The following is a 72,089-nucleotide window of genomic DNA, read 5'->3' on the forward strand; positions in this document are numbered from 1 at the left end:
TGACTGCTGAATGGGAGAGGGATAAGTGACTAGGGTCACAGCAGGCTTGTCCCTGCTAGCATTCAGACCCAGGCCCCTGGCTGCCTGGGAATGGGACCTGGGTGGGATGAAGCAGCAAGGACAGCAAGCAGTTCTGCCCACAGCGTGGACGAGACTGAAGAGCAGCACAGGCTGGACCCAGCTTCCATGGTTATAGGTGTGGGGGTTTCTCCCCATGACACCAAATAAAAACAGAAAAGAGAGAAGCAAAAGCATGGCTTACTGAAGTAGTCTCAGGAAGACAGACTGAGTGTGTAAAAGCTACACTGTGGAAGCAGGCTCTAGGTTAGGGTCATCTTGGGCAATCTTCCATGCACTTGAGGGCACAGGCTCAAGTACACTGCAGTTGTAGCAGGAAAAAGGCTTAACCGTGTGCTGTTTCCACTGAGGTGGACAGAACCAAAGGAAATACAAGTGGGGAGGAGATAAAGAACTTCTCAGCCTAGAGCTAGGCGTCAGCCAATCAAGAGTTCTGATTTTATTAAACGTGCTCCATACCCTATATTTATATTAAAACAAGTAGAACCCACCAAATTAATTACAAGAGGGGCGAGAAACAGATTAAAAATACATCAACTGGTTTGTGGTTAAAGAAGGGATGTGTCACCTAAATATTTCTCAATCTAAAACTCGTTCTTTAAGCATCCTTTGGAGACCACATAAGTGTGTGTATAGGGGTGTGTGTGTGCGCATATATATAGACGTCTACTTAATTGGCTCTCCTACAGTCATATTAATATGGGGCAATGAAAAAAGACTTCAGTAGGATGAGGGAAGGAATCCTTTGGCAAGCTACAATCTACTCTGAACTGGAGTAGTGGTGGTGGGATAAAGGGAGAGATTATATTTGTGTTTCTAGGGCAAAGAAAATGTAAAATTGAGAAGAATTGAGTAAAAGTAGGACATGCAGAATTGTAACATAGAAGGTAAGAAGAAACCAGCAGAAGTATCACCCAGCCAAATTTCACAGACCAGTGGGGAAATACCTGGCATTCAGAGACAACCCCTGTGAACAGGAATCGATCCCACAAGACGCTTTGGGGAATAAGCTACCTTCCCTCCCTCATTAAAAACAACACTCCATTGGTGATGGCAGCAGTGCAGGTGGCAGCCAAAAGGAGGTACAGGACACATGTGGAGATCTTTTATCGTATCCCCTGAACTAGCCTACGGTACAAAGAAAGAGAGAAAGGAAACCTGTATAAATGAGTTAAAACAGAAGTCAGTCATTTGTATTAGAGTTACATCCTTGTATGAACTCTCGTAACAAAACACCTAAGATATTTGTACCCTTATCATTTATTTAACAATGAGGGTTCTGTTGCATCCAATACAGTCTTTTATATCTCGCAGATACTCATGTATTTGACAGAAATCTTTAATCTCTTCCACCAAATGCAGTTTTATGCCCTCCCCAGCCTCCTCAACATAACTTCTAAAGTGCCAACTTCAGTGAGATGTGGAACTCTCCTGTTTCCAACTTACTGCAGTTTTGTCTCCAGCAAGTTCAGTTTCTGTCGGTCAACGTAACGAGAAAACAGGGATACTAGATTTGTGGGTATAGAGATTGGCTTGGCCAGGGCTGCCTGGGGAATCCGCAGAAGTTCTCGGGTTGCCATGAACATCACCTCCGTCCTGAAAGGGAAAATCGAAAATAACAATATAAGAAAAAGAATGAAAAGATGACCTAAAAGAACTTAAAATGAGAGAAGAAACACAGTGCAGACTGACCACTGGTTGCTTTGCGTTGATTCTGAAGTGGGGTCTGAGCTCTGCAGGTCTTCCCCACGGCTCAGGACGACGAGGAGCAGTGACAGGCCGAACTACAAGAGGAGACAGAGGGTGTCAAACAGCACTGCATGCAGTCCTCCTGGACCACCTCTGAGGGGACCGCAGCACTAGATGGGGGACGGCGCTGGCTCACAACAACCCCGCTGCCGTGCTGCTCTGTGGAATCGGGCCGAGCCGAGAGGCCGTGTCCTCCTGGCACGGCAGCAGCGAGCTCACTCAAAGGGGACAGGAAGCCCCAGTGCCCAGCAGTCCTCTACACCCCACCCCACCCTGAAAGGACAAGATAATTTCTCCTTGCCATGGGTAATGTGGGATTTAGCTTTTCTCCTGTTTACTAGAACAGAAGTGGATTAAAAAGAAGAGTTAAATGAAGACAAATTTTGATACAGAAAATTACAGTTCATAGAACAAAAAACATTAAATAGAATCTGAATTAAGAAAAATGGTGTTAAGACCTGTGAGAAAACATACAAAGAAAGGTAACTGGGATGATCAGGGTATGAAGAGAAAATTTCCTTAAAAAGGACACACATATCTGGGAATATAAAGGCTTAGAGAGGATGTCCAAGTCCTAGGTTAAGTGTACGAATCACAGCCATAATGGACCACAAAGAGAAGCTGGGGATATTCTGGGATTCCATCCCTCCTTTCTGAGTTCACCTCACACAGGATAACCTTGCCTTTCCACAACAGCTCCCTTCATGTCATTGTCAGAAAAACAACGGGTTACATAACCTTGTCTGACTTCATGCTTTTCTACTGTCTTTATCAAAATTAAAGCTAAGAGACCAAATAACATGGAAGGCACACAACTGATTACCCCAGAACCCCTGTCTTAGGTCCCCTGAGGCGCCATCACCCTCTCAGCCTCTGAGGTACTCACGGCCCTTCCGAGCCACGCTTGGCAGGTTTTCAGGTATACGAAGAAAGAGGCCTTGGGTCTCCTTTTCCCTCTACTGTAACAGATGGCCCTTCGTGAGTGCTCACTGCGTACCAGGCATTATACTGAACTGTTCATGGCTGCTTTCTCATCTAAGAAACAGGACAGCTCTGACATCGACCTCATCACCTCCACATGACAGATCAGGAAAGTGTGGCTCAGCAAAGTGAAATAATCTGTTCAGGGTCACAAAGCTAGGATGTGGCAGACAAGGAGTGGAAACCTGCTCTCTCTAAAAGCTCATGTTCTTCTTCTGTATCCTGCTTCCCCTAGGAGTCTCTGGATCTTTAACCTGATATAGATGAAATATGAAATGGTCTCTTATGACAGGGACCATTAATTACCTACCTAATTCTGTATGCTTTCCTTCTCCTGTTAGATCTGATTTTATTTGTGGTGGCAATGGCGTGAACTAAGAGATGCTCTCCAGCCTTCCCTGCAGTTTAGGCAAGGCGTGTGACTAAGATCTGGCCACTGAGATGAAGCAGAAGCTGGTGGTTAGAGGTCCTGGAAAACGTCCAAATAAGGAGGGCAGACGGCTACTCCACACCTCTTGGCCTTCTAAACACACCTCTCTTCCTGATGCAAAGTGGAACCTTAAATTCCACAACCATCGTGGACCATTAGAGGTCACAAGCATGGCAGCCACTGCTAAGGATGGCAAAGAAGGGAAACTGAAGGAGCCTGCACCCCTGACACCGTGCAGTCACCATACCAGATTTATTCCACATGAGATACAGAACGTTCTATTGTGTTGAAACCACTGTTATTTCTAGTTTTTATCACTATAAGCTTAATGTAAAAGGCTGAAGGAAGCCTTTTTTTTTTTTTTTTTTTTTTTTACAATTGCCACAGCAGTCATTATTTTTACTCATAACTCAAATTTAAATGCGCCTCTCAAAGTTCAGGGACACAAAAGGGCAAGACCACCTTGTTCTGGAGCACAGCAGTGAGGTGAGGATTGGCGGGTGCTGGTGCAGCTGCACTCTGAGGTAGGTTCATTAGCTGTTGCAGAAGGCTGGTGACAGTCACTGATGGAAGATGATAGAGGAGAAGAGAGAAGGGACTCAATAAGCATGGCAGCACCTACCAAAAAAAAAAAAAAAAAAAGGCATTACATCTTGGCAACTGTTACTTCAGTCACACCCCGTCAGTGGGCATGGATGGAAGGATGCTCAGCTGTACATTCAACTTCCCGAGGCGAGATTTAACCAAGAAGGGCTGACAAGCCTAGCAGATACTACCAGCATCTTAACAGCGGATTCTATGGTAGCTACTGAGAACTTTTTCAACTCAACTTGTAAAGGAAACAGCATTCCTTGTGTGAACCAAGGGTGTAGAAATCACTTCTCAAATGCATAGCAAGATTCAGGATAAAACATCAGTGTTCCCTCCACAAATATTCAGATGCTTACAGTGTTCCAGGCGTGTGAGCTAAAAACAAATAGTGAACAGCACAGACCCTCAGGGGTCTCAAGGATAGAGGAGAAGCCATGAGTAAATTGGCAACTTTAATATATTGTGAGAGGGACTCTAACACAGGTAAAATTTTCAGTGCTACAGAGTTATTGAGAAGTATTTTCAGAGTTAACTGTATCTTGTTTTATCTTTTTATAAAAACTCAATGAGGAAATGGAGAAATGATTAACCAATGTTTATAGATTATTAGAGAAGCTAAGCGATCAGAAACTCAGTGTTCGGTTACAAAGCTAGGAGCTACAACCAGACTCCAAGGCTGCTGGATTCCAGCCTGCTGTCCACTCATTCCGTTGTGCCTTAAGGCCCGGACTGGGAAGTTAAAATACAGAGCTACTGGTATAACTAGGCTATGACACTTGAAAGGAAATTGAGGGTGCTTCCAGCACTCAATGCCCATGGCATAAAAAGTGATGGCTGGTTCTACTTTAAACAGCATCCAAGGACGCAGAAGACTCCTTTTCATGATCTACTACTCTAAATAAACAGAGCTTTAAAAATGAAACCATTCTTAAACATACACAAAATGTACAAAAGTACAAAGACCAGTATAGTGAAGTCCACATACCCATAACCCAACTTCAACAACAATTCAATCAACAACAGGTTGCCAACCTTATTAAATCTATGTTCTTCCCATATAAGATCATTCCATCCATAAATACTTTAATTGGCATTGCTAACAAAATCTCTCACAATATTATCACACCTAACAAAGTTTAATTCCTTAATTATCATCCAATATTTATTCCAAATTCAGTTTGTCCAACTGTCTGAAAAATGTCTTTTAACAGCTGATTTATTCTTTTTTTTTTTTTTTTAAATGCCATCAGTTAATATAGTCCAAAACAGCAAAGGCTTTCCTCAATGCTTTGGCCAATACGGTACATGCCCATCCTAGCTTGAAGGACATTCAGTCTAGAACCAGCAATGTGAATTATTATTTTTATTTTTTAAATATTTATCTATTTGGTTGCGCTGGGTCTTAGTTACAGCAGGCGGGATCGTTAGTTGCGGCATGCGAACTCTTAGTTGCAGAATGTGGGACCTCGTTCCCTGACCAGAGATCGAACCCGGGCCCCCTGCGTTGGGAGAGTGGAGTCTTAACCACTGGACCATCAGGGAAGTCCCAGTAGCTGATTTATTTTAATCACGATTCAAATAAATCCACACACTGCATTTGGCTGGCAAGGCTTTTAAAATCTGTTAATAGCTCCTTTGTCACTGTCCATCTCCTTTTCTCATGTCATTTATTTGTTGAAGAAACTGGGTCATCTGTCCCATAGTTTGGATCTGGCTAATTGCACCTCTGTGGTGTCACTTAACAGGTTTCACCATCCTCTGTTTTGTCCCATAAAAACTGATAATTAGAGGTTTGGTTCAATTCAAGTTCAATGGAGGGGTCAGGGTGGTGCATGGCAAGGAAACTTCATGGAGAGAACTGTGTGTTTTCTACTGCATCACATCAAGGTGCACATAGTGTCCGGTTGTTCCCCTTAGTGGTGTTAACAGTAAACAGTGGGGGACTTCCCTGGTGGCACAGTGGTTAAGAATCTGCCTGCCAATGCAGGGGACACGGGTTCGAGCCCTGGTCCAGGAAGATCCCACATGCGGCGGAGCAGCTAAGCTCGTGCGCCACAACTACTGAGCCTGCGCTCTAGAGCCCATGAGCCACAACTACTGAGCCCACGTGCCACAACTACTGAAGCCCGCGTGCCTAGAGCCCGTGCTCCGCAACAAGAGAAGCCACTGCGATGAGAAGCCCGTGCACCGCAATGAAGAGTAGCCCCCGCTCGCTGCAACTAGAGAAAGCCCACGCGCAGCAATGAAGACCCAATGCAGCCATAAATAAATATATACATACATAAATAAAACCAAAAACAGTCATCAGTGGGTTCAGGTGTTGCCAGCCTGCTCCAACCACCGTAAAGGTCCCCATCCACCTTTTACCTAATGCTTTTGTAGCACCAGTAATGGTTGCTGCCCAGATTGATTGCTTTTCCATTAGGAGCTGTAAAACTGCAATTTTCTAATTTTATCATTTCTTTTGAATTTATTAGCTGATATATCTTCTATAAAGAAGAACTTTTCTATTATCACTCTCTGGTCACCATGACATCTGGTTGTAATGCGGCAGGATAAATGCTTCTTTTCCTTTATTTACCACTTTTCAGAATAATGAGTTGATAGCCTAGCAATCTCTGAAGGTGATTAGTATATTTTTTTCATACCATTATGAACTCATTAAATTAAATATATTTGATTTACTTCAATCCACTCCTATAATTTTTCTTTCTGATGCAAATTATCCCATTTTGACCAAAAGGAGACCCCTTCAAATTGGTCTGTGCATCTTTTACACAGGACCCTAGTAATCTTTTAGCTTCCTTGCTTTCCGATACAAGATATTCCAGAATTATCTTGTACATTTTATGCCTCAGGACCTGGAACACGCTATTACTTCAAAGAAATGGTGTTTAGAGATGTGGTCTATTACTCTTCAATGCATACAGGTAAAAACTTAGCCTCTACATTTACATCTACAAGTTTTCCTCACTAGCAGATAAGCTCTACCAAAGCAGGCATCTTTGGATTCCTAACTCTCAGCACCTAGAACTAGGTTCTATATTTCTAGGACCTAAACAGTGCCTGGTACATAGAAGTGTTCAATAAATATTTGCTGAAAGAAGAAATTCTTTCAATTCTATTATCATTTCAGAAGGAATAATTTTCACATCTTTCAGGTTCACGCTCATAAATTCTATTATTCTGAATCTCACATTTAGTAATACTAGCCCTTTGTGCTAACCTTATCAATTCCTTGTTTTGAAATTCTAAGACTATTTTCAATTGTGCTAATCTTTCAAGTATTATGACAGGCATAAGCAGAGAGCAATTCTTACCAAGAGTTAACTTATAAACTTGATAATCATGTTTCAAATTCCAGCCCAGTTTAGGTTAGATAAAATTATTTAAAAGCACTGGCCCAATTCCTGTGGGACACCATTCAACTAAGTCTACAGGTCAATGTTAGCTACTAATAATAGCCCAATGAATGATACTTTATATCCAACAAAGTAACCAAGATCATAAGTTGCAAATTTAGTGAGCATCAGATTCAGCTGGGCATGTTGTTATAAACCCAGAAGCCCTGATCATCTCTCTGTAAATTCTGATTCAGCGAGATTGGTGTAGGGCTGAATTATCTGCTTCCCAAGCAATTCTGATATAGACCACAGCTTTTACAACTATGTCAAGTAAGACGGAATTACTGCTTTCCTCCTGTTTAGGAACATGGTCTGTTGGATAAAAAGTGACATTAAAAATACAGGCCTGGAGTAAAGTTTTGCTTTAAATAATCATATCACTCTGCCAAAGATAAAAGAATACAAAAGGGAAAAGGGGACAAAAAGAAATCTGGACTCTAGAAATCTTATCAACTATGAAGACCCAAAGGAAAGATGTCCCACATAAAGTGGATCACCTCATCTTGTGCATCCTTCTTGATAAGAAAAGGGAGGTTCCTGGCTGTTGTCATGAGAATGTCAGCTGCTTGCTCTGTGGAGAGGAAAGGAAGAATACGGGCAACCATTCTCTTCCCTTTTCTGATGCACATGATCTGTACAAAGTGGTCATCACTGGGCCTGCAGGGAAAGAAAAATGCTAACTTAGGTCAGCAAGAACAATGTAAAAAATCCCTTTTTTCCTCTTACATGTTACTGAGTGAATACACTGCATTTATTTTCACGCTACAATTATCTGTACTACAAAATAGAATTACTTCTCCAACTCTCAACCAAATAATAAAAAGTAATTCTTCGGGGCTTCCTTGGTGGCGCAGTGGTTAAGAATCCACCTGCCAATGCAGGGGACATGGGCTCAAGCCTTGCTCTGGAAAGATCACACATACCACGGAGTAACTAAGCCCGTGCGCCACAACTACTGAAGCCCGTGCGCCTAGAGCCCATGCTCCGCAACAAGAGAAGCCACCGCAATGAGAAGCCCGCGCACTGCAACAAAGAGTAGCCCTGCTCGCCGCAACTAGAGAAAGCCCGCACGCAGCAACGAAGACCCAATGCAGCCAAAAATAAATAAATAAAGAAGCTACTGTGGAGTTTTGGTATAGTCTCAAAGAATAAAAAAAAAAAAAAAAAAAGTAATTCTTCCTTTCATAAATACTGAAAATCATCATTTCAAAAACTATGTTAAAGAATTGATCAAACTATATGCATTAATTTCCTTTATTAACTTTTAAGTAACTACACAAATGACATGGTTAAAACAGCAAAATCTGAATATATATAAGAAAAAAGAAATAAAATATTCATAATCTCAGAGACAATTTATTAGTGTTACCATTTTGAAGACATTTTTGCTGTTTATTGTATATTTTTATCTTTCATTTAAAAGAAAGGGTCCACATAATTTATATGGCTTTGTTACTTGACTTTTTTCACTGAACAACTTCTTGTGAACACTTTTCTACAGCAGTAAATAATACTTTAACTACATACATTTTAATGGCTGCATAACAGTCAAATCTATGGATAAACCCAAATTTATTCAACCAGTTCCCTGTCAGCCCGACTCCAGAAAAGGTGTGTCGAAAAGAAGGTCCTTTTTTGAAGTTCTGTTTTGCGTATGTCTTGGCTTAGAAGAATCATCAATTCTCTTGAATGGGCAAAGAGAAAGGGAGTGATTAGGAGACACAGTCCTCTTGCATTCATCAAATAAATATTGTGATTTATAGAACATTTACCATTAGCAAGATTCTGTTCCTGATACTGGGTGGGAGAGAGATGAGAGAGATATAGAGAAGTTATATTAAGGAGCTTAGTCTCCACTGGAAAACCAACTGGTTTCCACAGCAAATAAGTATTGTATGGAAATCCCAAGGAAGTGTAAGTGTTAATACTCTCCCTCCTAGTGGGAAAGAAAATACATAAAGATCACAAGGCTGACCATTGGTAAGCATAAGCCAGATGCAACCTGTAAGCTCAACAACACAGGCTAAGTAACGCTCCCCACTGTGTCTCCAGTGCCCAGCACAGTTCCCAGCTGATACCTGAAGAGGTACTTGCTGAAAAATGAATTCCGGATAAATAGATTTTTTTCCTGGCTGGAAAGAATTATGAAATGTTTTATATGAAGTGGCATTTGAGGCCAAAAGGAAAGATTTTGAGCTTACTGAGAGGGTAGGAAGGATATCCAAAGGGTGGAACGTATAAAGTTCAACGTAGCAGAGGAAGGAGTCTAGCTAGTCTATGTTTTTACCAAAGTACACTACTCTTACCTCTCCTGTCCAGGCAATTTCCCCCTTAAGTTGTCATACATGCTACAAATTTTGTGCTTTCTTTCATCCATCAGGGCAGGTCGCTCTTCTTCCAGACTTAGGAGGTAACGCCTTTCATAATCCTCCACATCAAGGAGTAAACTATAGGTCTAAGTGAGAGACAAAGCAGGCCTCAGCAAGCTCAGAGTATTAGATAAACAACTTCACAGTTTAGGAATACCAGATAAAGAAAAAAGAGTGAGAGCGCATTGTAATAAGACTGAGAGGAAAAAAGTGCTCTTTTAAACCCAGAAAAACATAGTGAAACAACTTAAAAAATTCTTCGAACATCATTCCCTGTACCTCCTTGACCTCTAATCCAGAAGGCAGAGAGTGAAATGATTACACACTTTCCAAATTCTCCAGCAGCAGCAACAGCACTGTAAGATAAACAATGTGTACCACTGCTCCAAGTAATGCCTTATATTAATAAAAATGGTCACAGCTAATTTTACTACTGGGTGCCAGGCATATTGCTCTAAACACTCTGCAAGTACTCATTTACTGAATACTCACTCACCACAGCCCAGTGAGAAAGAGACTCTTATCGTTTTCATTTTTAAAGATAAAGAAACTGAGGACAGCATAGAAAGGTTAAATAACTTGCCTCAAGTCACAGCTCTTGAGAAACGGAAAAGACATGATTTGTAGACTGTTTCCAGAGTCTGTGCTCCTAACTCCTATGTTCTATGCCTTGCAATATGTATTTATGCTTTAACACTAACTGCTTATATATTACCTGATTTTCCTTAGAACCCAGGACAGTGCCCAGCACCCAGGGAATGTCCAATAAATATATGTGAGCTGATTGAATAGACCTGAATTAATTCATAGGCAGAACAGTGTAATTTTTATTCTCATTTTCTTAGGAAGATGACCTGCCCCAAAACATTCAGTTGTTAACTGAACAAGCTTGGACAAAAACCCAGGACTTCTAATTGCAGTGTTCTTTTCATGAGGCCATAGGTGAGGTATACCACATTCCTTTCTAGTGTGCCCTGTACACAATAGGCACTTTACACAAATATATCCATTAATTAAAATCATGGAACACTGATTGTTTACTTTCCCATTGTTGAGTACACATACATTAAATAGTTCCTTATTTGAAACTAACGACAGTAACAAATTCTAAAACTTACCTTCTCAATTATGACAAGGGTTTTTCGTCTTTTGTCCCGAACCTGTTTTTCTTTTGTCTCCTAAAAAAAGACAAGACTATTCAATGTGAACTCTTTACCCATGTTAAAAATAACTTACTGGCACATAGGTAATTCCATTTGTAACAATACTTTGAGAATACTGACTCTTTGAAAGTTAATACTCTAAAACAAAACTAATGTGGACAAAGGTCATAGAGTTGACTGAATCAACCCACACATAAACTGAATTCATAGATAGGCAAAAGGTAATTGCACAATGCAGTGGAAGATGAAGATATCATAGGAAAATCTTAAAAGACAGAGAAAATCATAGTTTTAAAAACTGGAGTAAATAGCTGATGCTGTCTGCAGCCAGAGTTACCTAGTTCAAAGACTCCTGCCACCCAGGTCCTGCCTGGCTGCCTTAGGATTCCAATCCACTGACCCCCAAAGAAGTAGTGATGACCCAGACTTTTTTAAACACACAATTCTACAGACACTTACATCATCCTCACTCCGAGACGTCACAACAGCATCAATCATTTTTCGGGGATTATTCACACTAGAGACAGTAAGCTTTCCCAAAGAGCCCTCAAACTGCACTGCAGGGACAAAAAATTTCCAACAAATAAAAACTCAGCAATGCAGGCAGACAGCTTTCAAAGAAGATCTTTATATTGTCTATTCTTTACTCAGAGCCTAACAATTTACTACAAAAATCTATGTATTATCTAAAGCAATCTCTTATCAACATCTATCCTTTCCCATTTTTTTGGTTGTAATAATAAATAAAAATCTGAAGTATTTCCCCCTTATCTATTTTATGGATACTAGAAATTATAACAGGTTTTAAAAACTCATGGACTCTCAAGTAGAAAAGGATCTAAAAGGCCATCTGTCAAACCATTCACTCCATGCTTGAATAAGGCTGACCTGTGTGTTTGTCAAGGACAATGATACTTTATACATCAGTTTCAAACATCTCTATCCAATCATCTATACAGTTATTTTTATTCTATCCTATCAGCAGCACCCCATCTCTCCATTATCTCTCCATTATGGTCTCCAGGACCTCACCTGGCTTATAGGTGTGCTCCAGTTTGGCCACCTGAGGGGTAATGAGCTTGGTGCGCTCCTTTTTTGGGCCATCACCTTGCACTTCTTCAGCAGCTGACAGTTTCTCCAGTTTTTCAAAATAATTCTACCACATGAGAAGATGATTTCAGTTGCAACAAGCACAGAATATGGTCTTTCTTTATCATGAAATAATTAACTTATACTAGTGGTAGCAACACTACTCGTACTCTATAAATATATTGATCTTTAACTTTTGTTAGATTGCTATGAATTTACTTTATCAAAAAATCCCAGCCTTCAAAATAATCATCAATGGAAATATCTTTAAAGTTAGACTGCCAATATTCTTCATTGAAAGAACCAGATTATTGATGCCGAAAAGATTTGAAAATATTGGTCTGAGAGCCTCCGTAGGTAAGAAATAAAAGGCATATATGCAAACCTTTGAGTGAATAGTGTGACAGGTTCTTCAGCTTGAAAAGAGGACAGAATTTGCTTAGTCAATTCTTATCCACTTGAAGACTACCTCAAAAGAAAATTCTATCAATATTTAATTCTACCAATATTTAAATGAGTACCTTCACCAGGGTAAGGGACTAAACTATTATCCTCAGAACTAGCACAGAGTACTCACCTGGTAATAAAAATCATCCAGGTAGGGATCAGTGCTTTGCAGCTGCATCATCTGGATTTTAGAGACCCAATCTTTTTCTCGCTGCAACATGAGATTGGCGTACGGATCCTTTCGGAGATGATCCTGATGACTGCTCCGGTGACTTCCTCTGTCTCCTGCACCATTGAGATTCCGATGCTGACTGAGAAAGAAATATACGCCACATTCACTCCAAGTGGATACATGCGTTATGCCTTGTAACAGCACTGGAGTAAACCAGGCCAACTGAAAAAAAGGTTCCCCTTTGCTTTTGTTAAAAGAGGAGTGAAAAAGAATCGAATCTTAACAGAATTTGAAAGGAAAGAGCTGTGCAATACATAATTAAGGAAATAAAACTAAGATCCAAGTGCCTTACCATAAGCTAAGCACTTTCACCTATGGACTTCTGTATAAGCCCCACAATAACCCTATGAGGTAATAAGGTAGATTTATTTTCTCCACTTAAGACAACAAGCTGAGGCCAAAAGAGATCAAGTAGCTTGCCTAAAGCAGGACACCAGGCAGCAGAGTGAGAGATTTTGAACACACGCCAATTTGACCCCAAGTCTACATACTTTTAAAAAAACTTGATGAAAATCATGACATACTTCAAACATACAGAAAAGCCCAGCAAATACTATTTTAAAAAAAAATCCATTTACTCACCATCTAGACTTAATGAAAAAAAAATTATTTGGTCAAATTTGCTTCAGACTTCTAAAAAGTAATATTGAAGTAATACAGTGTTACATTTACAGTTGAAGGCCCACCTATACCCCTCCGGATCATGGTTTCCAGCTTCCCTTCCTTCCTATAGGAACCACTATCCTGACTTTGTTATGCAACCTCCATGAAATGTTTTTATACTTTTATTACCTGTACATCCACCTTTAAATATTATACAGTATTATTCCATTTTACATAACTGGTACTGTCTATACAGGTCTGCTCCTTGTTTCTTATTCAACATTATGCCTTTCATATTTCTCCATGTTGACGATAATATACACAGGTATATACTGAAAAGTAGAACTGCTAGGATGCAGTGTATCCACATTATCAACATTATTATTTATTGCCAAATTCTCTCTCGAAAGGCTGTGCACGCCATTCCTGCCAACAATGACACTTGAGGCACTTCACGTTTTGCCTGAGGATGTAAAATGGCTATCTAATTTGCACTCTTCTGATTACAAGTGAATCTGAAAAATCTCTTCATTCTTATGAGCCATGTAGGTTTCCTCTATTGAAAATTACATGTGTTTGATGCCTTTTGTTACACAGAAGTTTAATATATTTTTGCAATTTTATTAAAATATTTTTAAACTGCTTTATTAAGTGATAACTGATGTACAAAGAACTGCACATATTTAATGTGTACAAATTGGTAAGTTTGGACATATGCAAACATTTGTGATATCATCACCATAAATAAAGTAATAGACATATCCAACACCTACTCCTTGTGTCCCTTTCTTTCTCTTTTTTTGGTGGTGGTAAGAACACTTAACATGAGATCTACACTCTTAAATTCTGAAGTACACAATACCATAATGTTAACTGCAGGCACAAGAAGTTTCATATTTTAACAGTCAAATGTATTAATCTTTCCCTTTATGGTTTGTACTTTTTGTGTCTTAAGAGCCCATATTGGTTTTTTTCCCCCTGAAAAAAATATTCTGGAACTTTTTTGAAAGAAAAAATAAATTACACACAAAGAACCATAAAATGGAAGGTTGAAAAAACCCCTCAAAATTATGTTTAATTCTCTTATTTTATATATAAGAATGGTGATAGAATATAAGCTCCATGAAGGCAAGGGTTTGATATGTCTTGTTCTTCTTTCAATCCCCAAAACTGACTACAGTGCCTGGTACACAGCTGAGGTCACATATATAAATATATATTTGAATGAGGATTAAACAGAGGCAAAGATAAAGAGTGACTGCTGGCTTTACATAAGACCCAAATGTAATGCTAGAGACTATATTCAAGATTATGTCTGAGCTGAGATGGTCAACAAAAGGTAGTTAAAAGTACGGTAAGAACTTGGTAAGCAGTGAATATAAAATGTTGATTCCCCACCCCCCAGATCTAAATTGTATTTCAGAATTATAGTAACTTGGAAATAAGTTGATAAGCTCTTGTCATTTAAAGCCTGTGCATTGGTATGCAGGCAGGTATTGAATCTAATAACATAAAGTTCAGGGCTCCGGGTTTTGGAAGGTGGAAATGGATGGAGGACACTCCCTCTTGGGAGAGCACCGGAATCACAACTAACTGCTGAACAATCATCGACAGGAAGACACTGGAACTCACCAAAAAAGATACCCCACATCCAAAGACAAAGGAGACGCTGCAATCAGACGGCAGGAGGGGCACAATCACAATACAATCAAATCCCGTAACTGCTGGGTGGGTGACTCACAGACTGGAGAACACTTATACCACAGAAGTCCACCCACTGGAGTGAAGGTTCTGAGCCCCATGTCAGGCTTCCCAACCTGGGGGTCTGGCAACGGGATGGGGAATTCCCAGAGAATCAGACTTTGAAGGCTAGTGGGATTTGACTGCAGGACTTCAACAGGACTGGGGGAAACAGAGACTCCACTCTTGGAGGGCACACACAAAGTAGTGTGTGCATTGGGGCCCAGGGGAAGGAGCAGTGACCCCATAGGAGACTGAACCAGACCTACCTGCTAGTGTGGGAGGGTCTCCTGCAGAGGATGGGGGTGGCTGTGGCTCACCGTGGGGACAAGGACACTGACAGCAGAAGTTCTGGGAAGTACTCTTTGGCGTGAGCCCTCCCAGAGTCCACCATTAGCCACACCAAAGAGCCGGGTAGGCTCCAGTGCTGAGTCGCCTCAAGCCAAACAACCAACAGGGAGGCAACCCAGCCCCACCCATGAGCAGTCAAGTGGATTAAAGTTTTACTGAGCTCTGCCCACCAGGGCAACAGCCAGCTGTACCCACCACCAGTCCCTCCCATCAGGGAACTTGCAAAAGCCTCTTAGACAGCCTCATCCACCAGAAGGCAGACAGCAGAAGCAAGAACTACAATTCTGCAACCTGTGGAAGGAAAACCACGTTCACAGAAAGATAAAATGAAAAGGCAGAGGACTTTGTACCAGATGAAGGAACAAGATAAAACCCCAGAAAAACAACTAAATGAAGTGGAGATAGGCAACTCCAGAAAAAGAAGTCAGAATAACGATAGTGAAGATGATCCAGGACCTCGGAAAAAGAATGGAGGCAAAGATTGAGAAGATGCAAGAAATGTTTAACACAGATCTAGAAGCATTAAAGAACAAACACCCAGAAGAATTAAAGAACAAACAAACAGACATGAACAATACAATAACTGAAATGAAAAATACAACAGAAGGAATCAATAGCAGAATAACTGAGGCAGAAGAAAGGATAAGTGACCTGGAAGACAGAATGGTGGAATTCACTGCCGTGGAACAGAATAAAGAAAAAAGAATGAAAAGAAATGAAGACAGCCTAAGAGACCTCTGGGACAACATTAAATGCACCAACAATCGCATTAGGGGTCCCAGAAGAAGAGAGAGAGAAAGGACCCGAGATGAAGAGATTATTTGAAAAGATTATAGTTGAAAACATCCCTAACATGGGAAACGAAATAGCCACCCAAGTCCGGGAAGCGCAGAGAGTCCCAGGCAGGATAAACCCAAGGAGAAACACGCTGAGACACATAGTAATCAAATTGGCACAAATTAAAGAAAAATTATTGAAAGCAACAAGGGAAAAATGACAAATAACATATAAGGGAACGCCCACAAGGTTAACAGCTGACTTCTCAGCAGAAAATCTACAAGCCAGAAGGGAGTGGCCAAATATATCAAGTGATGAAAGAGAAGAACCTACAACCAAGATTACTCTACCCGGCAAGGATCTCATTCACATTCGATGGAGAAATCAAAAGCTTTACAGACAAGCAAAAGCGAAGAGAATTCAGCACCACCAAACCAGCTCTACAACAAATGCTAAAGGAACTTCTCTAAGTGGGAAACACAAGAGAACAAAAGGACCTACAAAAACAAACCCATAACAATTAAGAAAATGGTAATAGGAACATACATATCAGTAATTACCTTAAACGTGAATGGATTAAATGCTCCAACCAAAAGACACAGGCTCGTTGAATGGATACAAAAACAAGACCCATATATATGCTGTCTACAAGAGACCCACTTCAGACCTAGGGACACATACAGACTGAAAGTAAGGGGATGGAAAAAGATATTCCATGCAAATGGAAATCAAAAGAAAGCTGGAGTAGCAATACTCGTATCAGATAAAGTAGACTTTAAAATAAAGAATGTTACAAAAGAGAAGGACACTACATATTGATCAAGTGATCAATCCAAGAAGAAGATGTATCAATTATAAATATATATGCACCCAACATAGGAGCACCTCAATACATAAGGCAAATGCTAACAGCTATAAAAGAGGAAATCGACAGTAACACAGTAATAGTGGGGGACTTTAACACCTCACTTACACCAATGGACAGACCATCCAGACAGAAAATTAATAAGGAAACACAAGCTTTAAATGACACAACAGACCAGATAGATTTAATTAATATTTATAGGACAATCCATCCAAAAACAGCAGATTACACTTTCTTCTCAAGTGCACATGGAACAGTATCCAGGATAGATCACATCTTGGGTCACAACTGAAGCCTCGGTAAATTTAAGAAAATTGAAATCATGTCAAACATCTTTTCCGACCACAACCCTATGAGATTAGAAATCAATTACAGGGAAAAAAACATAAAAAACACAAACACATGGAGGCTAAACAATACGTTACTAAATAACCAAGAGATCACTAAAGAAATCAAAGAGGAAATCAAAAAATACCTAGAGACAAATTACAATGAAAACACAACGATCCAAAACCTATGGGATGCAACAAAAGCAGTTCTAATAGGGAAGTTTATAGCAATACAATAAACCTACCTCAAGAAACAAGAAAAATATCAAATAAACAATCTAACCTTACACCTAAAGGAACTAGAGAAAGAAGAACAAACAAAACCCAAAGTTAGCAGAAGGAAAGAAATCATAAAGATCAGAGCAGAAATAAATGAAATAGAAACAAAGAAAACAATAGCAAAGATCAATAAAACTAAAAGCTGGTTCTTTGAGAAGATAAACAAAATTGACAAACTTTTATCCAGACTCATCAAGAAAAAGAGGGAGAGGACTCAAATCAATAAAATTAGAAATGAAAAAGGAGAAGTTACAGCAGACACCACAGAAATACAAAGCGTCCTAGAGACTACTACAAGCAACTCCATGCCAATAAAATGGACAACCTGGAAGAAATGGACAAATTCTTAGAAAGGTATAACCTTCCAAGACTGAACCAGGAAGAAATAGAAAATATGAACAGACCAATCACAAGTAATGAAATTGAAACTGTGTTTAAAAATCTTCCAACAAACAAAAATCCAGGACCAGATGGCTTCACAGGTGAATTCTATCAAACATTTAGAGAAGACCTAACACGCATCCTTCTCAAACTCTTCCAAAAAACTGCAGAGGAAGGAACACTCCCGAACTCATTCTATGAGGCCACCATCACCCTGATACCGAAACCAAAGATACTACAAAAAAAGAAAATTACAGACCAATATCACTGATGAATATAGATGCAAAAATCCTCAACAAAATACTAGCAAACAGAATCCAACAACACATTAAAAGGATCATACACCATGATCAAGTGGGATTTATCCCCGGGATGCAGGATTCTTCAACATACGCAAAACAATCAGTGTGATACACCATATTAACAAATTAAAGAATAAAAACCATATGCTCATCTCAATAGATGCAGAAAAAGCGTCTGACAAAATTCAACACCCATTTATGATAAAAAGTCTCTAGAAAGTGGGCACAGAAGGAACCTACCCCAACATAACAAAAGCCATATACGACAAACCCACAGCAAACATCATTCTCAATGGTGAAAATCTGAAAGCATTTCCTCTAAGATCAGGAACAAGACAAGGATGTCCACTCTCGCCACTATTATTCAACAGTATTCGAAGTCCTAGCCACAGCAATCAGGGAAGAAAAAGAAATAAAAGGAATACAAATTGGAAAAGAAGAAGTAAAACTGTCACTGGTGCCAATGACATGATACTATACATAGAAAATCCTAAAGACCCGACCAGAAAACTACTAGAACTAATCAATGAATTTGGTAAGGTTGCAGGATACAAAATTAATGCACAGAAACCTCTTGCATTCCTATACACTAATAATGAAAGATCAGAAGGAGAAATTAAGGAAACAATCCCATTTACCATCACACAAAAAGAATAAAATACCTAGGAATAAACCTACCTAAGGAGGTAAAAGACCTGTACTCAGAAAACTGTAAGACACTGATGAAAGAAATCAAAGATGACACAAACAGATGGAGAGATATACCATGTTCTTGGATTGGAAGAATCAATATTGTGAAAATGACTATAATAGTAAAGCAATCTACAGATTCAATGCAATCCCTATCAAATTACCAATGGCATTTTTCACAGAACTAGAACAAAAAATTTCACAAGTTGTACGTAAACACAAAAGACCCCGAATAGCCAAATCAATCTTGAGAAAGAAAAATGGAGCTGGAGGAATCAGGCTCCCTGACTTCAGACTATATTACAAAGCTACAGTAATCAAGACAATATGGTACTGGCACAAAAACAGACACATAGATCAATGGAACAGGACAGAAAGCCCAGAGATAAACCCACACACTAATCTATGACAATGGACAAAAGACAGTCCCTTCAATATGTGGTGCTTGGAAAACTGGACAGCTACATGTAAAAGAATGAAATTAGAACATTCCCTAACACCATACACAAAAACAAACTCAAAATGGATTAGACACCTAAATGTAAGACTGGACACTATAAAACTCACAGAGGAAAACGTAGGAAGAACACTCTTTGACATGAATCACAGCAAGATCTTTTCTGATCCACCTCCTAATGTTAATAAAAACAAAAATTCACAAATGGGACCTAATGAAACTTACAAGCTTTTGCAAAGCAAAGGAAACTACAAACAAGACGAAAAGATAACCCTCAGAATGGGAGAAAATATTTGCAAACGAATCAATGGACAAAGGATTAATCTCCAAAATATATAAACAGCTCATGCAGCTCAATATTAAAGAAACAAAAAACCCAATCCAAAAATGGGCAGAAGACCTAAATAGACATTTCTCCAAAGAAGACATACAGATTGCCAAGAAGCACATGAAAAGCTGCTCAACATCACTAATTATAAGAGAAATGCAAATCAAAACTACAATGAGGTATCACCTCACACCAGTTAGAAAGGGCATCATCAGAAAATCTACAAACAACAAATGCTGGAGAAAAGGGAACCCTCTTGCACTGTTGGTGGGAATGTAAATTGATACAGCCACTATGGAGAACAGTATGGAGTTTCCTTAAAAAACTAAAAATATAATTACCATATGACCCAGCAATCCCACTACTGGGCATATACCCAGAGAAAACCATAATTCAAAAAGACACATGCACCGCAATGTTCATTGCAGCACTATTTACAATAGTCAGGTCATGGAAGCAACCTAAATGCCCATCAACAGATGAATGGATAAAGAAGATGTGGTACATATATACAATGGAATATTACTCAGCCATAAAAAGGAACGAAATTGGGTCATTTGTAGAGACGTGGATGGATCTAGAGACTCATACAGAGTGAAGTAAGTCAGAAAGAGAAAAACAAGCATCGTATATTAATGCATATATGTGGAACCTAGAAAAATGGTACAGATGAACCGGTTTGCAGGGCAGAAATAGACACACAGATGTAGAGAACAAACATATGGACAAGGACACCAAGGGGGGAAGGTGGCGGGGGGGGGTGGTGGTGGCAGGATGAATTGGGAGATTGGGATTGACATGTACATACTAATATGTATAAAACAGATACCTAATAAGAACCTGCTGTATAAAAAATAAGTAAAATTCAAAAATTAAAAAAAAAAAATTTGTGCATTGAAAACATAAAATAACAGCATATATGATCTGACTTAACCAGTTAAAATAAGTGCAATACTGATCAGATTTACTTAAAAAGTAAACTAAATCAGTTAAAAATGAATGCTAAATTAAGAAACCACAAAGGAGTAGGATAAGTACTTACTTTCTATTCTGTTGCTGTCTCTGATGCAAGAGTCGACGGTGCTGTGGATGAAGGTGGGTTGTGTCTGGTCTAAACATTGGGGCCTGTGATCTAAGCAAAAAGGGAAAAGATGTGCAATTCTGTCATCCGGATGACTTGAAGTTTTTAACAATGTGGTCAGTACAGGATAACTTCATACAGGTTCACCCAAGGGAATGCTAAAGTCTATTCTAAGATCTTTCAGAAGGAAGACACCACTGTATTTTTATGTCTCCCACAAAAGCCAATTCGCAACTCCTAAGAGGACAATCATAAAATTAGAATGAATCAGCAGTAAAGCAGTTTAATTCTTTTTCTTTTTGCTACTGTTAAAGAGAAGTCTCTAATATATTTAATGTACTTAGTTTCAACTATTTGGGAATGACATTGAAACATATATGTGTGATGGTTAATTTTATATGTCAACTTGGCTAAGCTAGACAGTTGTTTGGACAATCACTCATCTAGATGTTGCTGTGAAGGTATTTTGTAGATGCGATTAACATTTACAATTAGTTGACCTTAAGAAAAAAAGAGATGGTCCTCGATAATGTGGTTGGGCCTTGCCCAACCAGTTGAAAAGAAAACATGTTTCCCAGGGAAGGAATTTTGCCTCAAGACTAGAACACGGAAGTCCTGATTGAATTTCCAGCCTGCCCACCTGCCCTATAAATTCAGACTCAAGGTTGCAACCTCAACTCCTACCAAAATGTCCAGCCTGCTGGCCTGCCCTATGAATTTTGGACTTGCCAGCCCCACAATCATGCAAGCCAATTCCTTACAGTAAATCTCTTCTTTACTTATTTATCTATATCCTACTGGTTCTGCTGCTCTGGAGAATCCTAACTGATACAATACGATATGTAATAAAACACAATTTCACTGAAGCAGGAACTTAAAACCCCTCTTGTTATAAAATCACAGTGGAAGCAAGCAACTAGCCAGCACTGAGATTAGCTGACAACTCAACATCTATATCTCTGTTCCCTTTTTGTTTTTTTTTTTGGCTGAGCCGTGCAGCTTGCAGGATCTTAGTTCCCCGACCAGGCACTGAACCCAGGTCATGGCAGTGAAAGCACCGAATCCTAACCATTGGACCGCCAGGGAACTTCCTCTCTGTTCCTTAGTATATGATATTTCTTGTTAAATGACAAACACTTTGTGCATACGTAAGTGTGTGTTTGTAAAATAAGTGAGACATAAGAAACTTCAGGAGAAATAAAAAAGGTGATTAGTAATGTGCAAATGTACACAGGAAGCATATGACTGGAGGGAAATGTGATTCATAAGAAAGCCTGGAGACTGTCAAACATTTCTGTGTTTGGCAACTTGAGGATCAAATAACATCTCAAAATGTATCACTTGCAAATATCAACAGACTTCTGTGTTATATCACTAAACGTCAATGATCAAGAGACTTAGATGACAACGGATAAACGGAGGCATTTGTTTTGCGTACCTTAGGTTTTGCAGGTGAGGCCCTGGGCCAGGAGGGTGCTGCTGAGGAGGCGGCGGTGTAGCGGGGGCTGGAGCACTAAAGAAGGCACGGAAGCCTGGTGCTGGGGGAAGCATCTGCCCAACTCGCCCTTGCAGCAACTTGGGATTCATGGCAGCAAGTGGACTACCAACAAATCCAGGGACCCGTGCAAACTGGCTGGGAGACATCCGTCCAGGCTGTAGCTACAAGAGGGACAAGATCTTAGATTGAGTTGGTCAGCAAGTCCCCTTACTTTTATCCACAGAAAAGTGAATAGTGCTTCCATCAGTAACTTTGGTTGAGAAAGTAAAGGAAAAAATAAGAGGCGGCAGTGATTGATTAACAGCAAAAAAGGGGGATATCAGCTAGTGAACCTTAGGAAAGTGAGAAAGCTCTTTAAGGGCTGAGCTAACCCTAGGCTTACCTGTGCTCCTCCAAGAAGCTGTGCTCTCTGCAGGGGGCTGAGAACAGGAGGAACACTAGGAGGGAAAGGGTGACCCAGTAGGGAAGAGTTCTAAAAAAAAAAAAAAAAAAATTATATTTATACCATGAAAACAGGTAAATAACAGGGGAACTCAACAGAAATACAGAATTAACTTGGACAGAAAAACTCTCAAATTGTAGAGCTGAGAGGTCCACTGAAGGAACACGAAAGAGTAATGCTAGAAGTGAGAAAGCACTATGATCATGCAACGTGAAAGAGAAAGTAGAATGAGGGACTATAATAGCAAGAAACCAGATCATGTCAAGTTTAGATTTTTAAGATAAGAAAAGAGTTGAGGTAAGAAATAGCTGAACATGATGAACTATGTCTTCTGACCCGGGGACTATAAGATCCAGAAATTCAAGTATGGAGATTATAAAGAACATGTAAGATTTAGGAGATGTCTATATACTAGGCAGTGATCAGAAAATATTTTCACTAGATTGTAAAGTGACATACCGGGACACTGCAGAGCTGGTTTGGAGACATCCTCTCACCGTAGGGAGCAGGATAGCGTGGTGGCATTGGGGGTCGAACATGGACAGGCTTCGGACACAGAATCTATCAGGACAAACATATATACAACTACACTCAGTGAAGTCAGTTTTTCCTCTACCTATTCTTCCTCCCCTCGAGTACCGGCAGAGACACAGAACTCAATGCAAAGCCCTACTTCTAAGCAAATTGCTATGGCTTTGGTCCACATACAGAACCTTTGGTCACTTCCTCTCACAAATATCAAGCAATGTGCCACTTTTAAGTGAGGAAGATTTAGCTAATTCTCCAGTTATCCCCACCCTTCCATGCTATCTGAGGGAGGTACCAGCAGATATTCTGACTTGCAAATTCTCTCCAAGAGGATATATTTTGGTAGCAGTGAGGGAGATGGAATGATAAGAAAGCTGGAGGATTAACTAAGTCCTATTCTGAAGCCCCTATGATATGGCCGCCATGCTCAGCTCTGTCGTGTACGTTGTGACTCCACCATTTCATAGGATATTGAGCCTAACTAGGCCATACCAATACCACCCTCCCCCCATACCTTCCAAATTGGCCTTCCTTTTCAGCTGCTGGTTTCAGGAGGAGGAAAGTCTATGGAACAGGACTGCACAGGCTCTAGGGAAAGCAGGGATATCTTAAAGGTAAAAAGGGATGTGGACAATGCTGTGTGTTCCCACTCCCCCCAGCTTTCAGTTACCTCTCTGCCAATGTTTTGGGCAGCCAGCAAAACACTTTAAAAAGGACATTTACACTAAATGTGGTTAACTACCCTTTTTCTCCCCCAATTAAAAGGCAGCAGCAACAGTAGTAGCACCAGCAATGGGCATTGGGGAATGTGTCTCTTATTTGTACTAACTTTTCCTCTAATTGGCTACTTTTCTCTCTAATCTAATGCCTACCCCAAACTTCCACCCTCCTCCCAGCATCACCAATTTCCCAAATAATTTTGCCCAGATTCCCAATATCCTGGGCTGAGTGCCTGTTAATGAGAGGTACCTGTTGGTTGAAGCTGGGTACAGCCATCTGCTTAGGTGGGGTGCCTATGGGGACAGCTCTAACAGGAGGACTCCCAATGATAGGCGACGTTGACCGCCTCGGTAATGCACGCTCAGAAACGTCCCGATCATCTTCTGGGCCCTGTGGGGGCCTCTGAGGCAAGGCATATTCTAACACAGACACTGTAGGCATTTCCTAATTGAGGAAGTAGTGTTAAAAAAATTAGCTACCTTGAAATGTTTTAATAACCTTTACAGATGCCAGATATCTTGAGAAATTATTTTAAAAATTTTTATTTAGTTTTATTTCACATCCAGTAAAAATGTTACCCTCTTTAGTGTATAGCACTAAATTTTGATAAATGCAGAGAGTCCTGGATCTAACACCAAAATCAAGACACAGAAGTTTTATTACTCCCCAAACTTCCTTTGTATTGTTCCTTTGTAGTCAACCTCTCCTACCACCCCCAACCACTGGTCAACACTGATCTGTTCTCTGTCCCTATAGTTTTGCCTAAAAATGACTTTAAGTAATTCAAATCATAAGCTGTCAAATTTGAGTTCCAATGGCTCCCTTTCAACCATTTCAAAGAAAGCACAGTCAAGTGAGCATGACCATAGAGTCTGGGGGAGGGTACAGTCAACAGGTCCAGCTATGGGTGCTGGATGACATAATCAACGTAAGACTGGCAAAGGATATACATCCATACATCGTTCCAGTAAGGAAAGGATAACAACAGGACCCAGCTTTTGGGTATTAGGATTTTTATATAACGAGAAAACGCTTAATACCTGAGCAAGCAGTGGTCCTCGGATTCGCCTCAGAACTTCAGATCCATCCCAGACGCTGGAATTGAGACTTCCTGGTCGGGGCTAACAAAAAAGGAAAACATACACACAAAGTCTAGAAGAGTGCGGGCTCGCTGGGCAACGTACCAGCTTTCGGTGAGCAAAGCTCCCAAAGAGCCTCAATTGCTTGAGAATAGAAACTACAGTGTTCTAGAATATACCTTATTTCCCAACTTCATGTCTAGAATTGCTATCATCAGGAATTATACTACCAAATTTCTATAACACATGTAATTCTCTCAGTATAGTAGATGAAATACAATAGCCAAGCCCAATACTTTGCTTTAATTATCAGTCTGCTATAGCTCTCAGATCACAGTAACTTACTTGCAACACTGGCCTGGTCTGTACTGCCCTCATGATAGCTGGATCCTCTAGTTCATTTTCAATCACCATCTTACTGAGCCTTTCTGCCAGATTCTCCTCATGATCACCCAACAAGTCCATCTCATCCCTTTCTCCATTGCCTGTTTGTTCATTAACTACCACAGGCAGCTTCTCTTCCAATTCAGCCAGGCGCTCATGTGCTTCCTGCCAATCATCATCTATAAGGAAATCATAAAAAAGAAACAGAGTTCATATTGGAATAAAAAAGTTTTATAAAATTCTTCTGTTATCCACCTAGACACATGAAATAAGGTTTAAACTAAGGGGCACATTTAAAGTGGGCTTTTCACTACTGAAAACAACTAACATCCTACCAGGAATAAACTCAAACTTTTAGACTAATAGCTTAATACATTAGCAACGATGTGCAAACTACATTCTGAAACCAATCTCTAAGTTGGTGATATAGTTAGTACAACCCGTTGGTTTGAGATTCTGTGACATTTCAGGCAAAAACTCGCACTAGCGTACAACTTTCTCTTAGGTAACTGTCATCTTCTTTACAAGCTTTTAAATCCATTCGTGTCATTCAATTGGTATTTTTTGAGCATCTATTATGTGACAGGCATTGTTTTAGGTGCATGGGGTACATTGGTGTACAACATAGACAAGGATCCCTGCCCTCCTGTGGTTTTTTAAGCAGGGAAGAGACAGATAATAGATAATGAACATAATGAATAAGTAAATTAGATACTGTATTAGAAGATGATATGCTACAGGAATACGGGGGAAGAGAAACAAATTGAAAACTTTAAATAGGATGGTCAGAGGTATGTCTCATTGAGAAGGTGACATTTGAGCAAAATATCAAGAATAAGTTAGCCATGTGGATATCTAGGAGAAGAGTGTCTCAGGCAGAGGGACAGTCAGTACAAAGGCCTTAAGATGAGAGACTGACGATTCTGAGAAGTAGCAAGGACTGTGCTTGGACTGGAATGAACAGGGGTGAAGAGCAGAAGAAAAATGAGGTCAAAGTGGGAGGGCTCCTGCAGGGCCTTTAGAGCCACTCTGAAAGGGGGGCTGCTGCAGGTTTGGATGTGGCTTGACTGAAAGAATCACTCTGGCTGCTGTCTTGAAAACAGATTTGCAGAGAAGGGGGCAGCACTATTAGAAGCATGGAGGCCTGTTAGGAGGCTACTACAAGTATGCCACAGGAAAGGTGAGGGTGACTTGGACCCGCGTCAGTCCTCTCCTGCTTTAACTGCCTATTTCTACATACTACTATATAATCTGTGGCACTGACACTAGGTTATTTTGTTGTTTTTTGTTTTTTATGCTGACACAGCATTATTTTTGAGTCCAGCTACAGCACAGATGAAAATCTTCAGAACCTTTTATCAGCTCCTCTAGGACCAGACCTTACTTCCATCGCTTCTCTCATTCCAGTGCTCCTCAACCTCATCACTCATCATTCCCTTCTGACTCCAGCATAAAAGCTCTACTATTTTGCTCCTTTCAGCATTCAAATTCAGATACCTTTACCCCCTCACTGAAGCTTTCCTTAAATAATCTTTTCATTTTAATTCTACCTTCACCTCATCTGAACATGCACTACTTTCTAACCCACCAAAACCCCATGTATTCTTTTGTAAATGTTATATATTTTTATTCTTATTTTAGTTTTGTTTTGTATGTCCTGCAAAATTCAAAACAGAGATAACAGGTAATGACTAACATAAAAACACAGAATTCTGAAAAAGTGTCCTTAATTACAATCCTCCCCATATAATTTTTCTATATACCTCATTTAAAGAAAGGAGAAGGAAAAAGTGGAAGCACCATGACAAGAAAAAAAAAAAAGTGCCTGGTATATACTAAGGGTGTAATTAATGGTAGCCACTTAAAAAAAAGATTTAGACTTTCTGAGGGGCTCATATGCAACTTGTTAAAATACATGTTTGTTAAAAAAATTTAAACATTACACAAATATGTAACTTAGAAAGTAAAAGTTCCCCATAATTCTTCAGGAATGTTAAATTTTTTAAAGTGGGAACACATAACTACTGATAATATCATCTCATTCTTTTTCATACCTATATAAGATTCTACTCTACTAATAAACTAATTTAACTTATCCCTTATTGATGGAAATTTGGATTATTTGCAATTTTTAATTTTTTTATTGAAGTATAGTTGACGTGCAACATTATATTAGTTTCAGGTGTATAACAAATTTAAGTAGCCTAAGTCCCTTTCAGGGTCAGATCATAAACATTTAAAATTACTACATTACATAACAATGTATCATATAACACTAGTGATCCAAAAAAAAAACAAGGTAAGGGATTTCCCTGGCGGTCCAGTGGTTAAGACTCCATGCTCCCAATGCAGGGGGCACGGGTTCGGTCCCTGGTCAGGGAACTAAGATCCCGCATGCCACGGCCAAAAAACAAAAAAAACGAGGTAAGTGACACTCCCAAATTTATAATTTGTATGATCAGAACCACTGTCTAGTCTTTGAGCACTGTGGTAGATGTGAATGTACTACTTGTGGTAAAGGGAAAAGTCTACTTTAGATGAAAATTACAGCACTAATTTAAGTTATCAGTTATTTAAAAAATATGCTTAAAGAACAGTGTAATTAAAAATCCATTGTGATATTAATATTTGTATCATCTTTGCTAAGGAAGAGTAAGGTAAGCATGTTTTGAAGGACTAACTGCTTTTTGCAATTTTACTGACTCAACAATGCCAGAAAAAAAAAAAGGGAGTCTATAATCCTGAATTAAGGGATTTTTTTAAACATTTCCCAAATTTAAGAAACTGATTTGTTAAGATTGATTCTAATGCAAAACAGTTCTAATTTGCATTGCTTTCATTCACTTCTCATAATCCTATTTACTAACTTCACTAGGTCCCACCAAAGATGATAATCTATTTGTCCTTAATAATTAATTTAAAAAATGCTGGTTAAGTAGCCATATTCTGTGAGAAAAGCTCTGCTGTGAATTGTTACTTTTTCAAACATGTAAGCAAAGAAACCTATGCCACAGAACACCATCATGTTCATTTTAGGTATTTCTTGCTCTTGCGAAAAATCATCTGAAACAGTGTGTCAGAGATCACAGGTCCTTAGTATAAAAGGATACTTCACTCTGTATCTTTTTCAAATGACCTAGAAACATACTTGGTTATGCCAATGCTTGACCTCAACCCACATTGGTCAAAATGATAAAGGGTAGGGGAAAAAAATAACAGAGAAATGAAGGGAAAGAGGTAACTGTTTTCCTTCAACTAATTAACCTATATACCCTGATGTGGGTTACTGAATTCCTGGTTGCTTTTATAAATTTATGCTTGTTGTGGTAATTCCCCTCAAGTCTGTCTCAGGGATATTTGTTTTTGAATAAAAACAAAATGAACAGGAAGTAGAGGTGATTTAATTGTAGAGCAATCTCAGTCCCTAAAGATTTCAGCAGCTATCAATAAAAAGGAAGTAGAAAGAATGGGGAGCCCTTCCATGTGGAGGCAGGAGATCCCCAAAGAGCCCCCAAAGACTGTTAAAACATAACTGGTAGCTTACATTGATTGTATTTATAGTTACTTAACATCTCTGGCATTTTCCTTCTTCATTTGTTAACATGAGGATAATAATAGTACCTACCTTGCAAGGTTGCTATGAGGATTAACAATATACGTGAAACACTTAGAACGGTCCCTAGCATGTAATAAGCACCTTTTAAGTGTAAGCTTTTATTTTTAGAGAACGAGTTGAGATTATTGTGGCCCATTTATTGCTCAAAGATGATGCAAACATTTTTCCATGCAGAAGACAGTGACTAGTTTCTTAAGGAAAGGTGACATCACAGCATCTGTAGCCAGTGACTTAAAATAACTACTGTACTAACAGGTATTACTCAAGATACTCCTTGAGTTAAAAACCAACAAACCAAAATGTATGTCATAGGTCTGACATTTTACCTCCTGGTTTAAATTCTCTACACCAGCTGTATATCCACCTTTAGAAGTATATTAAACAAGTCACAGGTCGACTTAGAAAGCAATTTTCTTTTTATAAACCCGTATAGTATTTATATCAAGATGAGGAACTAAGGTTTTAACTTCACAATTCAAGTATATTATACTCTCAATGGAAAGGGCTCACACTGGGAAATCTTTTCTCCATTATAAACTTTGTTGACCAAGAAGTCCTTAATCATCCTTGTGCCTCAGGGTACAAAATGGGCTAACCATATGCTACTTCACTGCCTTTACTTTTTATCACCTGTTCTTTTACTGTGTAACCCCAGGGGCTTTTTCATTTTCCACCACATAAAATGCAGTTCTGCACACACTAAAATTCTTTTAAGGCAATACTTTCCTCATCTTGTGAGAAACATAGAAAACTCAGAAAAAAAGACTAGCACTCTGGAAGTCAATGAGAAGGCAAAACTATTCCTCTTCTGTCCAGGTTAGAAACTAAGGACATTTACTATGCTGGCTAACCTCAACATACTTCACTTTAATAAATTTCATTTTAATACAGATGAATTTGCTAAAAAATGGTAACATTCAGTACAATATTTTAAGAGAAAAAGAGTTCCAGAAACAAGCACACACTGTTTGTAGCTTCTATTGTATTCTATAGGTTTTTACTAAAGTTTCAAATATAATTTGCAATTCACATCAGTTCCCTGCTTTCGTCATTCTGTTCTATGTCCCTTTCCCTGTGATCTCCATGGAGAGAGAACAGCATCTGAGATCACGTCATCCTCTTGGACAATCTCATCCCCTAAACTATGGCTGTAATCCAAAAGGTCTTTGGTTCCCTTCTGTAATAAGCCTAGCTTCTACCTTAAATGCTTCTCTTGCTGCTTCCAACAGCAGCAGTTTTAGCTCTCCAAGGAATTTTGTAAACCCTGATTGAAAATAGTATGCTCTTTCATTTTTGCCGGTTCATTCAACTCAGTCTAAGCTTAAATAAACTTAAGCTGTTTAGGTCAGTGCAAAACCAGTAACCCATACAACTATTTTATTTTATTTTTGGCTGTGTTGGGTCTTTGTTGCTGCACGCGGGCTTCCTCTAGTAGAGGCGAGCAGGGGTTACTCTTTGTTGCGGTGCGCGGGCTTCTCACTGCGGTGGCTTCTCTTGTTGCGGAGCACGGGCTCTAGGCGGGCAAGCTTCAGTAGTTGTGGCACGCGGGCTCTAGAGTGCAGGCTCAGTAGTTGTGGCGCATGGGCTTAGCTGCTCACCGGCATGTGGGATCTTCCCCAACCAGGGATTGATCCCACGTCCCCTGCATTGGCAGGTGGATTCTTAACCCCTGCACCACCAGGGAAGTCCTAATACAACATTTTTAAGACCTCTTATTTGTTTTTGATATTGAACATTTTGGGGTTACCCACTACTGATAAATTTCCTCTTATTACTTAACTTGAATATTTGAAATCCCACATATTCACACATCACAACATAAATGTGGTCATTGCTGCTTTTCAACACCAACAGTCAAAGCAAAGAGAGTTGCATGGACTCTTACCTATTCATCTTTTTTTTTTTTCAAATGTTTGTCAAATCTTATTGAAATGGAATGGACAAAATTAAAACTACGAGATAATATTTTAAAGCAATTACAGAAATGATTTTAAAACAATACTAAAACAAAAAACCACAATACTGACAGAATTGTGGTTAAAATGTTACCTCTATACAATGTTTTGGTTTTTTTCTTAACATCTTTATTGGAGTATAATTGCTTTACAATGATATGTTAGTTTCTGCTGTATAACAAAGTGAATCAGCTATACATAAACATATTTCCCCATATCTCCTCCCTCTTGCATGTCTCTCCCACCCTCCCTACCCCACCCCTCTAGGTGGTCACAAAGCACCAAGCTGATCTCCCTGTGCTATGCAGCTGCTTCCCACTAGCCATCGGTTTTACATTTGGTAGTGTATATAAGTCCATGCCACTCTCTCACTTCATCCCAACTTCCCCTTCCCTGTGTCAAGTCCATTCTCTACGTCTGCGTTTATTATTCCTGTCCTGCCCCTAGGTTCTTTAGAACCATGATTTTTTTTTTAGATTCCATATATATGTGTTAGCATATGGTGTTTGTTTTTCTCTTTCTGACTTACTTCACTCTGTATGAGTCTCTAGGTCCATCCACCTCACTACATATAACTCAATTTCATTTCTTTTTATGGCTGAGTAATAGTCCATTGTATATATGTGCCACATCTTCTTTATCCATTCATCTGTCGATGGACACTTAGGTTGCTTCCATGTCCTGGCTATTGTAAACAGAGCTGCAATGAACACTGTGGTACTCTTTTTGAATTATGGTTTTCTCAGAGTATATGCCCAGTAGTGGGATTGCTGGGTCATATGGTAGTTCTATTTTTAGATTTTTAAGGAACCTCCATACTGCTCTCCATAGTGGCTGTATCAATTTACATTCCCACCAGCAGTGCAAGAGTGTTCCCTTTTCTCCACACCCTCTCCGGCATTTATTTGTAGATTTTTTGATGATGGCCATTCTGACCAGTGTGAGGTGATACCTCATTGTGGTTTTGATTTGTATTTCTCTAATGATTAGTGATGTTGAGCATCCTTTCATGTGTTTCTTGGCAATCTGTATGTCTTCTTTGGAGAAATGTCTGTTTAGGTCTTCTGCCCATTTTTGGATTGGGTTGTTTGTTTTTTTGCTATTGAGCTGCGTGAGCTGCTTGTATATTTTGGAGATTAATCCTTTGTCAGTTGCTTCATTTGCAAATATTTTCTCCCATTCTGAGGGTTGTCTTTTTGTCTTGTTTATGGTTTCCTTTGCTGTGCAAAGCTTTTAAGTTTCATTAGGTCCCATTTGTTTATTTTTGTTTTTATTTCCATTTCTCTAGGAGGTGGGTCAAAAAGGATCTTGCTGTGATGTATGTCATAGAGTGTTCTGCCTATGTTTTCCTCTAAGAGTTTTATAGTTTCTGGCCTTACATATTCTTTTTTTTTTTTTTTTTTGGCTGCACGGGGTATGCGGGATCTTAGTTCCCCAACCAGGGATGAACCTGGGCCCTTGGCAGTGAGGGCGAAGAGTCCTAACCACTGGACTGCCAGGGACTTCCCTTACCTATTCATCTTTCCAAAGTACAGTTTAATTTTAACTTATTAGTATACTTGTTCCAGGATCTCTAACTCTCAAACTTTATTATGTAAGCTTGCTCCCTAAACCTTTCATCTCAGTAATTACAACTGTGGCCTCTAGTTTAGTTTGGCTCTTTAATTTTTTAACCACTTCCAACACCAGGAATATTTATCTATACCCAAGGATGAGAAAATTTCATCTGTGCACAACACTTTTCTAACTTATGAAGACTTTCTATCACCAAAATTCTTGGAATGAAAAGCTTTATTTATTGAATATACTATAGGGCAATAGCACGGTCATGCAATATATTATTGATCAACTGAATTTTAAAACATATACACCTGAATCTGAGTTTTCTCCTAGTCCACTAGTTTTCCTTAAGTTCCATGTTCCACAAATAAAAATTTCCTTCTTCTAGGATTATTTTAAACCTTTGTAAAATGTCCACTTCTTTAATCATTTGAATTCCTTATAGTGTCAACTTAGAGCCATAGATCATAAAGCTGGAAGGGACACGGCTTAGAAAACACCTGGTTTTATAAGTGAGGCAAAAAGGAAGCCCAGAGGAGGAGGGTAGATGCTTGGAGTGAAGAACAGAACAGTTTGCCAACTTTGTGAATGAGGTTACGCCTACTTAGACAAAAGTACTTATAAAAGAGAGCATTTGAAAACACCAAGAGACCAAGATGACATTATAAAAGAAAGACGTCACTTACCAACTGCACCTGACCCAAATGTATCATCATTGAATTGATCAATCTCTTCATCTTCCTCTCCCAGGCCCTGAAATGCATCTTCATCTTCATCCAGAGGACAATCCTCCAAAGACTAAAAAAAGGGAAAAAAGAGATCAGCTATTCATGAAGTTCACAACCTCGTTCTAAAAAAATGTTTTTATCTTCCCGATCAACACAATAGCTTCATTATGACTTTTTGTGCAGATGGCATTTTTTCTATCCCCCAATTTCCCTGACACTGGAAGACTTCAGTACCTTTTCTTTCAGTTTCTCGTTCCTATTCCTTATTTAACCTCTTCCCCCAAACTTCCATTTCTCATTTCTCTATTTATCAGGAATCTAATAATAGCATTTCCTCATGCAACCAAGAAATGAGGCCTGCCAACTTCCTTTCCATCACTGGTTACAATAATAATGACAACTGAAAATGAACACTTTATTATTTTGCTTGAGTTCTACCCATATTTTCCAATGAAATTCTCATCTTCCCCATATTCATGTCACCTTTTCAACTATTTTATTATTCCCTTTTAAAGCTTTCTCTTCATTTTCCTTTTCCCCTTCTGTTTTCCTACAGGCCCAAACTCTGGTGATAAAGGAGAAAGCTAAGTGTTCAATCACAATTAAGTGGACTTTTGAAAAGCTGTGATGTGACAGGTTTAAGTTGTGTCTCTACTCTTACAAGTGATACCAACTTGGGCAAGTCACATCCTTTCTGATTAATTCATGAACACCCCCTGAGCATCTATTTTGTCTCAGGTTGTGTTAGCCTCTAAGCCACAATCTCTTAAGTGGTAATGCAGGGACAATACCACTTACCTCAGAAAGTTGTTGTGAGGATCAAATGAGGCAAAGATTTAGGCAAACATTGGGTATTGCTAAACAATGCTAGATATCACCAGTTTAACAACTTAGGTGTGTACTATCTTAAACATACCCCCCACCCCCATTTCAGTTTTCAACTGATTTATTTTCCAAGTTTTCTTTTCTTTTGGAAACTTTGCCTACTGCATCTCATCATCTCTCTCCATGTTTACATAAAGGCAGTTTGATCTTGAACCATTCCTATCAAATACCAAGTATATGTGTCCCCAGTTTTCAAAGACTCAGGATCGGAATTCCACACTCTCTCTGCAGTCACATTTCTGATACACCCTGACTGGCTACCTCTTAGCCAGGCTGTTCCCAAATGAAAGGTTAGGTCAAAGGGCCATCCTACCCATCTTAAGTCTCCCAAACTTACACAAAGCAAGCATGCAACTGCCTCCCCATCACAGGCAACTTCCAGAAGCACTCCCAAATCACAAAGATCTACTTAACCAAATCACTGCTTTTTACATTGGAAAGACTCTTAGGGGTCATCTAAACCAACCCTTTGGTTCTACAAATCCAGAAACCCTGTCCAATGATTAGGAGTCGCTAAAGGTCATAGAGCGAACCAGTGACACTCTCAGGGCTCTCGACTGTTGCTACATACCCGGACCGTCACCAAACCCACGTCCCCCTCCACTCTCCCAGAAGGAACTTCTGCTGGACACGCCCCTTCCCAACTCGGAGTCCTCTTTAGTAAACGGTCTTCGGCCCCAGTCAAAGGGCGAGTCCACGCCCCCGGGACCTGACGGTTGCCGGTTTGTAAGGGGGTGTGTATAAGTAATTGGAGGGGAGATGGTTCCGGGTCCAGGGCGGGAAACGCGTCTCTGGGCTTTCTCGAGTGACGCTTCCTCAAGAGCCACCGAGGGTGGGTGCAACGCTCTCTACTCCTCGCTCCTCCGGGGGTGGGGGAGTGGTCTGGTTAAGGCACGTAAGAGGCCCTCCCCACCCCAAAACAGAGATCAGCTCTCCTCGGTGGCAACTGATAGGACAGTCCCGCCCCCCGAAGCCAGCTCACAGCCCTCGGATTAAACCCGCGACCCCAGACCCGACGCACTCCGCTCGGTCCCGCGGGTCCCGCCGCCCGCCCCCTCCCCCCAGGAGCGCTGGACAGACGCGCGGGGGGTGAGAGAGAAAGAGGGGCGCGTGCGGGACGGAGGGAGGGAGGGAGGGGTCACTTCCGGTCGCAACAACTCACCTCGTAGCGGAACATTCTTGGGGAGGGGGGGGAGGGAGCGGGGAGGGGAATGGGGGAGGGAGGGAAGAAGCGCTGACTCTCCGCGCTCCTCCGCGCGCGGGTCCTCCACCGGCTCGCGACCCCTGGCCGCCGCCGTACGCCGGAGCGTGCGTGGGAACGTGCGCAGGCGCGCCTCGGGGAGGGCGGCCGCCCCGTTCGGCGCCCGGCGGCGGCGGCTGCGCGGGGACAGATTTGGCGTCCCGCTTCCTAGTCTCCGCGGCGGGAAGGAGGTCCCATGGCGAGACACTGCGCACGCGCCGCCCGTCGGGGGCTTCCTCGCGATCTGGACTTGTAGCTCCGCCCCTGGCTTCTCTGCGCCCGCCCGGCGCTCAGGTTCGAGTCACGAGTTTTCCGTCACCGACGGGGCGGAGAAAAGCCTTGTGATTGTCACAGGGTAAGGCTTTGAAGAGTCCCAGGATTAGCCTGGACTGGGAGAAATGGAGATTTCTAGACTGTTTTGCCAGCGTCCAACACGGTCTTCGCGGGTTTTGCTTGGCAGTCCTCACGACATACAATATGCGCCGAGTCTAGGGAAAAAAATTAAAGTTCAGGTCATTGAAAAGGGCTGAATTCGTCGCCACTTTCGGCGGCACGTCATCTGCTGAGTCGACAGCGGGTCAGTGCTGTGATTTATGTGTCTCAAAGTGATGAGGGCGATTAAAAAAAAAAGCCGAATGCATGTTACGGGAGGTTCCACCAGGGAGGTATTTTTAGGTCCCAGGCGCTCCAGGCAGGTGAAGTGGGAGAGCCAAGAAGGGCAGCACAGCCGTGGGCAGCAAGGTCATCGAGGCTGAGTGCGCCGCTGGGTGACACCACCTGCTTAGAGGATCAAGCCCAGAAAAACGTTTGTCCTGGGTGTAAGCCTCGGCAGCCTGCTTCCAGAAGTCTGTTTGGGAGGTATACCTCCGCTAGCGCCTTGCATGCCCTTTCGGCCCTGGAGAACTCTTTCTTTCCCCGTAAGGACTAAACTTGGACCACAAAGAATTAATTTGAAGAATTAAGGAGTGGGTTTCTCAACTCCTTTCTCCCGGTGTCTTAAAATACAGCCTCGCCTAGGAGTGGCATAAATTCCTTACATGTTAGTACGACCAGATTGATTAATCAGAGTCTGAGTAGTGGAAACTTTGGATTTGGAACTAGAAGTTATGGGTGGGAATCAGTACTTTGTCACTGGCTGTCAGATGTGGAGCAGGTTATCTAAACACGTCTGAGGCTTAATCTCTTTGTAAAATGGGTTTAATGAAACCTGCCTCACAGAGTAGTGGTTCAGTGATGATTCTAATACTACTTCTACTAATGACTGAAGTCTGCCTTATGCCAACCCTGTGAGGTAGGTACTGTTATTTTCCCTAGAGATGTGGAACCTGAGGATTAGAGATGTTAATTCATTTATCCTAAACCACCCAGTGGAAAGTGGCAACCAGTTCTCTCTGATTCCAAAAATCCAATCTCTTAATCACTGTGATGGTTTTACAAAAGCGAATGTTTGCATGGGCCAGGCCTAAAGCTTAAAGTGGAGCAGGCCAAGGATAAGATGATAATTAGTTTTCAAGCATTCATGGAACATTACAAAACTTCCTGTAGTACAGGTAACAGCACAATGACCAAAGAATTGGTGCCATGTAGGCCAAGGGTTGGCAAGTTGTGACCCACAGCCAGATCTGGCCAGCTGCCTGTTTTTGTAAGTAAAGTTTTGTTGGAATACAACCACCGTCATTTATTTGCATATTGTCTTTGGTTGCTTTAGGGCAACCAAGGCAGAATTGTATACTTACAATGGAGGCCATTTGGCTAGCAAAGCCTGAAATATTTACTGTCTGGCCCTTTACACAAAGAGTTTGCTGATTCCTGATGTTGCAGATACTGTTTTCTGATCATTATGTTAGCGATCAGAAATTAAAAAAAAAAAACAAACAAAAATTCCATGCCTCTAATTAATGGACTACTTGAGAAAACATAATGGGAAGTAGAAAATACTTAGAACTGAATGATAAACTTATTAACGTATAAAGACTTTTAGGATACAGCTAAAGCAGTTTATATAAGAAAATAGGAAAGCTTGAATATAAATGAACTATAGGAAAATTTTAAAGAAAAGATAAGGAAAGAAATAATACAGAGCAGAGAAGGAAACAGAAAACAAGGTGTCATATAGACAATCAAAATTACCTGTTTTTCTCATGCACCAACTGTCTTTGAAGGAGATTAATGAGAGTCCCTTTAGGTGAATAATGTATTTTTTTGAGCTGTGTAATAGGCCCATTATTAAGATGGAGAGCATACAAATTCTTTTCACAAGTAATTCTGTAGAAATAAGATACGAGGCCTCTGGAGAGTGTCCCTTGAGTGGGTGGAAGAAAAGTCTTTCCTGCGAGCCCGGGCATACGGAAAAGGCTCTTCACAGCTGAGAGAGAACATCAGTTAGTGAAAGCCACCGTGCTTTGGCATTGTCTGTCCTTTCTCCAGAGGCTGTAAATAATCCACTGTGGTATTTACAGATTCTATACATGCTTCTTTTTTTTTAGATCATGGTAAAAGAACATAAAATGTACTTTCTTGTGAGACTAGTTTCAGATGTTGTATTCATTTTCATTAAGTAACGTACAGCTCTACAACAGTGGTTCCCAGCCTCGCCAAGAGGGCTTGTTATAATAGACTGCTGGACCCCATCCCTGGAGTTCCTGGTTCAGTAGGTCTGAAGTGGGACCTGAGAATTGCATTTATGCCAAGTTCCCAGGTGACGCTGATGCTGTTGGTTCTAGGACCTTAAAGTGCGTACCGCTGCTTTAAGATATTGTCCATGAGTGCTTGCAAAGGGTTACAGAGAGGGAGAAAAAGAGTGGTGGACTGCCCAGAGGGTCATTTCTCATGTAGCCAACAAAGTTGTGACGGACATCCCAGAAAGCTATGGGAACTCTTGGTGCAGCAGACTTTAGACAAAAGGATTAGCAATATAATGAAAATAAAAATGTATAAGACGAAACTTGTGGTAGATTAAACAAGGCTACAAATTCTTTGTTCCCTCATCAGGAGGTGGGTTCTGGGGCTTCCCTGGTGGCGCAGTGGTTGAGAATCTGCCTGCCAATGCAGGGGACACGGGTTTGAGCCCTGGTCTGGGAAGATCCCACATGCCGCGGAGCAACTGGGCCCGTGAGCCACAACTACTGAGCCTGCGCATCTGGAGCCTGTGCTCCACAACAAGAGAGGCCACGATAGTGAGAGGCCCGCGCACCGCGATGAAGAGTGGCCCCCGCTTGCCGCAACTGGAGAAAGCCCTCGCACAGAAACGAAGACCCAACACAGCCAAAAATAAAAATAAATAAATAAGAGGTGGGTTCTACTTCCATTATTCCTTGAATCTGGACTGGATTATGATGGCTTTGACCAATGGAGTAGGGGGTGATGCTCTGGCAGTTCTGTGTCTGGTCTTTAAGAAGATTGATGGTGTAAGTCCGTGTAAGATGTCCAGTTACCTTGCTGAAGAGGTCACACGGAAAGGCCCTGAGGCTACGTGAAGAGGAAGAGGGGTCCAGCTATACCCAGCTTACCAGCCACACCAGACACGTGAATGAAGCTGTCCAGACCAGCTCAGCTAGCAACTGAATGTCATCGAGTGACCCCATTCAACACCATGGGGAGCAGGAGAATCACTCAGCTGAGCCTTTCCCAGATACCTGACCCATAACATTGTAGTATTATGATCAAATGGTTGTGGTATTATAATCAAATGGTTGTGGTATTATAATCAAATGGTTGTGGTTTTAAACCACAGAATTTTGGAGTAGTTTATTACTCACTAATAGGTAAGTGGGACAAGTGTGTTTAGAAAAATTGTACAAAACTGGGAAATAAGGAAAAAAGGTTTTTGTGTGCCCTTTCTACGTTATAACAAGAACGTTGTCTAACGAGCCTGCTTCAGGATAATTTGAAGTTCTAGGGGAGGCAACTTTATTTGACTTAGTATTTACTATTAGTGAGGTACCAGACTCAGTGAAGTTAGATGTTAATTTGTAGAAGATTGCTAAATTGCAAATTAATTTTGTCCAGTTGAGATGATTTCATTTTGATAGAAAAGATAATCCCACAGGGGACAGTTTTATTGCCTTGCCGGATATTAACTGGTATGATATTTAACATTTGAGTCTTACTTCAGCATTCTTTTTTTTTTTAAAATAAATTTATTTATTTATTTATTTTTGGCTGAGTTGGGTCTTTGTTGCTGCGTGCGGGCTTTTCTCTAGTTGTGGCTCGCGGGGGCTACTCTTCGTTGCGGTGCTCAGTCTTCTCATTGCGGTGGCTTCTCTTGTTGCGGAGCACGGGCTCTAGGCGTGTGGGCTTCAGTAGTTGTGGCTCGCGGGCTCTAGAGCACAGGCTCAGTAGTTGTGGTGCACGGGCTTAGCTGCTCCACGGCATGTGGGATCTTCCCGGACCAGGGCTCGAACCTGTGTCCCCTGCGTTGGCAGGCGGATTCTTAACCACTGCACCACCGGGGAAGCCCACTCCAGCATTCTTCTCCACACTAGTTATAGTTCATAGTTTCTTATATCTCTTTTGAATCAGCCTTAACATCCTGCCGGTTCTGTCATTAACAAGATAAATAAATGGCCCGTGCTCATGCTGGTTCACAAACTGGCCCCCCATACATAGAGGGCAAGGAGAGACTGAAGAAAGAGGCAGCCACTCCAGATTGGTAGGTGGTAGGAAGTACCTACAGAGCAAGAGAACTTACACACGGGCTTGTCTTGGACAGCCGCAAGCAAGTAGGTCTCCTTACCCGCCTGCCAGAATCTTAAAAGTTTATGTGGAGCCCAGAACAGGGCCAGTCACGTATACCGTCCAGGTGGTCTCAACAACATCCTACTCTCTTGTCCTTGAAAATAGCTCCCACTGTGGGAATGGTGGGCAAAGTGTACATTACAAGGACAGAGGAGGGGGTGTGGAGTGTCCAATTGCCAGGGTCCAGCTCATGGCTCCATGGATGATCATGTCCTATTTATTTATTTATTTATGTATTTATCTATCTATCTATCTATCTTTTCTTTCTTTCTTTTTTTTTTTTTTTTTGGCTGCCTCGGGTCTTAGTTATGGCCCTTGGGATCTTCGCTGAGGCATGCGGGATCTTTCATTGTGGTGTGCGGGTTTTCTCTCTCTAGTTGTGGCGTGGGCTCCAGGGCGCGTGGGCTCTGTAGTTTGCGGAGGGCTCTCTTGTTGAGGTGCGCGAGCTCAGTAGTTGCAGCATGTGGAGCTAGTTTCCCCTCAGCATGTGGGATCTTAGTTCCCCGACCAGGGATTGAACCCTCGTCCCCTGCATTGGAAGGTGGATTCTTTACCACTGGACCACCAGGGAAGTCCCGATCATGTCCTTTCAATGACAGCCTCCAACAGCTAATAATATATTTTAGAGTCTATTATGTAAAAAGTTGAGAATCTGTTGTGTAAAATGTCTTGAGCAGGATGGGGGTAATTTATTAGGTATGAGTTAAGTGCTGAATGGTAGTATATTAGTTTACTATTGCTACTGTAACAAATTACCACAAACTTACTGGGTTAAAACAACACAAATTTATTCTCTTATAGTTCTGGAGGTCAGAGTCCAAAATGGGTTCTAGTACTGTGTTCCTTAGGGAAGCACTAGGCAAGAATCTGTTTTCTTCCTTTTTTTTAGTTTCTAGAGGTTGCTTCCATTCCTTGGCTTATGGCCTCATCCTCCATCTTCAAAGCCAGCAGCATAGCATCTCCCAAGCTCTCCCTCTCTCACCCTCCTTCTGTTGTCACATTTTTCTCTCCCACCCTCCTTCCTCCTTCTTATAAATAATCTGTGATAACAGTGGGGGCAACTGCATAATCCAGGATAATCTCCTCATCTCAGGACCCTTATCTCATCTGCAAAGTCCCTTTTACCATATAAAGGAACATACAGTTTCTGGGGATTAGGACTTGGGGGACCATTTTTCAGCCTACCACATGTGGTATGTGGTAACCATTGGGGGTATCCAAAATGATTTTTGATAGTATAATGAGAAAACATTTTAAAGTTTAAGTGTTTGTTTTGTATACTTTTTTTTTTTTTTTGGCTGTACTGTGTGGCATGTGGAATCTTAGTTCCCAAACCAGGGATGGAACCCATGCCCCTACAGTGGAAGTGCAGAGTCTTAACCACTGGACTGCCAGGGACATCCCTATACTATTTAAAGGTGAAAAAAGATTTACTAGGTGAAACTATGAAGGGCCATTAAAAGGAGAATCAAGAAGGAGTAAGAGGGCTTCCCTGTTGGCGCAGTGGTTAAGAATCCGTCTGCCAATGCAGGGGACAAAGGTTCGAGTCCTGGTCCGGGAAGATCCCACATGCCGCGGAGCAACTAAGCCCATGCGCCACAACTACTGAGCCTGCGCTCTAGAGCCCGCGAGCCACAACTACTGAGGCCGCATGCCACAACTACTGAAGCCTGCGTGCCCTACAGCCCATGCTCCGCAACAAGAGAAGCCACCGCAATGGGAAGCCCGCGCACTGCAACGAAGAGTAGACCCCGCTCGCCTCAACTAGAAAAAGTCCGCATGCAGCAACAAAGACCCAACACAGCCAAAAATAAATAAATAAATAAATTTTAAAAAATCATATTAAAAAGCTATTAATGAGATTAAAAAAAAAAAAAAAGAATGAGTAAGAGAACATGCAGGCCCCCCACTCCTGCCATGGATCCCAGAAGGGGCAGCTCCGTGCTGACCAGGCCTTGACAGTAAGAACAGGTTGTAGGGACATCTCTCCTGTATGAGTATGTGATTGGATGTCAGTTAGAGGTGAGGAAATACGATGGTTTGTTGGGTTAGATCATGGCATTGGAAGATAAGAGCAGAAAGCCAGTTTTGTTACACATTTTTCTATTACTGAACTGGTGAGAGAACGGGGAGCTTACAGCACCATTGCCCCCCTTATTTCCTTTTGACTCTCTGAGCATTGCAGAGTGGGGGTGGGGGCATTGGGAGCTATTCCCCTCATCATTTACACAATCTGGGAAAGGGATGATGATGATGATGATAGTGATTATTTTTGGCTGTGCAGCTTGTGGTATCTTAGTTCCCTGACCAGGGATTGAACCCAGGTCCTCAGCAGTGAAAGCACCAGGTCCTAAGCCCTGGACTGCCAGGGAATTCCCAGAAACTATTTTTTTTTTTTTGCACATAATATGGAATACTTTTATTCACATGGAAATGGAAAAAAACTAGGAATAAATATTAAGTAATTAAAAATTGCTATTTTTAATTACGAATAAAAATTTAATGATAGCATCAAGGAAGCTAGGATATCAATGAAAATGTTTTCAACCAGTGATACTTTGTTTCTTTCCATTAATTCTCCAAATACTACTTTGCTTTTCTTTTTTTCTTTTTCGGGTTTACTTTTTTTTTTTTTTAGACCTTTATTGGAGTATAATTGCTTCACAATACTGTGTTAGTTTCTGTTGTACAACAAAGTGAATCAGTCATATGTGTACGTATGTCCCCATATCCCCTCCCTCTTGAGCCTCCCTCCCACCCTCCCTATCCTACCCCTCCAGGTCATCGCAAAGCACCGAGCTGATCTCCCTGTGCTATGCGGCTGCTTCCCACTAGCTATCTATTTTACATTTGGTAGTGTATATGTGTCGATGCTACTCTCACTTCCCCCCACCTTCCCCCTGCCCCACCACCCCGTGTCCTCAAGTCCATTCTCTATGTCTGTGTCTTTATTCCTGCCCTGCCACTAGGTTTATCAGTACCTTTTTTTTTTTTTTTAGATTCCATATATATGTGTTCGCATACGGTATTTGTTTTTCTCTTTCTGACTTACTTCACTGTGTATGACGGACCATCCACCTCACTACAAATAACTCAGTTTTGTTTCTTTTTATGGCTGAGTAATATTCCATTGTATATATGTGCCATCTGTTGATGGACATTTAGGTTGCTTCCATGTCTTGGCTATTGTAAATAGTGCTGCAATGAACATTGTTTTACATATATCTTTTTGAATTATGGTTTTCTCAGGGTATATGCCCAGTAGTGGGATTGCTGGGTCATATGGTAGTTCTATTTTTAGTTTTTTAAGGAACCTCCGTACTGTTCTCCATCATGACTGTATCAATTTACATTCCCACCAACAGTGCAGGAGGGTTCGCTTTTCACCACACCCTTTCCAGCATTTATTGTTTGTAGCTTTTTTTTTTTTTAAAGAAAACAAAATGTTCCTTTGTTAAATTTAATTGAACATTATCCAAAAAATCACTTTTCCAAGGAGAGCAATCTGAGATTTTCTCATTGACAGTTAAACAATGCTTTACCACATAACTAGAGTTGAGAAAATAATAAATTATGCCATATGTTCTTATCTAGATCATGCCCCAAAGGCCTAGAGAATGGGCATGGTGTAATAAATCTAAACAAATTAAGTAAATGTTTTGCACTTGTAACTCTGTTACCTTTTAGCAAAAAATATGAATTACTGCCAGGGGAGCCACAAAATTAAAGGGACCCTGTAAACAAAAGAACAGAAGACTGTCTGCATCTTCACACCAAATTAACAGAACACCAGACAAGTTACAACAGATTATTCAGTGTATCAAAACAGACAGCTAACTCACTGGAGTTTAAATGCATGGACTATATATAAAAATATATTTAAATATAATCTTATTTTGATTATTAATGGAAAAAGACAAAAAAACTTCTTCAATTTCTCAAGAAATGAATATATTTTTAAGAGCAAGATGTAAAAAACCTTCAATATTCCCTTCTAAACTTATTTCAGATTCTGCTTGTGCCTACAAACCCCAATATCCATGTTACTTCTCCCTGTAATCATCTGACTATACACCAGCACGTGTATCTGAGCCTCGGCTATGTGTCCCACACTTTTTTTTTTTTTAATTTTAAAATTTTACTTTATTTACTTTTTTATACATTTCTTATTAGTCATCACTTTATACACATCAGTGTATACATGTCAATCCCAATCTCCCAATTCATCACACCACCATCCCCACCCCCCCCGCGGCTTTCCCCCTTGGTGTCCATACGTTTGTTCTCTACATCTCTGTCTCAACTTCTGCCCTGCAAACTGGTTCATCTGTACCATTTTTCTAGGTTCCACATACATGCGTTAATATACGATATTTGTTTTTCTCTTTCTGACTTACTTCACTCTGTATGACAGTCTCTAGATCCATCCACGTCTCAACAAATGACTCAATTTCGTTCCTTTTTATGGCTGAGTAATATTCCATTGTATATATGTACCACTTCTTCTTTATCCATTCGTCCGTGGATGGGCATTTAGGTTGCTTCCATGACCTAACTACTGTAAATAGTGCTGCAATGAACATTGGGGTGCATGGGTCTTTTTGAATTATGGTTTTCTCTGGGTATATGCCCAGTAGTGGGATTGCTGGGTCATATGGTAATTCTATTTTTAGTTTTTTAAGGAAACTCCATACTGTTCTCCATAGTGGCTGTATCAATTTACATTCCCACCAACAGTGCAAGAGGGTTCCCTTTTCTCCAGCATTTGTTGTTTGTAGATTTTCTGATGATGCCCTTTCTAACTGGTGTGAGGTGGTACCTCATTGTAGTTTTGATTTGCATTTCTCTCATAACTAGTGATGTTGAGCAGCTTTTCATGTGCTTCTTGGCAATCTGTATGTCTTCTTCGGAGAAATGTCTATTTAGGTCTTCTGACCATTTTTGGATTGGGTTGTTTGTTTCTTTAATATTGAGCTGCATTAGCTGTTTATATATTTTGGAGATTAATCCTTTGTCCGTTGATTCATTTGCAAATATTTTCTCCCATTCTGAGGGTTGTCTTTTCGTCTTGTTTATGGTTTCCTTTGCTGTGCAAAAGCTTTGAAGTTTCATTAGGTCCCATTTGTTTATTTTTGTTTTTATTTCCATTACTCTAGGAGGTGGATCAAAAAAGATCTTGCTGTGATTGATGTCAAAGAGTGTTCTTCCTATGTTTTCCTCTAAGAGTTTTATAGTGTCTGGTCTTACATTTAGGTCTCTAATCCATTTTGAGTTTATTTTTGTGTTTGGTGTTAGGGAGTGTTCTAATTTCATTCTTTTACATGTAGCTGTCCAGTTTTCCCAGCACCACTTATTGAAGAGACTGTCTTTTCTCCATTGTATGTCCTTGCCTCCTTTGTCATAGATTAGTTGACCATAGGTGTGTGGGTTTATCTCTGGGCTTTCTATCTTGTTCCATTGATCTATGTTTCTGTTTTTGTGCCAGTACCATATTGTCTTGATTACTGTAGCTTTGTAGTATAGTCTGAAGTCAGGGAGTCTGATTCCTCCAGCTCCGTTTTTTTCCCTCAAGACTGCTTTGGCTATTCGGGGTCTTTTGTGTCTCCATACAAATTTTAAGATTTTTTTGTTCTAGTTCCGTAAAAAATGCCATTGGTAATTTGATAGGGATGGCTTTGAATCTGTAGATTGCTTTGGGTAGTATAGTCATTTTCACAATATTGATTCTTCCAATGCAAGAACATGGTATATCTCTCCATCTGTTGGTATCATCTTTAATTTCTTTCATCAGTGTCTTAGAGCTTTCTGAATACAGGTCTTTTGTCTCCCTAGGTAGGTTTATTCCTCGGTATTTTATTCTTTTTGTTGCAATGGTAAATGGGAGTGTTTCCTTAATTTCTCTTTCAGAATTTTCATCATTAGTGTACAGGAATGCAAGAGATTTCTGTGCATTAATTTTGTATCCTACAGCTTTACCAAATTCATTGATTAGCTCTAGTAGTTTTCTGGTGGCACTTTTAGGATTCTCTATGTATAGTATCATGTCCTCTGCAAACAGTGACAGTTTTACTTCTTCTTTTCCAATTTGTATTCCTTTTATTTCTTTTTCTTCTCTGATTGCCGTGGCTAGGACTTCCAAAACTATGTTGAATAATAGTGGTGAGAGTGGACATCCTTGTCTTTTTCCTGATCTTAGAGGAAATGCTTTCAGTTTTTCACCATTGAAAATGATGTTTGCTGTGAGTTTGTTGTATATGGCCTTTATTATGTTGAGGTAGGTTTCCTCTATTCCCACTTTCTGGAGAGTTTTTATCATAAATGGGTGTTGAATTTTGTCAAAAGCTTTTTCTGCATCTATTGAGAGGATCATATGGTTTTTATTCTTCAATTTGTTAATATGGTGTATCACACTGATTGATTTGCATATATTGAAGAATCCTTGCATCCCTGGGATAAATCCCACTTGATCATGGTGTATGATCCTTTTAATGTGTTGTTGGATTCTGTTTGCTAGTATTTTGTTGAGGATTTTTGCATCTATATTCATCAGTGATATTGGTCTGTAATTTTCTTTTTTTGTAGTATCTTTGTCTGGTTTTGGTATCAGGGTGATGGTGGCCTCATAGAATGAGTTTGGGAGTGTTTCTTCCTCTGCAATTTTTTGGAAGAGTTTGAGAAGGATGGGTGTTAGCTCTTCTCTGAATGTTTGATAGAATTCACCTGTGAAGCCATCTGGTCCTGGACTTTTTTTTTTTTTTTTTTAAATATTTTATTTATTTATTTATTTATTTATGGCTGTGTTGGGTCTTGGTCTCTGCGCGAGGGCTTCCTCCAGCTGCGGCAAGCGGGGGCCACCCCCCATCGCGGTGCGCGGGCCTCTCACCATCGCGGCCTCTCCCGTTGCGGAGCACAGGCTCCAGACGCGCAGGCTCAGCAATTGTGGCTCACGGGCCCAGTCGCTCCGCGGCACATGGGATCCTCCCAGACCAGGGCTCGAACCCGTGTCCCCTGCACCGGCAGGCAGACCCCCAACCACTGCGCCACCAGGGAAGCCTGGTCCTGGACTTTTGTTTGTTGGAATATTTCAAGTCACAGTTTCAATTTCATTACTTATGATTGGTCTGTTCATATTTTCTATTTCTTCCTCGTTCAGTCTTGGAAGATTATACCTTTCCAAGAATTTGTGCATTTCTTCCAGGCTGTCCATTTTATTGGCATAGAGTTGCTTGTAGTAGTCTCTTAGGATGCTTTGTATTTCTGCGGTGTCTGTTGTAGCTTCTCCTTTTTCATTTCTAATTTTATTGATTTGAGTCCTCTCCCTCTTTTTCTTGATGAGTTTGGCTAATGGTTTATCAATTTTGTTTATCTTCTCAAAGAACCAGCTTTTAGTTTTATTGATCTTGGCTATTGTTTTCTTTGTTTCTATTTCATTTGTTTCTGCTCTGATCTTTATGATTTCTTTCCTTCTGTTAACTTTGGATTTTGTTTGTTCTTCTTTCTCTAGTTCCTTCAGGTGTAAGGTTAGATTTTTTATTTGAGATTTTTTTGTTTCTTAAGGTAGGCTTGTATAGCTATAAGCTTCCCTATTAGAACTGCTTTTGCTGCATCCCATAGGTTTTGGATCGTTGTGTTTTCATTGTCATTTGTCTCTAGGTATTTTTTGATTTCCTCTTTGATTTCTTTAGTGATCTCTTGGTTATTTAGTAACATATTGTTTAGCCTCCATGTGTTTGTGTTTTTTACATTTTTTTCCGTGTAATTTATTTCTTATCTCATAGCGTTGTGGCCAGAAAAGATGCTTGATATGATTTCAGTTTTCTTAAATTTACTGAGGCTTGATTTGTGACCCAAGATGTGATCTGTCCTGGAGAATGTTCCATGGGCACTTGAGAAGAAAGTGTAATTTGCTGTTTTTGGATGGAATGTCCTATAAATATTAATTAAATCTATCTGGTCTATTGTGTTATTTAAAGCTTCTGTTTCCTTGTTTATTTTCAGTTTGGATGATCTGTCCATTGGTGTAAGTGAGGTGTTAAAGTCCCCCACTATTATTGTGTTACTGTCGATTTCCTCTTTTATAGCTGTTAGCAGCTGCCTTACGTATTGAGGTGCTCCTATGTTGGGTGCATATATATTTATAATTGTTATATCTTCTTCTTGGATTGATCCCTTGATCATTATGTACTGTCCTCCTTGTCTCTTGTAACATTCTTTATTTTAAAGTCTATTTTATCTGATATGAGTATAGCTACTCCAGCTTTCTTTTGATTTCCATTTGCATGGAATATCTTTTTCCATCCCCTGACTTTCAGTCTGTATGTGTCCCTAGGTCTGAAGTGGGTCTCTTGTAGATAGCATATATATGGGTCTTTTTTTTTTTTGTACCCATTCAGCAAACCTGTGTCTTTTGTCTGGAGCATTTAATCCATTGACATTTAAGGTAATTATTGATATTTATGTTCCTATGACCATTTTCTTAATTGTTTTGGATTTGTTTTTGTAGGTCCTTTTCTTCTCTTGTGTTTCCCACTTAGAGAAGTTCCTTTAGCATTTGTTGTAGAGCTGGTTTGGTGGTGCTGAATTCTCTTAGTTTTTGCTTGTCTGTAAAGCTTTTGATTTCTCCATCGAATGTGAATGAGATCCTTGCCGGGTAGAGTGATCTTGATTGTAGGTTCTTCCCTTTCATCACTTTAAGTATATCATGCCACTCCCTTCTGGCTTGTAGAGTTTCTGCTGAGAAATCAGCTGTTAACCTTCTGGGAGTTCCCTTGTATGTTATGTGTCGTTTTTCCCTTGCTGCTTTCAGTAATTTTTCTTTGTCTTATTTTTTGCCAGTTTGATTACTATGTGTCTCGGCGTGTTTCTTCTTGGGTTTAACCTGTATGGGACTCGCTGCGCTTCCTGGACTTGGGTGGCTATTTCCTTTCCCATGTTAGGGAAGTTTTCGACTATAATCTCTTCAAATATCTTCTCAGGTCCTTTCTCTCTCTCTTCTCCTTCTGGGACCCCTATAATGCGAATGTTGTTGCGTTTAACGTTGTCCCAGAGGTTCTTAGGCTGTCTTCATTTCTTTTCATTCTTTTTTATTTATTCTGTTCCTCCGCAGTGAATTCCACCATTCTGTCTTCCAGGTCACTTATCCGTTCTTCTGCCTCAGTTATTCTGCTATTGATTTCTTCTAGTGTAGTTTTCATTTCAGTTATTGTATTGTTCATCTCTGTTTGTTTGTTCTTTAATTCTTCTAGGTCTTTGTTCAACATTTCTTGCATCGTCTCGATCTTTGCCTCCATTCTTTTTCCGAGGTCCTGGATCATCTTCACTATCAGTATTCTGAATTCTGTTTCTGGAAGGTTGCCTGTCTCCACTTCATTTAGTTGTTTTTCTGGGGTTTTATCTTGTTCCTTCAACTGGTATAGCTCTCTGCCTTTTCATCTTGTCTGTCTTTCTGTGAATGGGGTTTTTGTTCCACAGGCTGCAGGATTGTAGTTCTTCTTCCCCAGAAGCTATTTCTTTCTTTCTTTCTTTCTTTCTTTCTTTCTTTCTTTCTTTCTTTCTTTCTTTCTTTCTTTTTTTTTTTGGCCGCACAGTGAACTCATTTGGGGAACTTTATTTTTTTTTAACTTTTTATTTTATATTGGAATATAGCCAGTTAACAATGTTGTGAAGGTTTCAAGTGCACAGCAAAGTGACTCAGCCATACATATACATGTAACCATTCTCCCCCAAACTCCCCTCCCATCCAGGCTGCCACATAACATTGAGCAGAGTTCCTTGTGCTATAGAGTGGGTCCTTGTTGGTTATCCATTTTAAATACAGCAGTGTGTCCATGTCAATCCTAAACTCCCTAACTATCCCTTCCCCCCACCCTTACCCCCTGGTAACCGTAAGTTCATTCTCTAAGTCTGTGAGTCTGTTTCTGTTTTGTAAATAAGTTCATTTGTATCATTTGTTTTTAGATTCCGCATATAAGGGATATCATACGATATTTCTCTTTCTCTGTCTGACTTACTTTCCACAGTATGACAATCTCTAGGTCCATCCATGTTGCTGCAAATGACATTATTTCATTCTTTTTAATGGCTGAGTAATAGTCCGTTGTACATATATACCACATCTTCTTTATCCATTCCTCTATTGATGGACATTTAGGTTGCTTCTATGCTTTGGCCATTGTAAACAGTGTTGCAGTGAACATTGGGTTGCATGTATCCTTTTGGACCATGTTTTTCTCCGGATATATGCTCAGAAGTGGGATTGCAGGGTCATAAGGTAGCTCTATTTTTAGTTTTTTAAGGAACCTCCATACTGTTCTCCATAGTGGCTGTACCAATTTACATTCCCACCAACAGTGTAGGAGGTTTCCCTTCTCTCCACACCCTCTCCAGCATTTATTGTTTGTGGATTTTTTGATGATAGCCATTTTGACTGGTGTGAGGTGATATCTCATTGTAGTTTTGATTTGCATTTCTCTAATAATTAGCGATGTTGAACATCTTTTCATGTACCTCTTGGCCATCTGCATATCTTCTTTGGATAAATGTCTGTTTAGGTCTTCTGCCCATTTTTTGATTGAGTTGTTTGTTTTGATGATATTAGGCCTCATGAGCTGTTTGTAAATTTTGGAGACTAATCCCTTGTCATTCACATCATTTGCAAATATTTTCTCCCTATCTGCGGGCTGTCTTTTCGTTTTGTTTTTTATGCTTTCCCTTGCTGTGCAAAAGCTTTTGAGTTTAATTAGGTTCCATTTATTCATTTTTGTTTTTATTTCCATTATTCTGGGAGATGGATCAGAAAAGATATTGCTGCGATTTATGTCAGAGGGTATTCTCCCTATGTTTTCCTCTAGGAGTTTTATACTGTCTGGTCTCACATTTAGGCCTTTAATCCATATTGAGCTTATTTTTGTGTATGGTGTTAAAGAGTGATCTAATTTCATTTTTTCACATGTGGCTGTCTAGTTTTCCCAGCACCATTTGTTGAAGAGACTGTCTTTCCACCATTGTGTAGTCTTGCCTTCTTTGTCGTAGATTAATTGACCATAGGTGCGTGGGTTTATTTCTGGGCTTTCTATCCTGTTCCATCAATCTATATTTTTGTTTTTGTGCTTTCTATCCTGTTCCATCGATCTATATTTTTGTTTTTGTGCCAGTACCATACTGTTTTTATGACTATAGCTTTGTAGTATAGTCTAAAGTCAGGGTGCCTGAGTCCTCCAGCTCCATTTTTCTTTCTCAAGATTGCTTTGGCTCAGAAACTATTTCTTATTCAGCATTTCATTCTTTCCGCAACACCTACTTCAGCACTCAATAGTAATTGTTCAAACATTTCTGAGTTCTTCTTTTAATTACAAACCAATGTATAGAAAAGAAACGGGAAAATAACTCTATCTACTGGTTCATAAGCAATGTCTTCACGTGCTTTACCTTATAGGTCCAGGTCCTCTTCAAGTACCTCTTAGTATATATCCTTACCTTGATTTCTTGTGGTTGCTGTAGAATCATCAGAACAGGGTTGGATGGCAGCATCCCATTCAAAATACATCTTTGCCCATTTTACTGGCAATAGCTGGTGCTAACAGAATGAGGATGGGAAGGATCAGGAGTAAGGAAGGAAATCCTATGAAAGCTTAATCAGCTCCTACTGCCTAACTCTCTGTCCAATACCTTGGCATTCCCTATGCCTAAGGCTTAATGGTACTATGTTTCTGGCATTAGTCAGACTCCCATACTCACACCTAAGTGAGGGAGGATAGGTTAGCTTCTAGTTTCTGGCCTTTTTCTGGGGCAGTTGGGAGAAGCAAAGAGAGATTCAGATGCTTTCATGAGCCTGTTGTACTGGAGGGACCTTGGCTGTATCTGTTTCTTGGGGCAAAACTCACAAAAGGAAGAGAGGTTTGTTCAATAAAGTCTGAAAATTTGTCAGTATTCCATGAACACTATTGAAAGTCTGGAGGTATTCTATTAACAATCATGTAGAAGCCTGATGAAATTACAAGGGTGCTTAAGCACTCAGGCACACTTGCTTTCCTCACCTATTAGCTGACATTGAAGACAGGAAAATTTTGATCAGGGTGATGCCTGCATTATGTTTTTCTTTTGTTTCTTCCCTATTAAGTGAGTTAGGATATTTATAACATAAAACACAAGAGATTTAGGACTTTGAGGGTGAAGTTGGGATTATATAATGTGTATAGCAAACCATTCCAGATTTAGTGGGTTAAAACAACACTAATGATTTATTTTGCTCTTGAATCTGCAGTTTGGCTAGGACATAATGAGAGCAGCTCACCTCTGTTCCAGGTGGCATCAGTTGGCACTGCTTCAAGGCTGGGAGTGAATCAACGGTTGGGTGCTGGAAGCATTTGACATTTCACTCACTATCTGACAGTTGGTGCTAGCTGCCAGCTGGGACCCCAGTGGGGTTTTCAACCAGAGCACTTACATGTGGGCTTTCTATGTGGTTTCTTACTTTCTTCACAGCATGGTGGCTGGGTTCCAAGAGCAAGTGTCCCAGAAGGGTCAGTTGGGTGTCTCTTTTTTATGACCTAGCCTAGAAAGTCACAAAGCATCACTTCTGCTCTAGTTACAGGCCCATCCAGATTCGAGGGAAAGAAAGATGGACCTCACCTCTGGATGGGAAGAGTGTCAGCATCATAATGTGAGGAGACCATATGGGAAGGAATATGACATCAAGATCGTTTTGGAAAATACAGTCTGTCACGACGGCTAAGGAGTAGGAGATAAGGCTTTTAGGATAATAAAGGCTCAGAAACCTCTGGAAACAAAAGTCAAATCTCACAAGGTAAATATTTTTCTCCCCTTAAGAAGTCATCACCACCATGACCACTACCTGTGTTTATTATAATGGTGTATGAGGATGGGATAGAATTGGAGGAGGCTTGGGAAATCTTTGTAAGTTGGGGGCTTATTAAATCTCTGGTAAGGACATGCCCTGATTTCCACGGTGGAGTGTAGGCAAAGTGCACGTAAAATCCCCCTAAAATTCAACTTGTCAGTGGCTGCTGTGTTCATTGCAATCACTTCCAAGACAATGGGGGCTATGTTCACTAACACGGTGTGTTAGTTATGTATTGCTGGATAAAAATTACCCCCAAATGTAGCAGCTTAAAACAAAAATCATTTACCATCTCACAGAGCTTTTGCGGGTCAGGAATCTGGGAGCAGCTTAGCTGGGTGGCTCTGGCTCAGAGTGTCTCAGGAGGTTGCAGTCAAAGTGTTGGCTGGGGCTCCAGTCATCTGAAGCTTGACTGGGGCTGGAGGATCTGGGCCCAAGATTGTTCACTTACATGGCTGTTGGCAAAAGGCATCAGTTCCTCCCTGGCTGTTCATAGGAGGCTGTGGTTCCTTGCCGTGTGGATGTTCATCTCTATGGGGCTTCCTGATTGTCCTCAGGACATGGCAGCTCCTCCCAGAGTGAGTAATCTGAGGGTAAGGCTGCAGCCACAATATCTTTTATGACCCAGCCTCAGAAGTCATATGTCATCAATTCTGCCACATTCTATTTGCTAGAAATAAGTTACTGAGTACAGTCCACACTCAAAGGGAGCAGGATTAAGCCCCACCTTGTAAAGGGAGATATATTATGAATTTATGGATATATTTTAAAACCACCACAGCCTAGGTGAAGGCAAACTCCAGACCTTTTAACCATGGTACTTTTCTGGAAAGATAAACAGATTCTAATATTATGATGTAAATGATTATAAAATACCAATGATGCAAATAAGGTGATATTGGTGCAGGAATATACAGACTGATTTATGGAACAGAGTAAACAGCCAAGAACTTAGCCTAAACATGCCTTTAGTATGTGATAAAGATGACATCTCAATTCTGTGGGTAAAGGGTCTGAAAATTATGCTAAAGCAACTGGTTACTTATTTGGGGAGAAAAGTTAATGCACAGTGTAAAGCAGAATAAATACACAGCACACGATGGAATAATAAATAAGTTCCATGTGAAATTTTAAACAAAAGGCAGCAAGAACAAAATATGAGTGAACATTTGTATAATTTCAGGATTTACTATAAAAATGGAAAAATCACAAAGCAAAATTTGAATACTGAACTCCATAATAATAAATCTATATATGTATATGTATATATATAAGCATTAACAAAATTTTGAAATATTTTCCACACATATGATAAAGTGTTGACATAGAATACAAAGACTTAAAAATAAATCTTAAATTTCTTTAAGAATCTTAGAAAAACTCACAAAAATTTAAATGGTTATAAATATATAAAAAGATCAATTCATAAACAAATGTAAACTAGATAGTTGCTATTGTAAAACCATCAAGTTGACAAATGATAAGAGAGAAAGAAAAAGAAAGAGAAGGAAAGAGGGAAGGAGGGAAGGAGGAAAGAAGAGAGGGAAGGAAGGAAGGAAAGAATGAAGGAAACCAGTCCAGTGTTGACCATAAAATTATAAGGCCAGTACTTTTGTGAATAGTCTGTGGGAGTACAAATTAGTAGTCTTTCTGGAATGCAATTTGGTGATGTGTAAGTAGGGGGTTAAAATATTTTAACCTTAAGGAAGTAATCAGAGTTACGCACAATTTATTACGCACGATATAAGGCTGTTTATCACAGTGATACTTAGAATAGTGAAGAATTGGTAGCCATCTAAATGCCAATACAAATAAATAGATATGTTATGAGAGCCATGTTTTAGAAGGCTACTTCAGCATGGCAGATGTTTGTGTTACAAGTTAGAGAATGAAGCAGGGTATAAAAGCTCCTCATAATATAATATATGAAATGTATAAAGTACCCAAATATTACCTGAGGTGTTTTTTTTTTTTTTTATTGGAATCAGCCTAGGACTTTTTTTTTTTAATTTTTATTTATTTATTTTTGGCTGTGTTGGGTCTTCATTTCTGTGCAAGGGCTTTCTCTAGTTGTGGCAAGCGGGGGCCACTCTTCATTGCGGTGCGCGGGCCTCTCACTGTCGCGGCCTCTCTTGTTGCGGAGCACAAGCTCCAGACGCGCAGGCTCAGTAGTTGTGGCTCACAGGCCCAGTTGTTCCGTGGCATGTGGGATCTTCCCAGACCAGGGCTCGAACCCGTGTCCCCTGCATTGGCAGGCAGATTCTCAACCACTGCACCACCAGGAAGCCCCCTGAGGTTTGTTTTAATTGGTGGGGTTAGAAATGATTTTTAATTTTTTTTCTGTCTACTTTTATGTTTTCCAGTTTTTCTAAAATAGATGTCACTATATTTAAAAATGGAAAAATGTTATTTTAAAAGTAGAACTATAAGAAGACAGATTGGCAAGAATGGAGAAAGGAAGGTCTCATATCAGTTCTCCCAAACAACCATTGGTCCCTTCATCCCCTTCTTGAAATTTCCTATTTGTAATGAGAAGAAAGTGGAATGGAGATATTGTTTCTAATTTTAAAGGCACCATTTACACTTTTTAAAATTACAATACATACCAGATATATATGTCTTATATTTTTACAACTTCTCAACACTGATTGGTTTCACAATAAACATTTCCCAAGACTCAGTCAATAGAAAGGAGAAAAATAAGAGTTTATGAGTGGAAACTTGAAGAATCATTATTGCTCTTAGAGGGAATCTCTTTTTAGTTACTCCACAAATATTTATTGAATACGCAGTGTATGCAAATCTCTGAATAACATTGTGGGGAGATACAAGGAAATAGAGACATTATTTGCCATCACTTGAATGAATTCATTAATTCAATAAATATATATTGAGTGTTTAGCTAGGCACTGTTTTAGGCCCTGGGGATAGATCAGTGAACAAAACAGAAATACCTGCCCATCAAGAGTTTACTCTCTCTTATTATTATTATTATTTTTTTAGCCACACCACGTGGCTTGAGGGATCTTAGATTGAACCCAGGCCCTCAGCAGTGAAAGCACTGAGTCCTAACCACTGGACCGCCAGGGAATTCCCCTACTCACTCTTATTTTAAATGATACTATCTTACTTTCAGGAGCTTACACTATACTTGGGAGCTAGATATAGGAACTATTCTATTTCCTAGTAGTAAAGGAAAGTAAGTAGTAAATCCAGTTCCCCAAATGTTTATGTCATCTAATCCCTGAGTTTATCATTTTCTGAAGAATTATTTCCTGCCATTTACATGAGCCCAGAAACTCCCACGTTTCCAACTTCAGTAAATGTCTCTACATTACCTTATTCAGTGCATCTTTCAGCTCCTTGTTTCTTATACTGTAGATCAAGGGATTCAAGACAGGGGTGACAAAGATGTAGACAACAGACACCACCCGGCCCATTTCTGGGTTGTAGCTGGAGCTGGGGCGTAAATAGATAAGGCTGCAGCAGCTGTATTGGAGGAGAACCACAGTCAGATGAGAAGAGCAGGTGGGGAAGGTCTTGGGCCGTCCCTCTGCTGAGTAGATCTGCAGGATGGCAGCCACGATGAAGAGGTATGAGATGGAGCTCAGGGAAAAGGGAATGGTAAGGATGATGACACTGACAATGAAGATCATGGCTTCCTGCATTCGAGTATCTCCACATGCCAACCGCAAGATCGGGAATACGTCACAATAGAAGTGAGGGATTCTACTGTGGCCACAAAACGGCAGAAGGAAGATCAGAATTGTCAGTTGTAAGGCTGGAATGAAACCAAGGACCAGGGCTCCAATAGCCAGCTGGGTGCACAGCTGCCATCTCCTGAGGAAGGAGTAACAGAAGGGATCCTGGATAGCTACAAACCGATCATAAGCCATGATTCCCAAGAGGATGCAGTCAGCACTGCCCAGAAAGACAAAGAAGAACATCTGTGTGCCACAGCCAGTGAAAGAGATGAGTATTCTCCCCAAGGTCAGGAAGCTGACCAAAGCCAGAGGGGCAAGAGTGGAAGAGTAAAAGGTCTCCAGAACTGCCAGATTGGCCAGAAAGAAGTACATGGGTGTGTGGAGCAAATGCTCTGCTCAGACAGTGAGAAAGATGGTGGTGTTACCAATGAGACTTCCAATATATATTAGCAAGAAAGCCACAGAAATTAACATTTGCACTTCCAGGATGGGTGAAAATGGGTGAAAGTGGAACTGGATCTCTATGGCTTGGTTTTCATCCCCCATAAAAGTGGCACATTGGGTTTTCTAGGACAAAAGAAAGAAATATATTAGGAAGGAAAGTGCTGTGTGCTTTAGGATGACGGCGATGATACTGTTTCAGCACCTAAAGCTTTAATAATTTTAAAAAAATTTTATTGAAATATAGTTGATTTTCAGTGTTGTGTTAGGTGTACAGCAAAGTGATTCAGATATATATAGATATATCTCTCTCTATATCTCTCTATATCTATATATTCTTCTTTTACATTCTCTTCCATTATATTGTAGGTTATTATAAGATATTGAGTATAGTTCCCTGTGCTATACAGTAAGTCCTTGTTGGTCATCTATTTTATATATAGTAGTGTGTATATTTTAACCCCAAACTCCTAATTTATCCTAAAGCTTTAATAATTTTTAAAAAATTTATTTATTTTTGGCTGCGTTGGGTCTTCGTTACTGCACACGGGCTTTCTCTAGTTGCGGCGAGCAGGGGCTCTCTTCGTTGTGGTGTACGGGCTTCTCATTGCGGTGGCTTCTCTTGTTGTGGAACATGGGCTCTAGGTGTGTGGGCTTCAGTAGTTGTAGCTCGCGGGCTCCAGAGCGCAGACTCAGTAGTTGTGGTGCACAGGCTTAATTGCTCCACAGCATGTGGGATCTTCCCAGACCAGGGATCTAACCCGTATCCCCTGCATTGGCAGGTGGATTCTTAACCACTGCGCCACCAGGGAAGTTCAAAAAGCTTTAATAATTTTGAAGATGAGTTTATGCTGGGCAGGCCACTCTCTATCTTTGCTTGTGTTGGTCAGCTCACATTTTCAAGAGTTGGCTGAGGTTAACTGTAAAGTCTATCACTATGAATAAGAGTCAAGTTAATTTGCCCCATGTGGCAATTGAGCTCAGGATTTTGACTTCATTTTTGTTTTGCAAGGACAAGCTGAGCTAAAAACACTGAGCCTCTAAACGTATACATTGCCTAGCATTAATATACTGGCCATCAAATATAAGGTCGTAATGATCTTGATTCCAAGACCTATAATATACATCAGGGTCATATTGTCCCGTATAAAAGATGCTTCATTTTTCTCTGAAGGATTATTTTCCTAGAGAGAAAAAGAGGTCAGCTTGTGCCAATTCAGCAGCACTGAGCATGATGGCTTCATTATTGTTTTGTGGTTTCAGAGAAAGCTCTGAGCCTTCTAGTACATTGGCCCTTAACTATAGGCATAACACTCCCATAGCTTTTATAAACTTTCTTCATGCTTCTCACCAAGAGTAAAGCAAAGTACAGCAGTTTTGGAAACAGCACCAATATAGACTTCTAGCTTTGGGGAGTTTCTAAAAATTCTTCTCCCCATCACAACTGGACAATGCCCACATTCTTCTAGATGGTAAATCAAGTACAATGTCTTGTACACCTTTCTAAAACAAACTCATTCTATTTTTATGATAATTTGTTTTATATATGTCTTATTTCTCCTAGATATATAATCTCCTGCAGGATAAGGACTGTATCTTGTTCCTCCCCCTCTAATGCCTACTATGGTGACTAATAAATGTTTGTTGAATGCATAAGTAATTCATGTCTTTTTCACGGCCTGGGTAGTTTTTTATTTAGGCAGAGCACACGGTCTTGTTAAGTGTGACCTAGTGCTCATGGATGGAAAACCTTCCTTTTACAAGCCTGCTACAGCTTAATTCCTTTGTGTTTAGAAAATATGGTCACTAAAAATGTGCCCATCTATTAGCACTCATTAGTTAGACTTTAAATAATTGAGTGCTCAAAGCTCCAACTGTTTTCCTGTATGAGGAAAATAACCGCCCTCTCCATCTCCCTGAATCTCTGCTTGAAGGAAATCAGGCTGAAGTGCATTTCTGGTCTGGGCACTGCCCTGCTCTGGGCTGCACCACTAAAAGGGACTGAACACTGAATGGACGGCATTTTCTAGACTACTGGGAGTAGATTAGGCTAGAATAGACTCTCAAAGGGAAACTAGAGAATTGAAAACAACAAGGGTCTTGTTTCAGGTGCTTTGTCACACAGACAAACCTTCCTCCCACTCAGAAATCATCACATAACAAGTCATCCAAACTCTCATGTGTTTTGTTCATTACCGCTTGGACCTGGGTCAGGGTCATTCTCACAGGAAGGAAGTTTAGACATTTACCTGAAGGGTAGGATTCTAAAGGCCTTGTAAAGACTCTCATTCATAAAATTAATTTTTTCCCTGGTAAAAAGAAAATTTACCCAGCTAAAATAAAAATGTGAGCTAAGATGGATGGGGGTGGGGTGTACATTAAGAGGGTCAGATATGATCCCGTTGTATTGGTCAACAGCACCTTACCTGATCTTATTTGCCAGAATCAATTCAGCTTCTTTTTCAGGCCCTGGAAAGAGGGAACATTTTAGAGCACTGTGCATTTGGGGGACGAGAGCGACGTAAACCTGGCGTAAACCTCGGTGAATGACTAGATGTCTTCCAGCAACTCAGTGACAATTTGTCAAAGGCCACTTTATACTTTGTCAACATATTTATGTTCCACTAGCTTATTTAATTTTGTTAAAATGTTCAGCAGGTAGGAGGATAGCTATTAATACCTCCATCTTGTGGCTGCCGTATAGGAAGTGTAATTAACTTGACTCATTATCTTGCAGGGATTTAAAGGTGGAAGAGAGGCTAGCATTTAGATCTACCTTGTACGTAGCAATGATTACATAAATCTTGGCTTGATTTTTGTCACAGGACCATGAACCATCTGTGATCTTGTCATTGAATACTCCCAGGGAACGCAGGACAAACTGGTGAATGGCTTTTCCCAGGGCATGACTCTCATATACACGGAAGCATGACCTTAATGATACTAGAGGAAAAAATAAATAGAATTCCACCCAGAATTTCTAGCTAATTCCCTGAATCTACAAGATGTCTATGGTTAGGGCTACTCTAAAAATACTACTGATTCAAATAAAAATTACATGGGTGGGCTTCCCTGGTGGCACAGTGGTTAAGAATCCACCTGCCAATGCAGGGAACATGGGTTCAACCCTTGGTCCAGGAAGATCCCACATGCCACGGAGCAACTAAGCCCGTGTGCCACAACTACTGAGCCTGCGCTCTAGGACCCGCAAGCCACAACTACTGAGCCCGAGTGCCACAACTACTGAAGCCCGTGCGCCTAGAGCCTGTGCTCTGCAACAAGAGAAGCCGCCGCAATGAGAAGCCCACAACGAAGAGTAGCCCCTGCTCGACACAACTAGAAAAAGCCTGCGCATAGCAACAAAGACCCAACACAGCCAAAAATAAATAAATTAAAAAAAAAAACTTACGTCAAAATTCTGTGGTGCTGCCAGTCTTCCAGATTTTTGAAAATATTACATAAACCAGAGAAAGACATAATTTTTATTATTCTAAGGAGTAATTAGGATCATTTTGTTATTATAAAGAACTCTGAATGGTATAATCTGTATCTTTACTATAATCTGTATCTTCATAGTTGGATCTTAAGCACACAGGTAAGGAATCTGACACCATAAAAGGCAGCTACAAGAGATGCTGGGTTTGGCTGAGAACTTACCTTCCTCTAGAAGGATGCACCTATCTTCTAATCCAAGCATAATTTCTAACGATTTCCCACAGTCCTTAAGCCTTTACAGCTCCTGCAGGGATCTTTGGCACTAATCTCGCAGATGTTCCCAGATCCCTGCCCACAAACAAGTGCCAGGTTGTGGCATACACCTTGTCACTGCTGCTCCAGCTCAGAAGTCAGGCTCACCTTCAGGAATTTCTGTTAAGGCAAAGCACCTCTTCAGCAGTTTTGCATCTTGCTCTGATTTAGTTGGAGTGAGGCATTCCCCCTTCAGAGCCGGGTCACTGAAAGTATTTCATAGTCCACAGATAAATTTACATCTCCAACAGTGATTGATAGCCCTTAGAAATTCAAAGCAGGAAAAGCAAAAAACCTTTATTAGTCACTGTTTAGTAGCTTTTAAAGAGCCTAGTTGACTTACTTTTCTTTGGTACTTTGCCTTGATGATGTCATCCCCCTTATTGTTTTAAAAATAGTTCCTAGGTACACCTGAAACTAACACAACATTGTAAATCACCTATACTCCAATAAAATTTAAAAAAAATGAAAAAGCTATAAAAAAATAGTTCCTAGGGTGTTATAGTCTGATAGTGTCATTAAGCCAGAAGGCAGCAACCAGAATCATCTGTCATTTTTATTAAAAAAAAAATTAAATAATACAATATCTAGTTACCTAGATGGTTGAGAGACTGGGTCAAACACCTGATTATTTTGATGCAAGCCCTTTGAAATTTTATGTGATGAAGGCAAAATTTTGGATTAACAGAATATCTCATTGCTTTTCAGATATTCTTAAATTATGTAGACACAACTCTAGGGTATGTCTTTCAACTTCTGAAATCATTACTGTTTCTTCTCTCAAGAATTGGTTTGATATCACCATTACCACAGCGGGATGCCACCATTATTTTCAAGGGACTCGAAAATTTACTTTATTATAAAAGGAGTAAGTTGGAGGAAAAAAAGGTGAACAAATTCTTGTGGATTAAAAAAATACTCATTTAAAAATAATATAAAGTATATGTAAAATATGCATATTTCACAATATGCAATGTTTTCCAGGTTCTCTTGCATTACTCTTTTATTCTAAACACCATCTTGTGAAGTTGAGATTATCATTCCTGTTTTACACATGAATTAATAGAAGCTCACCCAGGCTAAGTAATGTATGGTACTTGAGACAGGACTGAAATCCAGATTTCATAACTTGAGGTCCTTTTTCTTTTATTATATTAAGCTGCCTTTAATTTGTATTACTGTGGCTATGATGATTGTTACTACTTGTTATTGATATTAAACACTATAGGTTTAATTTTATTAAAAGTTCTTTCAAATAAAACTTTCTTTTTCATTACATGTTTCTCTTGGTCATATAACCCCTAGAAGAGGATCATTTTCAAGGTTGCTTGGCTTATAAAGCATCTTTGAATTAGAAAAAGATGCTTCTTTTTCAAGTTAAAAAATTAAACTAGCAAATTATTTGCTTTTCAATACAATTAGAACAAACATGAATTCCTTCTGTATAAAGTATGCAGATCACAATCATTGAACATAAATAATAAAAAAATTGAATTTTTTTTTTTGCCACGCCACGCAGCATGTGGGATCTTTGTTCCCTGACCATGGATGGAACCCGCGCCCCCTGCAGTGGAAGCGTGGAGCCTTAACCACTGGACCGCCAGGGAAGTCCAGAAAAGTTGAATTTTTAATTACAATAAATACTACTCAAATTACTAGGATATAATACTTTCTTATAAATACACATCTTGCTTTCATGGAGATGAAATTTTTATGATTATTTCAGTGCTTACTGGTTCTATCTCATTTTTTTTTTATCTCATTTTTTATAGAAGTCATCACTAGATTTGACAGTCTTCTTTCTTGTGCCATTGTAGACCTTAAATTTTTAATAAATATTAAATTTGAGAAGCTATGCCCTCTACTAGCAACTGGCATTGACAAAGTTAAACAGGAGAGTTAAAAAATTCTGAGAACTATGTAGCATTTGAAAAGGTGTCTAGTAAATTATTACAGTAAATTTATTGCACTGTTAAAACAAATTTCATACCAGAGTTTAGAAAAGTATTTAAGGTTCTAATTCCTCATATACTGAGTTTACTTCAGCATCACATTCTTTATTGTGTTCATCATTCAATTTCAATCATAAATTTTTATATATGAGTACAGTGGTTTACTTTTTCATAATTCTTTAAATTATGCAAGTCAACTAGGATACTGAAAAGGCCACAAAGTTTTCTTAGTAGTATAAATCTTTCTTTGAAAAATAATATTGCTGTATCCAATAGAGAAAAACAATAAACTGATTTGACACTACATTTTAGATAAGAGATTAACTGATTGTGGGATTCACAATTCACAGTTGAAATGAGTTTGCTCTTTTTTTTTTCTTTTACTTTTCTACATTGGCAAAGTTGGCATAAGGTTCAGAGTCTCTGAAAATTTACTGGACATCAAATATATATATACATATATATATATATATGTATATATATATATACACATATATATATGTATATATATATACCTGTGTGTGTGTGATGTATTTTTTTTGTAGTATCGCTGGTTTGTTTGTTTTGAAAGAACTTATTTTGTCCTTTCAATTGCTTCCAAGAGCATTATGTATAATGAATTTTAGTGCCTGCCTCATATTGCCTAAAAGATTAATATACATAAAATATTATGTCAAATTATAACTTGGAAAAGTAAATTTAAAAGTAGATATTTTCTAAGGCATATCTTTGGCTTGCATTCTGGAAACTGTATTCTTATTTATATCATCAGCAATTTTCTAAAGAGCATTGTATATTGCCTTTACTGTGTTTTTAGAAACATGGCAGCAAACTCACATTTTCTATTATGTATTTGACAATAGCTCTGAATTTATATTTGGTTAATGTGTCTTCAGTAGTTTCCAGGATTTTGTTGGAATTGAAAAATAGTTGTTATAGCTCTTGGTGGATATAAAAGTTCAGTGGTATCAAAGAGAGTTTTGCTATGTTGTCTACTTGTAGAGGATCTTCTATTTCAATCTATTATGTATTCCATTCAAATTTGTACAGTTGTCATATATTGCATCCACTCAAATTATTTTTATCTGGAGTAAGCTCTTTTTGGCAGACAAAAAAGAAAAAAAACTCAATGCATCCAGTACAATGTCTATTATATGTAAGTCCTCAGTAAGTAGTACCTTTTATTATCCAATTATAAAATCTCTCCATATTCTGACTCATCTATTAAATATTCATTGTTTAGGTTATTTTTCTGCTTTGTGGCTCACTGTTATCCTATTGTTTAAAAACAAAATCCCTACTTGCCATTCAAGATGCTTTATAAATTCTTTTCTTGTGTCTTAAATTCCATTAGATTTCCCAGTAGAATTCCAATTTTGCTCTGCATGCTAATCAAGCTATTTCCTACATTGGTCCTATTCTTTCCCACCTCCATGCCTTTGTTCATCTCATTATTCCACCCCACTAGAACATACCCCATGGTCACTTCCTGTCAAACTCCAACCTATCCTAACATTCTTAAAGAGGTATTTTCTCCATAAAGTCATTCCTAATAGCATAATCAGGAACAGGCTTTTCTTTAAACTTATATAAACCTTTCTTATGGCATTCTGTCTCATATTATAGGTAATATTATGTACTTAAAAATTATTAGACTACATGTCTGATTAAAGTCAAACACAATGGTGAGCTTTTTTTTTTTTTTTAAATTCTACACATGTAGTTAATGGATATTTGTTGAGTTAATTTAAATCAATCTTCATGGGCATATAAATAATGAGACATCAAAGAAGGTCTAATGATATGGGAAGAACTACTTTAGACTGGAAAGCCTTGATCCTTCATGAGACTCACAGTAGATTTTTGTTCAACAAATATTTGTTTTGAGTATCTTCTTTGTGCTAGATGATATATAAGCGTTTAAGAATGCAATTGACCGGGCTTCCCTGGTGGCACAGTGGTTGAGAATCTGCCTGCCAATGCAGGGGACACGGGTTCGAGCCCTGGTCTGGGAAGATCCCACATGCCACGGAGCAACTGGGCCCGTGAGCCACAACTACTGAGCCTGTGCGTCTGGAGCCTGTGCTCCCCAACAAGAGAGGCCGCGATAGTGAGAGGCCCGCGCACGGCGATGAAGAGTGGCCCCCGCTCACCGCAACTAGAGAAAGCCCTCGCAAAGAAACGAAGACCCAACACAGCCAAAAATAAATAAATAAATTTAAAAAAAAAAAAAAAAAAAAAAAAAAGAATGCAATTGACCTGAGAAGTGGAGACAATAAACAGGAACCTAGAGGAACTGTCCCCCAAAGGAGCAGAACTTTGAAACAGAAAAAATTGGGGACTGCTCTTAGTGAGAGGAGAGATTTTAAAAGAAGTAAACTTCATGGGAAAATGGCATCAGTTAATGAGAGCATAAGAAACAACAGAAAACCTAGGCAGGTTAGGTGTAGATGCTGCAGAAGAGCCAAAGATGAACATGTCAAATTACTGTAAAAATTAGAACAACTTAAAAAAAAGAAACCTGTTAGTACATATGTTTCAGGCAAATTGAACAAATCAGGGTTCTGAACTGGATTTTCTCGAGCTCAGAGCCATTGAAGCTTTCAATAGAGAGAAAAGTCAATATAAGGTCAATAGAGAGTTGCCAAAATCCATAAAGAATGCAAACTATCTTTTTCTCCAGAAGACCAGGAACCAGAGACCAGAGCTGCTGCAGAACTTATGTGGAGTAAGACTGAGACCACAGCGGATGTTCTTGGGGTTCATCTTGAAACCAAGATAAGAAGCAGATTTGCGGTGTGCAGGTGGGGGGGACAGAGGTTATCTCCAGATGCAGGAGATCTGCCAATCCTGATATATCTTATGATAGAAAAGAAACTTTGTGCAATGTTGACTTTTCAATTTCAAATGGAGATCAAAAAAGCAACTGAAGCTGGATACTCCACAAGTTGTACCTACCAAGTGCATCTGTGGTTTGACTTTATTTACCCTAAAATAAGAAATCTAAGTTTTATAAAACCATTACACTTTTAATTTTAGCTTTGAGAAGAGGACACTTGAAGATATAGGGATTTTGGGGGGGAAGAAAAGTAAGCTTTATTTTGTGAGACCCCAGGATGTAAGACAAAAACTAAAAATAAGAAATTACGGAGAGATAGCTTTTAGTTCAATAAAAAAGGAATGTCTAGATTGGTTCTGATTCTGGGCAAAATAAAGTAAGCATCATCTACCCTGTCCCTCCCACTGAATGCGGCTATAAAACTTGGACAAAACGCAAGGAGCAGCCATCTGGGGACTCTGAAAAGCAAATAGATGCAGGCAGTTTGGGGAAGAAGACCAGAATTAAGTACTACTCAACTGGTGGCTGGTTTACCCCATTTTGTTCCCTCTCCAGTATTCCTTGGCCTGGACTCAAGGCAGCCTGAAACCCAGAAGTGGGTTTTGACAAGGATAGACAGGGCTCCAAGAGAAACCATCTGGTGCAGACTTGAGGAGTGAGAAGGGAGCTGCTGGTGGTGACAATGGCAGCAGTGGGAACCAAAGGCACCTGAAACTCCGAGGGAGGGTACTTCCTTCTCCAATCAAAGGACCTGTTGTCCTAGAAGGTAGGTGAACCCCTGTCGATTTCTCCTCTCCCATCTTCCTGCTGCTTGGACTCAGACTTGGGTGCTGTCAAGGGAAACTCCCTTCAGCGTAGGGTAAATAAAGCCTCAGCTTTCTGACCAAATAGGAGAACCTTAGGGAACTGGAAAGTACCAGGGAGATTTTGGAGAGGGAGGAACTTAGGAAAATGACCTGATAAGGTTGTTGATGAACTCCTGGGCTCACCCCTGAGCCACATACTAGTGGAAATGATTCCAAACAGCATACTAAAGACTTTGAGAACTGAACTAACAGATAAATCGCTTTTCAGGTGCCAGATTGGCCACTGGGTGGAACACATGTGGAGCGTATCTGAATATCACATTTTCGTTTTGAAATATCACTTATTGCTGAAAATGGAACTGACGTTGAAACCGCAATGCAGAGGGGTAGTGGTGGAAAGAGAATTTCCCACGCTTTGACTCTAATAACCAGAGAAATTACTGAGACTTGTGGTGATAGTAACCATGCCAACCCTAGTCTCCCGGAAGAGAATGAGGATGGGGAACAGATGGTAAAAATTTGGGGATAGCTGTGAATGTTGATCATGTCCCAGTTGGGCCACTTTCTAGAGCAGTGGATCTTAAACTTTATTATGTATCAGAATCACATGGAAATCTTGTTAAAACTCAGGTTGCTGGACCCCACCTTCTCCAGTTTCTGATTAAGTAGGTCTGAGGGAGGGCCTGAGAATTTGCATTTGTAACAGGTTCCCAGGTGATGTGGATTCTCCTGGCCTTGGGAACTGCACTCTGAGGATCGCTGTTGTAAAGTAGCGTTGCAGAGGAACCAGCTTGGTTCCAGGTGCATATTATTAATTGGAATAAGTGAGAAGCCAGACAGATTCCTCTGTGATTTAACATTTTTTGTCTAGCAATTATGTGTTTGATATTACACACACGCACACGCACAGTTTGACCCCTAACCCTAACTCTAACCTCCAGGAACAGCTCCTTCTTCAACTTTGCCTTTTTTTCCTTCATCTCCTGCTCCTCCCTCACCCCCCCATCTTCACTCCTCATTCTCTTCCTTCTCCTTCTTCTCTAGCAACTATTGTATTCAGTAGTGAAAGAATATGTATAATTTCCCTGACCTCCAGGAACAACTCCTCTTTATCTCCTTCCCCTCCCTCTTCCTCTTTCCCTTCTCTCTTCTCCTTCCCCTCTCCCTACTCTACTCCCTCCTTATTTTAGATACAGTAACAAAACATAGTTGGAATTTTCATGAGAACAATTAGAATTCTCAGCAGAGTGATGACTCAGAGGAGGTCACAGAGTTTCTCTCCAAAGAATTATTCACAAGTTGTTGCAACATTGGACACTGGGTTCCATTGCCCATAGATACTATAATACCTTTTGGCCCCTTTAGCAGTTAGCCACACATTCCTGAATTTTCCAGGTGAAAAATGGATCTAGGTGGGATTCACTGATTCAGTTCCAGTTTTTGTAAACTGAACTTATGACATATATCCATTAAGATCAATCAATCTCTAGAAAATCAAACTAAAGGGCCCTTTTATTTGCAATGAAGCCCACCCACATCAACATTGGATGCTACTATTACACAATCAGGCCTCTGTACTTTTTTTGTTCTTGGAATTTGGAAAGAAAGAGACAGAACTTGAGAAAGATTACAGATGAGCTAGTTTTAGCAAGTTCCATGAGAAAGAGGAAAGAATCTTTTTGAATGTCAAGAAAGAAAACAAAATTATATTTACAATCTTTCTGACATCAAGAAACAAAGTATGAGTTTGTTCTAATTCTTTTCATAATTGTCCTTTTTAGAAAAATATCCACAAATAAAACTTTCTCAACCTACCCACATAAACAGCATCATAACAGCATATCTGAACTTAATGATCAGAAAAAGTGGAGCAGTTTTATGTACAAAAACATGTCCACTATTTGTATTATTAAAAAACTGGAAATACCTAAAATGTTTAGTTTGGGGAGAATGGTTTGACTCTGTGTTAATCAGCTATTGCTACAAAGATGTTGTATAGCAAACCAATCCCAAACCTAGTGACTTATAAGCATGAATTTATTTATCTACTTAAAAAAATTGTGCAGGTGATTGTGTGCCAGCTTGGGCAGCTCTGCTTCAGGATGAAGGTTGGATAGACTTGGCTTCAGGCTTCAGATTGTGTTTAGATCTTCTGCACATGTCTTGTTTTGGGACCAAACTGAAGGGTCATGCTTCCTGGGGCATGGTTTTCTCATTGTGATACAGGAAGGTAAGGGGATTAGTCAAATCAAGCAAGCATGTCTGAAATCTGTGCTCCATCATGTGTGCTAACATTCCATTGGTCAGAGAGAGTCACATGACCAAGACCAACATCAATGGAGCCCGCCAATTTACTCTGCCTCCTTTAGGGTACAGCCAGGTTACGTGGCAGAGGGAGAGAGTAATGAATTGAGAATGACAATCTAAATCTACAGCACACTTTTACAATCACATGCTTGAGACAGAAAGGGGGCAGGGCACAGTCCTTAAAAGGATGACATGGCCATTGAGGACAAAACATAAACTGGTTAGAACCAACTAGGTCCAAGATGGCAGACAAGTCGACTTCCACTAGACCTTGAGCCTCATTATACACTCATTGTAATACATCAGCATATGCTAAATGACACACTCACAGGCGTCATGACAGTTCCGAGGCCGACCATAAAAGGCCAAAAAGTGGGTGGTGACTCAGTTCCTGGAAATCTCCACCCCTTCCCCAAAATAGTTGGAATAATCTCCTTCCACTCATTAGCCTATGAAATTACCTAGCCCATAAAAACTAACTACGCCATATTTCGGGGCCTCTCGCCTTCTGAAATGACCCACACTCTGTCTGGGGAATGTGTTTCTCCCAGGGCCGCTCTCACATTCTGAGATGGACCACGTTCTGTCTATGGAATCTATATCTCTCTAAATAAACGGGCTTTCACTTTACTATGGCTCACTCTTGAATTCTTTCCTGTGCAAAGCCAAGAATCCACACTAGGCGGCTGTCCCAGGACTCGCCTGAGACCTCGGACGTTACCATCCTCTGATACCCCCACTTTTCCCTGCAACATGGTGAGATGTTTTCTTTAAAAAAAAACTTTTTATTATGGGTAATGTCAAAATACCCAAGTGGCAAGAAGAGTTCAATGAATCCCTGGGTGCCCATCACTCAGCTTCAGCAGTCATCAACTCCTGGCTTCCCTTCTTTCATCTATATTTCCATTCACTCCCCTAGTTGGGCTATTTTAACTCCTAGATACCACATACTTTAGGATCTACCTCTAAGAGGTAATTTTTTTTAAAAAGCATTAGCCATAATCCCTTGAACAAATAATTTCTTAAGAACATGATAGAATCTTAGTTATCAAAAACTATGTCTACAATAGGTCTGTAATGACATAGGAAATGAATATAACTTTAAGTGAAAGAGGATAATGTATGACTACAGGTACATTAAAAACATGCTAAACAAGAGATCAAATGGAAATTTAACAAAATGTTAATAACAGTTTTTCTTTAGTAGTGGGAATAAATGTGATTTTTAAGAACTTTTAATTTTTATCCCCTTAAACACTTTCTTTAATAATTATGGATTATATTTATAATGAAAATAATGATGCCAAATTCAAATTTAGACATAAACTTAAATTCCAGGGCAAGGCATCTTACCTATTTGGATATGCAATCTTCCCTAATATTCTTATTACTAGCTTACTGAAAAGGAAGCATAAAAAACTAGAAAGAGCATATACTTGCCATCAGAAGACCTTGGGCAAATCACTCAAACTCACAGAACCTAGGTGTACTCCCCATTTGCCAAATGAGGACAATATAATAGCAAACTAGGAACATTTTGGTCTTGAGGATCAAGTGCACGTGAAAACATTTTGTAAATGGAAACTTACCATACAATTGTAAGATATTATTATTATTTCTGAGACCAGTTTCTCAGCTAGAATCTGAAGGTTGATAACCATGATAGCATGTTTTAGACAGCAGGCTGTGGGAAGTTGTCTTGTTCTTTCGTTTCATGTAGTCAGTTGGAAAGAGTGCTTGGCTGATGACCGGGTTGGCTTGGGTTCTAGGTCTGTTGTTGTCATTAACTAGACTTGTAACATTCTGAGAGGCCTTTCCACTTTTTTTTTTTTTTTGTAAAAATTAGGAGGTTGGGTTAGATGATGTTAAAGGGTCCTCTATCTATGACAGACAACTGATGGCAAAATGCCAGCATTTGCTTACAGTAATTAGGTTGATTTTTTTACTGTCTGCTGGGTTGATATTCATGCAAATCTGTGCAATTCTGGTGAGAGGAAATGGACCAATTAAAATGTGGAATCCAAGTTTTCATAATGTAGATGACAGAGTAGATCATGGAGTTTCATATTTAGAACCACACAATATACTGAAACATCATTTTGGGAACTTGTATGCTGCCTTCAATGGGAGCTGGACTTAATCAGAACATTTAAGTTGGTATTCTACTCCTGTCTCTTACTAGCTGGGTGACCTTGGGCTAATCCCTTAAGTGTCTTGATGCTCCATTTCCCAATTTGACAAATGTGTATTATAATGTCCGTTTCATAGGGATTCTGTTAAGAGGATAAAAATGATAATATTCTTGGAAGAACCTTGCTTATGGAAAAGTACTGTACACATGCAAAGTCTCTACTTTGATGATCAGGGTTGAGTCATCTGAAAGTATAGCATTGCCTGTTTTCACTCATTTTAATGAATGAAGCTGGTAAAGGGAATAACCAAAGGCCATGGGTGTTAAAAAAAAAAAAGAAAAAGTAAATAAAAGAAATAATTAGTTTCAAAACCTGGAGAAGAACCAGAAATGGAAGCTGGAGTTTTGAAGGTTGACATTGGAGCAAGAGATTTGTCAGGAGACCAGGGCTTCAGCTCAGTGATTATCCACTCCCTGGATTCATTACCCTGAGGCTTATTAAATGGAGTTAGAACCTTTAGGGATATATATGTGGGCATGTTATAATAATTCTCTGATGGCACTGTGTCACCTTAAGGCATAATTATCTGACTCAAGAATAAAGTTGAATTTGTATTAAATTAACTCTAACAAAGAGAACTCTGATAACAACTGGAAACAAAGATTTAGCACACATCTAAATAAAGTATGCCAGTTCTCAAATATTGGGGCCAATAGTTCAGAGATATTTTCTTGTTTCATGCACTGACACAACTCATTTATAAGACTGCACAGTTTATATTCTTTTCCCTCTTTCTCATGTCTTACAAAGCCCTAGTATCCTGATTATTTCATTCCTTGTAATCTTGATGCCTTGGGAAAATAAATATACTTTTTCCCCTAATGGTAAATTAAGCAATTCTGTTAGTTCCTCACGGCAGTCCAAATGTCAATCTCTCTCTCTGGAGTGCGCTTCTCCAAATATTTTCCTAGAAAACTCCAGCTTATCCTTCCTCAGGTGCTCCAATGCCACATCTTCTGTGAAGGCTTGCTTGGTTACCCCAGACTGTAATTCACTCCCCACCATGCCTCTCATAGTACTTCATGCATGTTTCAGTTTAGCCTTTGTTGCATCAAATCATGGTGGTTTGTTATCATGTTTGTTCACCCCCTGGACTATAAGATCCTTAAAGAGAGGAGCATGTCTTTTTCCACAGTTAGGTCTCAAGATCTCAT

The 72,089-nt window shown here is 39.8% G+C and overlaps 2 protein-coding genes across 3 annotated transcripts; both read right to left on the reverse strand.

Annotated features, from left to right (window-relative positions):
- Positions 1 to 497: 497 nt before the first annotated feature.
- Positions 498 to 35,658, reverse strand: PATL1 (PAT1 homolog 1, processing body mRNA decay factor). Of its 2 annotated transcripts, XM_036861041.1 has the most exons (19): positions 35,274 to 35,656; positions 33,185 to 33,296; positions 25,329 to 25,546; positions 24,945 to 25,025; positions 24,154 to 24,348; positions 23,116 to 23,217; positions 22,597 to 22,686; positions 22,155 to 22,375; positions 20,678 to 20,767; positions 12,432 to 12,612; positions 11,798 to 11,921; positions 11,225 to 11,322; positions 10,721 to 10,780; positions 9,540 to 9,688; positions 7,731 to 7,890; positions 3,701 to 3,856; positions 1,771 to 1,862; positions 1,525 to 1,674; positions 498 to 1,206 (listed from the first exon to the last, which is right to left on the reverse strand). In XM_036861041.1, the coding sequence occupies exons 1-19, from the start codon at positions 35,286 to 35,288 to the stop codon at positions 1,185 to 1,187; spliced, it is 2,316 nt and encodes a 771-aa protein (XP_036716936.1). In that variant the 5' UTR covers positions 35,289 to 35,656; the 3' UTR covers positions 498 to 1,184. The 2 variants fall into 2 exon arrangements, with proteins under 2 accessions (XP_036716936.1, XP_036716937.1); XM_036861042.1 differs by lacking the exons at positions 11,225 to 11,322; positions 11,798 to 11,921 and having other exon boundaries at positions 35,274 to 35,658.
- A 20,618-nt stretch (positions 35,659 to 56,276) lies between these two features.
- Positions 56,277 to 57,197, reverse strand: LOC118899598 (olfactory receptor 10V1-like). The gene is given in 1 exon segment (XM_036861362.1): positions 56,277 to 57,197. A coding segment is annotated over 1 exon segment (921 nt).
- Positions 57,198 to 72,089: the final 14,892 nt, after the last annotated feature.

This window comes from Balaenoptera musculus, chromosome 8, assembly GCF_009873245.2.
Source record: "Balaenoptera musculus isolate JJ_BM4_2016_0621 chromosome 8, mBalMus1.pri.v3, whole genome shotgun sequence".
Classification (NCBI taxonomy): domain Eukaryota; kingdom Metazoa; phylum Chordata; class Mammalia; order Artiodactyla; family Balaenopteridae; genus Balaenoptera; species Balaenoptera musculus.

What these genes read in the sequence shown, in the direction of transcription:
- PATL1 (XM_036861041.1), bottom strand. An exon ending in AGCTTCTTGGAGGAGCACAG is followed by an intron (nt 22,376 to 22,596) that starts GTAAGCCTAGGG and finishes TCCCTCTTGTAG; the next exon opens with CTACAGCCTGGACGGATGTC. An exon ending in TCAACGCAAAGCAACCAGTG is followed by an intron (nt 1,675 to 1,770) that starts GTCAGTCTGCAC and finishes TTTCCCTTTCAG; the next exon opens with GACGGAGGTGATGTTCATGG.